The sequence below is a fragment of the Mangifera indica genome, unplaced genomic scaffold (assembly GCF_011075055.1).
Source record: "Mangifera indica cultivar Alphonso unplaced genomic scaffold, CATAS_Mindica_2.1 Un_0022, whole genome shotgun sequence".
Lineage (NCBI taxonomy): Eukaryota > Viridiplantae > Streptophyta > Magnoliopsida > Sapindales > Anacardiaceae > Mangifera > Mangifera indica.
Genome location: NW_025401114.1, coordinates 19160 through 90782, shown reverse-complemented (window position 1 = coordinate 90782; position 71623 = coordinate 19160). Strand labels below are relative to the sequence as shown.

The following is a 71623-nucleotide window of genomic DNA, read 5'->3' as shown; positions in this document are numbered from 1 at the left end:
CTGATTTGGAAAAAGATAACTTTTAATTATATATCTGCAAAAGTCGATTAACCTGTAGACAAATAATTAAAGATTATTTTGAGGCCAATGGTCTATTTCCCATCTAAGCTTTAGTACAATCTTAAATTTAAAAATCTAAACATTTATTTATAAGTTAATTTTTATTATAATTTTTAATTATAAAAAAAGATAAAATTATCATTTTATCACTAAATCTTTAGTCATGCTCAAACCATCTTGAGCTATTAAATTGATAATATCACATGCACATATAATATAAAATAATTTTTCATTAAATGGAATCAATATATGATTCAACATTAATTCAATAATTTTTTCATTATTTTTTGTTTTATCAAACATATGGCATGCATTGCATTTTCATTTCATCATATGGAAAAATAAACATTTCTCCCATGTATTGGGAACCGCTCGACCTCTTGTTGCACTAGCATCAAGACTAATGGATCACGATCTGGTGAAAACAATTCGTTGTTACCTTTTCATCTCGTGTGATTTTTTTTTACAATTATTTATAATATGCCAACAAAAATGTCTTATGCCACCCAAACTGACACATGTTAAACATGAACCGTAGTGTTTGTATATTGCTCAACAAATTGATCTTTTTTCGATCATTTCCTATATTTGATTGAAGTGATCCCACACCATGGATTTTTTCTTTCTTTTTCTTTCTATCGAGCTTGCGTTTGTCCCATTTTCCTTTATTGGTGCCCGTACTTCTATTCCACATGAATTATCAATAATATCGTCAACGTCATAATATTTAAACAGATTGAACTCATTTAAGTCTAAATCCATTTGTAAACTATTTTAATAAATAAAATTATGAAAAATAATAGTTGATTAACAAAACTGAAACAAAAACTAAATTATAAACATAAAGAAACATTGTATATAAATTCATAGAGTTTGAGAATGAGATATTGACGAAAAAAATATGAGATTGAGAAAAATGAGAGTTTGAGAGATTGAGAGTATATATATGAATTTTGGGAGGGAAAAGGGGTTTACATAGAAAAAAATTTGAAGAAAAGAATTAAAAAAATTTTGTTTTTTTTTGGCTAACCAAACAAAATATATCAAAATCTTTTTTAAGACACTACTACAGTATCATGCCGAGTCAAGTTAGCTAGCGGTATGACCTAATCAACTCACAAGTTGGGCGTAACTTGCTACAATAACAAGATTTATATTTTTAAAATAGTTTGGATTGAGTCTGAGGTCAATTGACCCCTTTGTTATGTCTGTAATGACCTACTAATAAGATTTTATTACTTTGATTATATAATTTGTTTATGCTTAATATTTTGAACCTATAATTAGTAGTATGATAATACTGCTATTACAACCATTATGTTAAAATGTTTATTCTTAATAATATTTAAACACTATTTTCAAATTAATAAAATATAGAAAACAGCTTTTCATCCTTTTCTTATGCATATTATTTTTCAAAACAATTTGACTCATTTTTATTAAATGCATTTGAATAATATTTGTAACATATTTTATTATAAAAAATGAAAATATATATTAAACGAACCCTAACCCTAAAGCTTGGTTTAATGAAAAAGAGTTGATCCAATCTCAACATTGTTTTCCCCTTCCAAATATTCTAACTTTAATAATAATAATAAGGCCGAAGGACTATTTTCTACCCAAGTTTAGTTGCGTTCTCAAAACCATATTTGTAGAGTTTGAAAAACTCAAAATCTCATCTATAACATAATTGTCGTTAGAATTTTTTTGTTAAAAGCAAGGATATATTTTCCCTTAAATTTTCAAGATTAATAATTTTACCTCTGTCTGAAGTTTTATAACTTTGAAAAGTTATATTTTTCTCTCCAAATTTTTTCTTCACCCCTTTAACCACCATCTCTAGTGTCAACGATCTTCCCTTTCTATCTTAAACCGTTGGCTGACACACAGGAAACAACCTGAAATAGATTTCTTTGTCAATGATGAAACTCTTTGTAGTGGTTGGAGGAGAGAAAAAAAAAACCCTAAAATTGGGGGGGGGGGGGGGGGGGGGGGGGGGGGGGGGGGGAATGTTACTTTTTAAAGTCAGAAAACTTTAGGTAGAGGTAAAATATTAGTTTTTAAAACTTAGGAGGGAAATTGCAATGAATTTTATATTTTTTAATATTATTAGTAAAAAAACGATTTTATCCCTATTTTTAACATAAAATTTTAATTTTAATTAGTCAACGAGTGAAATTTTGAGTTTTTAAATCTTATAGATATAACTTTGGGAATGCAATTAAACTTGGGTGGAAAATAATCCTTTGGCCTAATAATAATCTATATCAAACAGCTCTTGTTCATTTATACTGAATCATTAAAAGGGAATTTGACAAAAATGGTATTAAAATTAGCGTATGAGCAAATTTTGAAGAGGCATGGGGTTTTTAAAATAACTCAGTCAATGGATCTAGACTAAACTTTGAATAAAATTATAATGAAACGTTGATCAAATATCAGAGTGGAGCAGCGGAAGCGTGATGGGCCCATAACCCACGGGTCGCGGGATCGAAACCTGGCAATGATAAAGTGTAGTTTTTGAAATATTTTGGGTTTTCTATTTGGGACTGCCTTGTTCACACCTAAAACTAGCTCTGTTAAGAGGTAGCTTCCCACTTTTTTTTTTTTCTCTAAAAATATTTTGGGCCTTGATAAGCCTTGCACATACCCAAAACTAACCCAAACTGCTGAGCATAGCAGCCCCAGGCAGCGTGCCAACTGCTTACAAGACAAGTTACAATTACACCAATTTCTTCGACTCATTTTTTCTTGCTGCACACTTTTAAAAAAAAAAAAAAAAACAGAACAGCCATATAGATTGCACTCAGTTGTTTTTAGGCATGAACGTTTTAGACAGCGGCTGTAGCAGATAGTTGAACGTCGGTTGGCTTGATGTCGTCTTCAACTTTTGTTGGTGTTGATCTGTAGTAGAATCCATATATTATTAGATCCTCCTCCAGCTACAACTTATTTTGGTATTAATATCCTGTTAAAGGTGAAGAACTATTTCCCATATAAGTTTTGGTGCAAAGATAAATATACATTTACAAGATTTTAAAAGGTTAAACACTTACTCTTTTTTAAATTTCCATTAAATATAAAAGTAAAATTGCTATTCTAATAATATTATTAAAAATTATAATTTTATCTTATTCTTTTAAAACCGAACAACTTTATCTCTACCTAAAGTTTTCAGTTTTTAAAAAATCATATTTTTCTCCCAAACCTAGATTTTTTTTCTTCACTTCTCTAGCCATTAGTGACTACCTCTTTCTATCCTAAACCCAGCCACCATCTCTGTCACCGTCTCTCTTTTTTTTGTTGTGCCATTGAGTCTAGATGAATGGATGATGTTCATTGTCGCTAGAGAAAAAGCCATCAAGACAGAGCATCATCAGGAGAGAAACATCGAAGAGGGAGCTTACCATTCACCAGATTTGTTTTCTAAACCTTAGAGGGAAAAGTAAATTTTTCAAAACTCAATATTAGAAAAAATTGTTAGTTTTTCAAATTAAGAGAAAAATATAATATATAATTTTTTTATTTTAATATTATTAATAAACTGATGATTTTAACCTTAAGTATAACAAAAAATTCTTAGATGTGTTGAAATGAACTAAACCTTGAGTCAGTATTTAAGTTTTTGAAATATCGCGGATGTGTGTTTGTCTTTGCTCCATACTTTGGGTGGGAAATAGTCCTTTGGCCTTTGTTAAACCACTTTTACTATGATTAAATTTGCCACTGGGGATTATTGGAATGAAAATTGTCCAAGTTGATGAAAAGCACAAGCTGACTAGATGCAAAAAAGATACAGACGATTAAAAAAATATATAAAGTTTTAATATAATAAGAGATGAGGTCAAATATATTCTTTAAATTTCAGCTGTGTAAATGATTCTTTTTAATTGATACAGTAAGTTTAAATTTTGAGTTCTCTCTTAATAAATGTTTTCTAATTAACATTTTATTAGCTTTTTTCAAGATTAAATCAAATAATTTAATTTTTAAGTATTTAAAATATTAAATAAACTCTTTTAATTGATAGATAAATCTAACCAAATAAACTTTTAATAAGTGATAGATTATTATGGAAAAATAGGACTGCAGAAGAGAATAGGCTTTATTTTAATAAGTGATAGATTATTATGATGCAGGAAATGTTATCTCCTTCGGCCTCTTCCTCTCGCCATCGTAACTGATTTCTGGTTTTCTTATCAAAACTGTTAATCTTGTTAATGGATAATTAGCCTGATTTTAAAATTACATTGTTTTGACAGTCCAACTTTTTGGCGAATAATTAAGAGGAAATCAGTGGAGGAGTTTCAGCCCTACCTATGCATATATTGCAACATGTATGAATTGCATTTTTAAGGTCTTCCATTTGTTCATCCTGACAGCACTCTGGTCATCACCATCGCCATTGGCCTCTGTCAAACCACTTTTAGCCACTGGGATTTTCGCAATGAAAATTGTCCAAGTTGATGAAAAGCACGAGCCGACCAGATGCAACCATTAACAAAGCCGGCCAGTGAGAGATAGACTGACGTGTACTCCATACTCTTCGTCTTTATAGTTTTTCACTGTTAAAATCAATAAAAGGCAGCGGGAAAAATGTTATGAAAATGTATATATTTTTTTACTGGCAACGACAATTAATTATCATTTCAAAAATCTAAAAAGCATACATCATATTGATGTTTATTTTGCAGTTATGATTTGACTATATTATTTGGTATGATATTGTAATATATATATATATTAATAGGATCGAATATTATTTAGGTTCATAATTTTACTTTATTGATATCACAATTTTTTTTTTTGTTACTTAGATGATAATTCACGGTCGATTTGCTACTATTTTTCAAAAAAATAATAAAAATATAAATATTTTAATTATATATTATTAGATATTATTTTATTTTTAATTTAAAATTTTTTAATACTGTTATGATAAAAAAAAATATAAGGTTTTAATATAATAAGAGATGAGGTCAAATAAATGTTAATATAAATATATTCTTTAAATTTCAAGAGTATAAATAAATGATTCTTTTTGAATTGATACGAGAGATTGAAATTTTGAGTTCTCTATTAATAAATGTTTTTTAGTTAACATTTTATCAGTTTTTTTCAAGATTAAATCAAATAATTTAATTTTTAAGTATTTAAAATATTAAATAAACTCTTTTAATTGATAAATATATCTAACCAAATAAACTTTTATTATTGAAATTATCATTGAAACTTATACAAAATGGTAAGTGACATCCAATATTCATGTATTCAAAGTGTCATTATTGAAATTTTATATTATAAAATGTGCCAACTTGGATTCAATAGAAATAATGGACCACATCAAAACTTTGTTGAACTTACTGCTAAAAAAATCAGCATGATAGATTAATTTAAGCCGTGGGAGCTGTAGAGAGCTGAACCGCCGGCGGCTTTTCGATATCTTGGCCCTTTCTAGGCGTTGATCTATAGTACACGCCATATATAATAAGTTGCAGAAGACCGAACAGTGCTCCAAGGCCATTGCTTATCTGCAAGAGCAAAACCAAAATCATCTGTATGTTTTTTGCACTAGTGCAAAATTATTATAGAGAAATATTTGGTTTACCAGAATAAAATAATCCAGCTTGATGAGAGCATAAGCAGCCCAGATACAGCCATTAGTGAAACCGGCAAGTGAGAGATAGAATGGCATGTACTCTACGCTCTTTGTTCTTATAACTTTTTTCTGTAGAAATCCACACAAGAAATTAAGCTTTTTCAACTTTTTTTTCTTCTGAATCAAACCAGCAGACTTAGGTTGGGGAGATGGGAAAACTTACCACAATGGTGAGTGGTGAAGCATACATGATAATGTTGAAGACATCGCAGATAATTCCCACAAAAAATGACCTGCTTTCATGGGTGTGAAAAGCCACCATTGTAATTACAGCTATTATCAACACAAAAACCACTTCCCCAGAAAGTCCAATCGCCACCTTCTTCTGCAAATAGATAAAAAGATTAGAAATTTTTATCAAATGAGCGAATTGTCTCTACTTGTGACAATAAACATATATACCCTTCCTTTGTTCTGATGGTCGTAGTAACAGAATATTGATAAATATATCAACTCCATCACAAGGCCTATGACGTTGATGGTGATGACCAGAGTGCTGTCAGGATGAACAAATGGAAGACCATAAAGCATCCAAAACATGCAATTCATACATGTTGCTATATATGCATAAGGCTGAAACTCCTCCACTGATTTCCTCTTAATTATTCGCCAAAAAGTTGGACTGTCAAAACAATTTAATTTTAAAATCAGGGTAATTATCCATTACCAAAATTAACAGTTTTGATAAGAAAACCAGAAATCAGTTACGATGGCGAGAGGAAGAGGCCGAAGGAGATAACATTTCCTGCATCATAACCAAATATTTTCATTAAACAAAAAAGCAACTGAAAACACACACACACAAAAAAAAATCATTGGTTTTTTGTAGCAACAACACAAGTAAAAAACAAACCGATGATGCCGACGATATTGCGAGCAGTTTCAGCATTAACCATTATGAGTGAGCTGCTTCTGTGACAGAGATGGTGAGATTTGTTTTGAAAAATGAGAGGGCATATATGTTGATAATGTGGAGTTGTTAAAATAAAGTCTATTCTCTTCTGCAGTCCTATTTGAATGGGCGTAAAATCCGTAGCTCATTAAAAGACTAATTGCAGTTTGTTATGATGTGGAGTTTTGTACACACCTTACAAGCTTATTAATGGCCAAAAGACTATTTCCCACCCAAGGTTTAATCTAAATCTAATTTTTTATCTATTAATTTTTAAAAATTTACCTATTTAATAATTTTAATTATTATAATAAAGTTTAAAAATACTATTTAGAGATTTTTCTTTGAATAAAAAAAATTAATTTCTTTTTTATACTTTAATTTTAAAACTAATTATCTTTCATCTAACTTAATTTTAAAAAATTATTTTTTCACTTCTATTATATAGGGTATTGTGGGTTTTATATTTTAGAGTTATTAGCCACCTCTCTCAAAATTTAAAACATTATATTTATACTCCAAAAACTTCATTTCACTTTTCTAATAGTTGTTCTTCTTGACGATTCACTCTAGTGACATCTTCTCTCTATCTCTAGTGGTTTTTCAACACAAAAACCATCGAATATTCTATCAAAATGGCCAGATTTCATGGCATGGATCTAATCAAAATTGGATCTTACTAATTAGTTCAATCAAAAATTAGTTTTTAATTTCATTCCATTTCTATTTAATTGTTAGCCAATTAAAAGTTAGTCAAACCTAATAAAAACACGGTAGTACTGGAAATTGTTTAAACTCAAACAATCGGTGGTAAATAATAAATAATTTTCTTTAACATTTTTCAATAATTAAAATATGATTATAAAGTTAAAAAATTTATCCGTTAATATCTTCTTTTTATTAAAATTTTCTTTATTTTTTCAACTATCGGAGAGATAAGATTAACATTTTTCCTTTTTTACCGGATATTGTTTTTACCCTTTTTTTTTTTTGTATTATAAACAACAGTTAAAAAGTTTTCTTTTTTTTTCAATATTCTAATTACAGCAGGAAAGTTGTTTTCGTGTGTTATTCTTTCTCTGTTTTTTTTTAAGTGAAATTCTTATACAGTAATTTGAAATAAAGAAAATATTTTATACTAATCAAAATCAAAATCCAAGAAATATAATTATTAAGGCCAAAGGACTATTTCCGACCCAAGGTATACTTTTTATGCACATTCCCACCCGTTAACTTTGAAAAGCCCATTTACCTATCCATGGGCTGTTAAAAAAACGGATTCAAAGGCAAAATCGTTATTTTATCTGTAATATTAAAAATAAATTAAAATTTAATCCTCTTCCCCCCCCCCCCCCCCCAACCCCTAAAAACTAATCATTTTTCCCTAGGTCAAGTTTTGAAAAATAGCATTCCCCCCTAGGGTTTAGTTTTCAATCCCCAACGCCAAATCCGACGCCATCGCCCACGACAAAGCTTTCTAGACACACCACCATGCTCCGACCGTCTCTCTTCTCTCCTCTAGAACGTCGATCCGCCCAGATCTGACGTCATCTTCGCTTGAAAAGTTGAAGAGCTTTGTCGGGAGACGAAACTCTTCATCTTCCCAGACGAAGACGACGATCTCGTCTCAGTCAGGGAAGACTCCTCCCAGACGAAGACCAGATTGTCGTCTTCGTCTGGGAAGATGAAGAGCTTTGTTTGGGAAGACGAAGAGCTTTGTCTCCCGACGAAGCTCTTCAACTTTCTAGGCGAAGACGACATTAGATCTAGGTTGATCGACATTCCAAAGGAGAGAAGAGAGGTCGTCGGAGCATGGTGGTGTATCAGGAAGGCTTTGTCATCGACAATGGCATCGGGGGTTGAAAACTAAACCTTAGGGGGGGGAATGCTATTTTTCAAAACTTGGCCTAGGGGAAAATGGTTAGTTTTTAGGGGTTGGGGGGGAAAAGAGATAAAATTTTAAGGGATTAAGGTTCCGTTAAATTTAACTGTTCATGGGTGGATATTTGATATTTTCAAAGTTAAAGGGGGGAAACTGAGAATACAACATACATTGGGTTGGAAATAGTCCTTTGGCCAATTATTAAACCCAAGTAACATACGTGGGTTATCTCTGACAAAAACTGGATGACAAGAAAGGAGGATTATGATTTGGAAAAGGATAACTCTTAATTATATATCTTCAAAAGTCGATTAACTTGTAGACAAATAATTAAAGATTATTTTGAGGCCAATGGTCTATTTTCCATCCAAGCATTAGTATAATCTTAAAATCATAATTATAATAATTTAAAAATCTAAATATTTATTTATAAGTTAATTTCTTTATAATTTTTAATTATAGAGAAAGATAAAATTATCATTTTATTACTAAATCCTAAAACTCTAGATATTGATATCATTTCCCCCCCCCCCCCCCCCCCCCTTTCAGATTTTAAAAACTAGTACTTTACCCTCATTTTCAAAGTTTAAAAAATTAACATTTCACCCTTAGAGTTTGTTTTCCTTCTTTGGGCACCACTATTCTAGTCGACGACTGACGCTTTTCACCCATTTTCCATCCAGTCATAAAAATGACCACCCACTACCACGAAAGATGACGTTCATAATCCATATCTAGATGATGAAGCTTCATCATCTGAATGTTTCATTCAACGTCGTCGTTCTCCGTTGAAGAAGAATGACTAGCGGCCACAAGAGATAAAACCTATATTTGGTGAGGGGAAAGGGGAAGTGAATTTTTCAAAGTTTAATTATGATTGAAAATTATTAGTTTTCTAAACTAAATGGGGAATGATATGAATTTTTAGAGTTTTAGGGTTTAGTGATAAAATGATGATTTTAACCTTGTCTATAACGAAAAATTTTAACAAAAGTTGACTTATAAGTAAGTGTTTGAGTTTTTAAACTATCGCGAGTATGTTTTTGAGACTGTGCTAAAACTTGAGTAAGAAATAGTCGTTTGACCTTATTTTGGTTTATAATTTTTGTCACATTTTTAACTATAAACTTTATGTTTATACTGGCTTTAAATACTAGTTATGCATATCTTTATTTGTTCTTATGTTAATAACATTAAAACAATATTGTATTACAGTTTTTAAAATATTAACCTAAAGAGTAAATTAATTTTCTCACCCAAGGTTTGCCCTAAAAGCATCTTTCCACTTTTGATGATATAATTAACATATACCCAAATAAAACTCCAAAAAGAGGTATGAAATAGTGACAAAAAATGAAATTATTTCACCTTTTTAAATTATTATATAAACCCAAATTAACCAATTTAAAAAATCTTTTAAATATTAAATTTACTTTACAATCCTTTCTTCTCATTTCCTTTCACTTTTACTCTTGTTGTATTTTAATGTTTTGATGATGATAAAAATATAAATATAATATATTAACATATTCAAAAAATACATAAATACATCATAAAATAGGTAAAATGTGAAATTTATAAATAAATTTGAAACAAAAAAATATTAATCGTAGCTCTCCGGTGCCAAAACTGTATGTTAATCATTCAGTGTTTTGGAATGAAAAGAGAAAAAGTCCAGCCTAGCCGTGAGTTTCATGTCATATGTAAATTGTCCAAGCCTTAATTGTCCTAGTCATGGACCCTCTGAAAATCATCCTAGTCGTGACACAAAATCTAGTACAGGTGTGACACATGTAAAATTCGTCTCTCCTATGTAGTTTTTGAAAGCCTCTCTATCGTGATACATAATTCAATCAAATTGTGACACATGTAAAATCATAAACTCTTCTTAACTGTGCAATTTTTCAAAACCTTCTAGTTGTGCCCCTCTTAAAATCAAACTCTTGCTTCAACTGTGTGCAAGTCGACATAAACCTATTCAATCTTTCGGATTCTTTTTTACTAAAGAAATGAAGCATGCCACCCATGACACGGATTTACCGCCCGTGCTAAGTATATTTAAAGTTATCCATTAAAGCATTTAAAACTATATGTTGTAACTCTTATAGAAGTTTGTTTTCTTCGTCAAATTTTTTAGTTAATTCTTGAAGACAACTCAATCCTAATAGAATACAACTAGCTCTATAAATTGGTTTCAGATTGAAGGCAAAAGGTTAGATATTCTACAAAGCATAAAAGAAAAACAAAAATAGTTTGATTTCTCTCACTCACTCTTACTAAGCTTCTATTTTTATTCATTGAGATTTCTGTGCACTCAACTTGTATTTACAACCTTATGAAGATATTAATACATTCATCTCTTTTTAATTAAACATTTTGGGTGCAATTCCGTGTCAACTAGTATGGTGAACACAATCCTGAATATACTACGTGTAAAATTTTTTTTAAGAAATAGTTGAACTCCAAGACAGTTTGCTTGAAGACTCAAACATAGAAAGCTTTGAAGAGAAAGCTTCGAACCACTTTAATTAAACATTTCTACATCTCAAACTCTTTAATTTTTGTCGGGTGTTCATTAATTTATTGCTCAAATTGATGTCAGTGTTATTGTTATTTATTGCTTGCTGTAGTGCTTTTGTAAAATCAAATTGATAGCTTTCACAATAGACAGATTAGTAATGTGCGATCTCAATGATCAAAAATTACCTTCTTTTTTTTTATCTACCATCATCACTTTTTTTTTAACCACACTATATGTACTTAATATTATTTATACTGATAAATGTCAATTTGAATGTTAATAATAATATATTGTTATACGATTAAATATTATTTTATTTTTAATTAATATTAATTAATTATATAATAACACATTATTATTAAATATTCATAATATTCAATAAATAATCCTTTGCACGCAGGGTTGGATTTGAACAGAGCCAAGTTTGAGTTCGGCTCGGTTTATATATAGCCGAACTAGAGTTCGAGCTTGAATTCGTGAAAACTAAATTCGAACTCGGCTCAAATTCGGTTTGACTCATTTTTTGTTATTAAAACGACATCGTTTTAATACATATTGATCAAAACGATATTGTTTTATATCAAAATTTTTAATTAGAAAATTTGATGAGTAGCTCGAGCTCATATAGGGTTGACTTGTTTTGGGCTCATTCGAACTGAGCTCAAATTTGAGCTCAAATAGATTCAGTTTGAATCTAACCTTACTTACACGTATGAATGCGTATAGTATTATCATAAGTTTAATTGGTAGTTTACCTGTTCACCAGATGATGTGGTGTGTTGTGGTGCTGAATTAGATAAGAACAGCAAGACTGTTTAATAAAATTGCTTCTATAGAATTCGCCGTCTATGAAAAGACATGGGCATATATATTAGTGGACAACGATGAAGCATGATGGAAACGGCCTCCCTCCCTACCTGCTAAATATGAAATTTAAATATCATATTTAGTCATAGGATTCCAAATCCAATGTAATTTTCTTTGTTCAATGTATTGATCGTGCAAGCCTCTGGATAAGGGGGGTTGAATACTCGATGTAACAAAAGAAATCGGAAAAGCAGCATTATAACTTTGAGAACAGAGATAGAAGACTTCTTTGGTTTAAACACCTGTTATGCAGCTTTTGACTTAACAAAATTTGCTAAGATTATAGTGTTTTTTTTTTTTTTTTTTGAGTGCCATGATCATGAGAATGAACATCTCTTGGAAATTTTCAACCCATTTGGTGAAGAAAATCTTCACCAGAATAATTAGAAAAAATAAATAAACTAAAAGAAGACTTTGTTTGTGGTGAATTCTAGATAAGCACTTACATAATCCCCTTGTTTCTGTGATTAGTCATATAATCAGGTTGTGGTGAATTCTAGATAAGGACTTACATAATCCCCTTGTATCTGTGATTAGTCATATAATCAGGTCTGTAATTTGTTCAAACCTCGTCCAGATTTTGCATGGGTTCCAGTTTTTAAATTTGGGCCCAATGCTTGTAAAGCAAGTGCATAATCAGAATTTTTGTTTCAGGGAAGGACTATTTTTCACCCAAATTTTAGTCTAATTTAAAAAATATGTCTGTGACACTTTAAAAATTTAAAAACTTATTTATTTCTAAACTTTCGTTAAAATTATTATTATTAAATATAATGGTAAAACTGTTATTTTTATAATAATATTAAAAAAATAAATATTTTTATCTTATTTTCCCGTATGTTTTAAAAATTAATATTTCACCTAAAGCTTCAACTTTTAAAAATGACTTCCGCTCTCCTAAATCCCTAAATTTTCTTCTCTCCAATGACAATCACCATCTTCGTCCTCCCTTCTCTCTCTGCCACCGTTGATGACTCTAATGACAAGCGAAAAAGCTTCAACTAACGATGAATCAAAGAAGCTCTAGATCGATCTTGATTTCGTTGAATCAGATGCAGTCCACCATGTTTTCATCACCTTTTGTCATCGACTTGCCCATGGTTCCAAACATGGTTGTCGATGCTAGTAGATGAAGCAGAATCGATGACTTCGTCGATTCATTTGGACAAAGATGATTTATCTTCGTCCAAACAAATACTTGTCTTTTTTGACAAAGGTGAGTCTAGAAGAAGGGAGAGAGATGGTCAAACGATGTCGATTGTTGAGGAGGGAGCTATTTTGCCAAAAAATCAAAACTCTATGGAAGAAAAGTAAATTTTTTAAATTTTAATCATAGAGAAAAATTGTTAGTTTTATAAACCAATGAGAAAAATAAGATATAATTTTAATTATTTTAATATTAATGATAAAATAATGATTTTATCTTTAATCTTAACAGAAAATTCTTGGGTATATAACAATAGACTAAATTTTAAGGAGATATTTAAGTTTTTGAACAACCATGGATATATATTTTCCTTTTAACTAAAACTTTTGGTGGAAAGGCCTTTGTTTTATTTCAATGTGCTCTTGGAATTGGGAGGCAGTATTGGAGCAGCCCCACAGATACATGAACTTGTTTTTTCATAAATGCTACAGCCAGTATATATTATAAACAGTTAAGGAATTTGAATGTGATATAACATGATTTGATGAGTCTTAACTTAGGATTTAATTTAGTTTGTATTGTCAGGCATTGCTTGAATTTTTCTTCAAGAATGTTTAGGTACCCCATGGTATGTTCTTGTGTTTCGACATGTTTTCATTTCCAAAATGCCCTTATATTAATACAAAATTTTTCGAGAACATTTCAAAAATATAAAAAGTTCGAAACGTATTTTTTTTCTTATTTTTTAATTAATTAAAAATTGATTTCATGTTTCACTCTCCTTCATCATTTTGAACTTTAAATCTAATTTTGTCTCCTCTCTTTTGTCGTCTATGAAAGTTCTTTGCTCTCTGACATGTTAAAACTCATATTTTATTCATTTTTGGCTTCTCTAATTGTTAGTGAATGCTATAAAAATCGGTTTCATTATATTTAATATATATTTCTTATTTAATTATCGATTGATAGATCAAACTAATTGCACACCTTATTGTAAATACAAAAATTACGGTATTTTACTATCTTTATAAAAAGAACATAGGTTGTTATATTTTGTTATCAAATTTGGTATTTATAAAAAAAATTCTCTATTTTTCATATTTATGCACACGTTTTCTTATGTTCCCCATTTCGTTTTCTATATTTTTGAGGAAATCCGTTTTAACATTTCAATTATCACGTTTTCACGTTTCTACACTGTTGTTTCCATGGCACATAGACTATTGAGTATTCTTTACAAGGGATTAGGTTCACTTCAGTACTTGTTTTAATAAACTTAAGATTCTCAGTTTAGTTTTGAAAGTGGGAATATCGAATTATAGGCTTGAACATCCTTATAAAACCCGTGTTGGGTAAAGTTCAAATCCATCTGTCAAGCTTCGTTTCAGCTCAGCTCAATAGATTATTTTTATACATAAATCTATTTTAAATCCAAACATTATTAGCTAGCAAGAGAAACAGTGCAGTTATTTGTAGAGGATGGGCAGTAGCTTAATAATAGAGAGTAGTAGTAGTGGATGGTCCCTGTCAACAAAAAAGGACACAGATGGACAGATAGAAAGAGAGGCTGACTGGTTTTAAAGAAAATATATAAAGCTAAGTCCATCAAAATGCACTTTTATATGTGACAATAATGGCACTAGCTTATGCTCCCACTTACTCCTCAATTGCATTTTTTAACCATACACATTCAGACTTGTCATCTCTAAAGCTTTGTTCCTTCTGTCTCTATCTCTCTCTCTCAGCCTTATCTGGTGCTTCGTTTCGTTTTCTCTTGTTTTATAGTAATTTTTCTTTTTCATTCCATCCCCATTATAGTTTTCAAATTCGATAACAATTCCTTTTTATCTCCATCTCCAACACCCTTTTCTCTGACAATCTCATTTCCTGCCAAACGATATGTACCATTCATTGGTTTTTATGCAATTTTTATCACAAAAGAGAAGCTACTATTCTATCTTTCTTTATTTTCTTTTGTTTGTTTCTCAGCTTCTCTAGCTTATCATCCATATTTTTAAAGTATATATTCAAATTCTCAAAGTCAAGTTGTTTTCTTTGATACCTTTTATAATGGTGCATGTCTTTGACACGGGATGCACTCGGTTAATTAAATTTGAAAGGACCCATATAGAATAAGTAATATTCAAGAAACAAAACATCTAAATATCAACTAATTATGTAGTCTATATATGATGAAAATTCATACAGTGAAATGGAGAATATGGATTTTTATGTGTTAAGGTTTAATGGAAGGAAATATGAGGATAGGTTGTTTCCTTGATTCCATTTGTTGAGTGATTTATAAAATAACTTTGATTAATCAATTAAGGCCAAAAGACTTATTCCCATCCCAGGTATAGTCCACTCACAAAGTTCCACATATAGAGTTTTAAAAACTCAAATACCCACTTATAATCCGATTTTTGTTAAATTTTTTAGTTAGTTGTAAAGATAAAACTGTTAATTTACTATTAATATTTCATTTTAACCCTATATTGGAAAACCACCAGAGAGGGTGGTGGTGGAAAGGCCAATTGATGACCTTTCTGGAGTGATAATTAGATTTGAAAAAATCAAACCTTAAATAGAAAATATAACCTTTCAAATTTTTGGATAAAGAAAATTGTTATTTATAAAAAAAATAAAATGCATTATATTAAAATGAAAAAATTAATAAAAGTTGGATAATAAATCTGTATTTAGGTTTTTTAAATTTCATGAACGAAACTTTGAGAATAAGCTTGGGTGGGAATAAGTCTTTTGGCCATCAATTAATAATAAGGCTGATTTTGATTGATTATTCCCCACATTGGTGAACAACTGGTCTCCACATGGGAGAGAATTAGTGGGTTTATTAAATTAAATATTACTAAAACCTATTTAATCAATAAATTATACAACATGATATAATAATATTTAAATAAGTAATTATATCATTCAACCCTAATTCATCACTTTAGTTTTTTCTTATTATTTAAATGTGTTTAATATCATGTTATTCTAATTAAACTAATCACATAGTTTGATTGAATTTGTTACTTGACCTAATTCCTACATCATTATCCATTGAATATTATTAGAATTTTATTATTCAAAGAGTAGTGGTATATGTGCAAATAACTTGCATAACTTTTTATATAAAGTTTATATAAAAATCAGACCGATCAGTCGAACCGATCAGACCGTGAATTGATACTGTAGCAGAGTACTGTTAAAGATAGAATCGTTGTAAGGTTGCAATTGGATTGAACCATGGTCAAACTACCAGTTCTCACCTGAACCACAGTCCAACTCGGTCTAGGTGGCTCTCTGTTCAAGGCTGCATATAAAATAATACTTTTATTTTTTTCCTGTTCCTTACAGTGCACGCAGACGCAAAACTTTAGTTACTGCAGTCGACGAATTTCTTTGACTTCACAAGTTGAAACCATCGTTAATTCATCTCTTGCTGACGATAGTTTAAAGATGTCTGCCAACGACGACGACGCCACTGCCGAGGGGTGTTGGTTTATAGGCTCAAAAGACAACAGTTTCACAACTATATTTGCAATCTTTCATGATGACTTCTCAGGCTCAGACAGCTGTTGATGACGACAAGTTTCTGTTGCTGTTGTGATCGGCGACTTCTCAAGCAACGACAGAAAGCTGGTGTTTTGTAAGATTTTGTAAACTGTTTGGATCAAATGCTTATGTTTGTTTGAAGTTTTGAAACTGTATATTATTACTTTATTTTCGTACAACGAAGCAATAAAGATTGAAAATTTCAAACAAATTAGAAAATATATAAATAATGGGTCAATTTATATAAACAAATATAAATTCTCAATTAGAAAATATTAATTGATTTATTATTAATTTGTAATTTTATTATGTATTTGTATTGAATGTGTGGACTGAATGTATTTTATTTGTAAAGTGGTTAGTTTCTAAGAATTTGAAAGTTGAATATCAGTCTTCTGTAATACCCTATTTACATATAATAGATCAGTATATGCCAATTTATAACGAATGTTGTTGTAAATAACAAATTAGAAAATACATAAAACTATAATTCTGGTCTAATCAACCAGTCCAAACGGTTTAACTGGTCCAACCGAAATCAATACTTAAAACGGTTTTTATCCTATTTTGGTTTTGAAAATATTTATATTATAAACAACGATATGTTATTACGTAATTAAATAATTTTAAATTAAAGATAAAATAATATTTAATTATATAATAATATATCATTATATATATATATATATATATATATATATATATATATATATATATATAATTTTATTAAATAATTATGGTTTGGTTGTTGAACTAGTCAGATTAAGTTTTCTTTGGATATAAATTAATTGTGAAACTTTAGCCACTTCACTTTTGTTAATTTACTGACTTAATCCTCAACTATTTGAATATCCCTCTTGCCCAACATATTAATTTACATAAATTAATAAAATATTTATGAAATAAAAATTAATTACTCAGACAAATATTCTTATTCAGGTAATTAAGAAAATTATCATTTTTGGCTCTTTCTTGGAAAATTATATTATATTGTATTTATTAATTAATGAATATTAAACTTACTAATAAGATTGCAGGAAAATGAAAGCAGCCGCTGATGTGGGAAGCATAAACCTTTGCAAAATGATAGCTTATTTACTTAGTATTTAATCACATTGTGGTTTATTTTTTTAATGATAAAAATAGGCAGCAAAAAATAAGAAAAAAATCATTTTTATTAAACTATTTATCAATAAATTAACAAGTTAAAAGGACGCACATGATCCAAAGCATGCGTTGCTTCAGTGGCCAGCACTGCGGTTTCCCAACTTCTGCATTGCTTTATTTACTATATAGTTTGACGCAGATTAAAAAAATTTTTAAATCAAAATAAAAAAAAGAAAAAATTTTAATCACATTCTTCATATGTCTAATCACATTAATTACATAAATTTACTATCTAATTATGAAATTTATTTTTTAACTCATAATTTGTATTTGATAATGTTTTAAATGAAAGGTTTGTTTTGCGTGAAACATGTTGTAAAATCAATTAAAAAACAGAGAGAATCAGAACCGTTGATTGCAGTTCCGGAAATATGAGAGACGGAGATCTAACTGACAATCTCCCGGCCACCATGCATGGGACTTGTTTGTTTAACACCCTGCCACACCATACGTCGCCTGTTTTCTCCTATCTATTGCGACACCACTCACCCACGGTGCACGTTAGTTAATACCACAGAGAACCCAATAAAAGTCCACTTTCATATACAATACAATTCGAAATTGGCACAGCGTTATTACCAAAAACTCCCTGTTAATAAAACAAAAAATAAAGAAGCCTGTTTTCTCCTCTTAATGTTTATGTGAATCCTTAGAAGGAGTGGAGGGCCGTCACTAATTTATAATAAGGGAAAGTTTATCCAAATTTCAAAGGAAAATTTTATTCTAAGTTATTTGAGTCATGAAAAATCTTATGATAGATAAATAGTAATATAGTTTTTTATTAGAATTCATCATAAATTCTCTTAGGAACAATTTTATTGTAAATTATTTAATGAGAAATTAATTAAAATAACCAAAATTAGAGAGACATATATGAAATAAATCAACTTTTTTGGATTGTAGGGATCTAATCAATATATTACTCTTTAATGAAACTACCTATAAATAAATAAGTTTTAAATTCACTTTTCACGATTAAATTTATGTGTATTCAACCTTATTGAGTAAGAGAAAACCACACATACCAATTTTCGGCAATATTTTCAACAATTTCAATTATTTTTTTATGATTAAAATGACGAAAAACAGTTAGTATATTGTTCCATGTCAAGTTTAATAGCTCATAATCTTGAGATTTCACAACTTTTGAAGGAATTTCTTACGTTTCGCATAATGGTTTTTCGATTGAGTTTTCGTATAAAATAGCTTGAATCATTTGCAGTCACCAAATGGATCACTTGCGGTGATGAAAAAAGAAGATAGGGTTTATGCTTATTTGCCAACCCCATGCGATCCATACAGTGGGGTTTTTTAGGATAATTATTATCATGCGAGGTGGGGGGTTGATATGTGAATGGCCTCTGTTACCTGCATGTTGGGGGAATTTTGGTTATTTTTTATAATTTGATATTCACCATGGAGGTCACATATGATTAGGTTTTCTATTTTTTAAACATTTTTTGGTGCATGTGCTTTGTTTGGTTCGGCCAACCCATATGGTCTTTTCTTTTTTCACTATGTACCAATCTTGGGGATTACTAATATTTTCTATTTTGGGGTAATAGATATCAATAATGTATAAATGTGCATATATTATGAAAATTAACTAGATCATATTTTTTTGGGAAAAGGACTATTTCCCACCCATTTTTTAGGTCTATCTCAAACTTATACCCACGGGAGATGAAAAACCCCTTTTCTCACCCATAACCAAATTGTCGTCCAATTTTTCAGTTAGGGACAAGGGTAAAATCGATATTTTATTGTTTAAAACCTTAAAACTTTAAAATTTCACCATTTCCCCCTCTAGGTTTTAAAAACTAATAACTCAACCCATTCCCAAAGTTTAAAAAGTTTAGATTTCACCCCTAGGGTTTGCTTCCTTCTCCAGCCTCCACCGATGGTGGATGCATTCCACCGATCTCCCATCGCCGACTACAAAGGACGACGAAGGATGATCCTTCATCACCCAGATCTGGATGACGAAGTGTCGTCCAGATCTGGAAGAACTTTGTCGTCCAGATCTAGAAGAACTTTGTCGTCCAGATCTAGAAGAACTTTGTCGTCCTTCGTCATCGCTTCTCGACGACGCGACGATCGACGAAGGACGACGAAGCGTCGTCCTTCGTCGTCTGGGTGGAGCGACGAAGAGATCTCTGTCTCTTCGTCCTATTGTGCGATGAAGAGATCTTCGTCTCTTCATCACACTGTGCGACAAAGAAATGAAGATCTCTTCATCGCACCACCATTGTAGCACTAGGAGAAGAAGAAGGCCGGTAACGATGCCGGAGACGACGTCGGAAGATGAAGTTGAAGAATGGGGGTGAAACTGCTATTTTTGAAAGTTATTGGTGGCGGCTACGTTTTGAAAAATATGGAAACCCTAGGTTTGGGGGTGAAAATGTTAGTTTTCAAAGTTTAAAAACTTTAGGTAAATGTGAAATATTAGTTTCTAAAACCTAAGGGGGGTGAAAAGTAATAAACTTTATAACTTTTTAATGTAAATAGTAAAATATCGATTTTGCCCCTGTCTCTAACTAAAAAATTGGACGACAGTTTGGTCATGGGTGGGAAAAGAGGTTTTTCATCTCTCGTGGGTATAGGTTTGAGATAAGCCTAAAAAATGGGTGGGAAATAGTCCTTTTCCCTATTTTTTTTGGTTGTAAATTATTGCTTCTAGTCATAAACAAAAACATGAAACAACATTTGACAACTCTAGATTTCCAGTAGAGAGCTACTTTAAGGCCTACGTGACTACAAGTGGCCACAAAGATGCGAAGTTGAAGATTCGAGCATAGTTGCAAAAAAAAAAAACTTTTCTAAACAACACTTTTCAAAAAGTTTTAAATTTGGATTCATTAGAGTTTTAGAACACTCAGTTCTATCATAGGAAGTAGTTAAGGCGAACTTAGATAATGAGTTGTGATTCAAATTGAATGGGTGGACATTAGATTCAATCCATTTGGGTTTACCTTTGTGACGGGTCTACGATTTAGTCATCATATAAAAATATTGAATCATCTTCCCGCCTCATCCAAACAGAGGATTCAAGATACTTGTCTTGGTAGTGAGACTTTGGTGACATGCGGTGATGTGATAAGGGTGTTCGAGAGGACATGGCAAGATGATGACATTGACACTATTAAGATGACATTACTATATTGTTTACACATCAGAGTATTAAGTTTCAAAATAGAAATTCGATCAGTAAGGATATTCTTCAACTAATGGATCACTTGAATGGATTTAATTTTTACTCATGAGGGGTACAAGTATGAAAAATGACTTACAAATCCATATGTGATTGTATCTTTCAATTTATTAGGAGTCGAAGTTGATTAAAAAAGAGACCCTCCATGCAGTCGTACAATTTAATGGAGTTTCTACTAGCCTTCCAAGTAACTATATCGTCTATTTATCATTAATAAATATTTGTGTAATAATATACTAATAATTTGTGATTAACACTTTTAATTTTCTTAGTGCAGTATTAAATATATGAGATCTTTGACAAATTAGATAGTTGGATAGATTTTATGGATACCCTAAATGATGAGATGGTGCACTAGAGACATCTCAAATTGGAATGATGTCAAGACTATTTTTTATAGAGAGTTAGTAAGTGAATCCATATTATTAGTTTTTATTTGTTTTGACTTATTTTATATTTTAATATGAAAGTATTAACCAAATGATAACAACAAAAACAATAATGTAAATTTTTTTTTGGTCGTATCTTTGTCATTGAAGGGTGAAACTTGGTATGCATACATTATAGAGTATATGGGCATGACCGATGCCCACACGATAACTTTGTCCTCCACCTCATCTTCTGACAGGGGTGTTCTACGAAGGACAAATGATTTCCCACCCACATATGAAGTGATTTATCTAGCTATTGAGCCCCCAGCTATTCCGCCCTCAACTCCTAAGCTCCAAACACTAGAGCTCATTACTATTGATCATTGTTTAGAGGGCTATATTTACGGTTATGTTGACATCTTTATAGTTTAGTTGTAAGTTTGAATAAAGGATTTAGTTCGATGAAAGTTCAGATCATTAACAGAGTTAGTCATTAAAGGTTTTGGTGTGATTTCTTGTTAATGCCTTCAATGCACATAAGAAAAATATAATAAATATCGTACTAATCTTTATTTGAATAAATTAATAATAAACATGTGATAGGATTTAGGGTTTATATCCATATAACCTTTAAAATATTGACCAATTTTGTATAAAACCTCTTAATTTTAATCATTTTAATCAATTTTCCTTATTTAATTAACAGTTTGATAATGAGTGAACTACTCTTATACTTCAAATTTCTCAAATGAAGCAAGCATCAATCTAGAAAAAGAATAATTATATAAGGGCATTACAGTCATTTTAAAATGTAAGGATGAATATAAAATCCGACAGATGCAAAAAACACAACTCTCCTCCTCTTCCTCTCTCTCTCTCTCTCTCGCTCGCCGGCACTCAAAAACTTCCGGTCACGTCCAAACCCCAAAACTCTTTGCCAAACAAACTTCTCCTTGTTTGGTTTCGTTCACTAACCCTGAGAAAAAATAAAAATTTTTACTCTGAGCTGGGTAAGGTTGGTGGTGGTGTGATGGGATTTTGTATATGTCCCTTGGAAACTCCGGCGAGGTTGCTGTGGACTACTAGCTTCTTCCGTCACAAGCTCATGATTTTCTAATCTTTAATTATTATTGTTTAAATATACTTCTCATCATCGTCGTCGTCGTTGTCCACTCACAACCACCCCTTTTATATTGTTTTTGTGTTGAGAGCTGCGGCCAGAGAAACGAGGATATATACTTGCGTACTGATATAATACGTAGAGCGATCAAAGAGATAACTTGCAAGGTTTTGTCATGGAGTCTGGACGGATTTTCTTCAACCCTTCTGTAGCCTGCCATGGCAACATGTTTTTCCTCGGCAAAGGTGATTCCTTATTTCGAGGTAATCATTTTGATTTTTTGGGTTGTTTATTAATGATTGATGATGATGATGATCTAGTTTTGTATTTTTGTGTATCTCATTCTTTGACTCCGTTTCTTCATGTCTTCATGACAGTAGAAGAAGATAAAAAGCTTGCTTATTATTATTATTATTTTTCGTGGGGGTTCATTATCCATCGTTTAGAATCTCAGAAAACAGATTAAAAAAACAATCTTGAATTTTGGAGTTTCAACTTCTATTTGGCTACTAATATGTTTAAATTTTGTTTGGTTTAATTGTATATGATTATGATCAAAGGAGCAACATCGATGATGAGCATTGAGGACAGCTCAAAGAGGCGACCTTTCTTCACATCACCAGATGACTTGTTCGATGACTGCTATTATGACGAACAGTCACCGGAGAAAAAGCGCCGGTTATCTGCTGAGCAGGTTGCTTAATTTCTACTCGATCACAACTTTAAATTTGCTTCAATTTTATTTCTTTAAGAGAAATATCTAAGCCTAGCTTATCAGCATAAAGTTATTTTCATTTTTTTATTCTCTTTTGGAAAAAGAATCTACCTTACTACGTACGGATACAGAACCAGATTTGGTTCATTTAGTTTTTAAGAAGTAAGGTAAGGAAAGGAGAAGTCAACAAGATTGAGTGTTATTTTTTTGGGCACCTGATGAAGCCAGTTGACCTAATAAATTTGTCTCAACAACCAAATGAAAAGCATATCATATAAATCCGACTTGATGAGTGGGTAATTCTAATTATTAATTTTGATGATGTGATGTGATGTTATGTTAATCAGGTGAATCTGCTGGAGAAGAGTTTTGAGGAAGAGAACAAACTGGAGCCAGAACGGAAGATCCAGTTGGCTAAGAAGCTGGGATTGCAGCCGAGACAGGTGGCTGTTTGGTTCCAGAACCGCCGCGCTCGGTGGAAGACCAAGCAACTTGAGAGAGATTACGATCTCCTTAAAGCTTCTTACGATGCTCTCCTCTCTAACTATGACACCATTTTCAAGGAGAATGAGAATCTAAAATCTCAGGTATATTGCTAATTCTAATCAAACAAATTACTGAAAAAAGTATAAAGATTTTTGATGTCTTCCAGATTAGGGGACACCTAAGCTTGTATGATTGGGATGTCCTATATATGAGATTCGACTTCATAGGCAAAAATACATGTGTTTTCAAATCTAGCATATGTTCTAAAGAATCTAAACCCCACTTTGATATAAAAGATAGGGTTTTTAAAACCATATAAAGAAGAATATACTTTTGCCTTTCTCGGTGTAATCTTCCTTTGTTATTCCCCAAACAACAAAATGACTTCAAATATGGGCACTCATATCTCAACAAATTCTACCTGTGGGTTTGTGATTTTCTTAGTGGTTTATTAATTTAACTTTAACTTGAACTCTAGGTGGTTTCTTTAACTGAGAAACTTGGAGAAACAGAGGAGAATAATAAGGAAGGGAAAAAGAATGAGGCAGTGGCAACAGAAAAGGCACAAATTTTAGTAGCCCAACTGAGCAATAAGACTGAAGATGGGGTGAGTTCCGGCAGTGGTGGAAGTGCAGTGGTTGATGAGGATTATCCACAGATTGTGGAGAGTGGCGATTCGATTTCATATTTTCCAAATGATGAATACACTGGATGCATTGGGGCCATTGAGGGGGTTCAATCAGAGGAGGATGATGGCAGTGATGACGGCCAGAGTTACTTCCTCGATGTGTTTTTGGGTGCTCAGAATCAGCAGGCTGAGGAGCCATTGGAGTGGTGGATGTGGCCATCATAGGCTCACTAATCAAACTTTGTTACTCAACTGTTGCAAATATTTTAAAGTAATGGCTTTGTAAGTGGATTTACGGGGCTTGGTATGAAAAAAACTGTGTTAAAGTCAATAGGATCTTGTGCTGTATGACAATTTTGCTGCTATAAAAAAATATCCAATAAAGTGATGTCACGTCCTTTATTAATGGGTGGCCAAGACCAAATCCAACCTACTTCAAGTCGGAGAACTTAGGTGGGGAGTAACTGCCAACACACCACGCATCATTACACCATTTCTAACTTTTTAAAAAAAAAAATAAAAATCCCGAGTCAAACTGTTTTTACGGTCCAATCAATCATATTAAACAAACAAATTATCTTTTTTAAATTTTAAAAATCATAAAAAAATTAATCTAATATTCACTAACGCATAAAATTTCCCTTTTGTTTTAGGCCGCCACTTCCCACTTACAATAAACTTTAAGATTAATTCCTACTATTCGCTTGCTTTTTTATTTGGTTGACGTGTACTTCAATAATCCCGATTGGCACAAATGTACCCAATTCCAGGATATTCCCAATCCTTTTTTGGTGGACTTCGATTGGTAAGTAAAAAATTATAATAAAGAAAAGCCAATGTCATAGTGATGACTGATGAAGATAAGAAGAAAGAATTCTGGATAAATAAAGACATAAGAAGGGCATAAATATAAAAACTTGGGTATCTCCAAATTCTGTAATCACGAAGTCAGCCTCCCAGTCCCAGACAAGCATATAACCGTACCGGGTGGATAAATCTTTAAATAAATAAATAAATAAATTATTGAAACTCTATCCACCATACACAAATAAAGAAATAACAATGAATTATAAGTAGAATATAGAGAATAAATAGTCCTAAAAAAGATAGATTATAGTCATATGCCTATGCCCAATTTATGTGCCTATAACTTTATGATGTCTGGCTACATGCAGATCACAATGATTGAAATGTTACTTGTTTGGTATAAACATTGGGCTCTTAGTTTTTGAAGAACAATTGTATCCCTCTTAGCTAAAGTTCCTAGGGAAAATAATCTTTAGGACTTTCAAACCATACAGAGTTAGAATAGGAGACTAAAATGTCAGATTCCACCATTTAATTTCTATGCAAGCAAACACAAGTAACCTCAGGCAAAGTAAGGAATGAATTTCACTCTTCCTACTTTATGCCAAGTTTGCAAACAACAGATGAATGAAAAAAACACAAGAGGGATCAGGAAAGCAGACACAGAAATAGAGAATGAAGTTGCCACTCTGCACAGTTTTATTTTCTCTTACATCTTTTCCATTTCACACTAATTCATCTTGTATATGTATATCGATCGTGCTGGTCTAAGAGAATTTTCTTCTATTTTGCTGTCATTCTAAGAACAATTCTAAACACTGAAGCAAAAAGCAGTCCAAAATTGGAAGCATTCTGACTAATCCACTAGTCCTCAAGGATACAACATCAGAAAAAGATCTTTAGGACTCTGCTTCCAAATCCAAGTTAGTATTGTTAGCTTTATATACACGCACCAGAAGCAACAGCAGCAGTGGCAGCGTTGCCTTTTGTTCCCAAATCATCCTCATGATTAATTTGACCAATAGACACAAATGTGGTCTCGATTATAGGAACCTTCTGTATTATTACAACACAGGCTGACTGTCACCTTCCATTGGCACCAGGATCATTTTCAGGATTATCTCTCCCAATAAATTCAGAATCCATAGATCCTTAAATCAACCATCTGGTTCCTTGTGCTTCTTGTTAGATTTTCGGCTTACCCTGAACTTTTCTGCCAATTCTGAACTGGCCAGTGACTTATGCTCCAGTATGCTGCTGAGCTTCAAATTGTCAATTTCATTGGAATTGGATAAGGACTTCTCATAAACAATGGCTGCATCAAGGGAGTATATCCGTAAAGCAAGAGCAGACATAGTGGATGTTTTGGCAGCTGCTGAGAATGATGACCAATACCACCGCTCATTCCTCAGATACTCAGACTTGATCATGTCTTCTAATATAATTGTAGCCTGGACCATCTGATAGAGAAGAAATAAAAAAATATTAAAGTCTCAACAAATCCATGCATTAGAAGAACAACTAATGATTGAGGAACTTTAAGAGAGAATAAACGATCGTTACACAAGTTTCTAGTACCTCTTTATTATATCAAACAGTAAAGCAAGAAAGGTAATAAAAAGACAAAAGGATCAATAATCGGTTAAAACAACAATGTACAAGTTATAAGCATGTTTTCAGATCAGAAGTTATGGGTTGAATTTACACCATCGATCTATTGTGAAAATATTGACTAACATGGCTAAGTCAGCCCAAACAGTCTCATACTTAAATCTTGTGGACATGTGGAAAACATGAATCATATTTTTGAACCAAAAATCAAGTTTCCTATCTCATTATCTCCAGGCAAAATGGAAAATGAAATGATCGTGCACCCAACAATAGAAAAGTTTTCTATCTCATTAACTCCAGGCAAAAAAGAAAAGGACATCATTGTGTACCCTACAATAGAAAATTTCAGATGGTGGTCTGACCAGCAAGTGTATTGTGTTAAATTAGAAAATTTTAGAAGTTCCTCTTCCCATTGCAATGAAAGCATACTTCCAAGCCAAATCTAATGAAAAATGTGGCAGGCAACTCTTTCAATAACCTCAATGAGATAAACTAAGCAAGAACTTTCAAAAAGCATATAATTTCTACAGTAATCATAAATATTTTATCAGACACCATAAATATGGACTGAGACAGCAATTAACACTGTACAAAGTACCGAAATAATAACAAGGAAATGACACTAACCTCATATATTGTTTCTGCAGATTTAACAAACGCACGCCAAGCCCACCTCCTTTCAGCATGGGCCTTTGAAGGTCTCAGAGCAGCTTCAGGGAGTGCAGCTTCCATACCTAGTAAATTAATCTTGAGCTGCCTCATTATTTGTGACACTTTACCAATTAATGGCCTCAATGAAGACTGGGGAACTACACAACAGTGAGCAAACCCAACTTCAGAAAATTGTCTATTTGAAACAGATCTTTTATCTCTCCGTTTAGAACATCCCAAGGCTGGTTTATTACTTTTAAGTACTCCAGGTATACCACGTGCAGCAGATTGTCTAAAAGAATAATCTGTGATGTTGTTATTGCCAGCATTAGCCTTAGACTTGTTTCCTTTTGCAGATAACAGTCTCTTGCCAGCCTTCAACTCATCCCCTGCACCAACTACCCCTTTCTGAGGAGATATTAACATTAAAGTAGGGTCACTCAGGAAAGGAGATGCAGATGGAACAAGCGAGGGGATTCCTTCTGAACCAATGAAACCAATTTCCTGTATCAGTTCTTTATTAGAATCTTTTGTTATAAACTTGAAACTTGTTTCCTCAAAGTCAAAAGGGCACACTAACCCTTCGTTTTGGAACATTGTCAATCGAGAGGCCCTTTCATTGCACCCACTTTTAGAAGTTTCAACATCCATTTCAGAAGTGCATGCCTCTGCTGGTATGCCAGATTTCATATTCCCTTTCATATAATTATTTATCTCTTTGCCCTTCTCAAACACTGGAGAAGCTGAACAGCACCTAATATCATTATGATCCTCAAATTCAACATCAGTGAAAAAAGTTCTGTGACAAGAGAGGCAGTGGTTTCTGGAAGGCCAAATTGGTTCTAAGCATTCACAGCGATACATTCTATCTTCACTAGTGATTCTTGTCTTTTTTCCCCGCCCCTTCATGATTTCAGTGATTTCTGAAACAAAGCAAGGACCATACTTCTTCTGCAGCAACACGGCTGCCTTAGTAACAAGATAATCAATAAGTACAGTTTTTTCACTACTAGTGGGTGTTCCCAGACAACTTTGGCAGTCATCTTGCACTTGGTTTTTACATTGTTCAGGATCCAGGAATCTTAGCCTTCGCCAATGCAGAATAGACTCTTTCAGTTCCCTTTCTTTTGGGTCATTGTCCTTCAACCATTGAATCAATTCTTCAACTTCAGCATCAGTCTGATAAAAAACCCATTGTGGACTAGCCATAGTCACATTAGGATCATAGGAAAAGGGGCGGGAAGCTTTCGAGCCCTCCGAATTCAAAAGAGTACCTGTATATGATGAAGTGGAAGTCTGCAAGATTGAATTTTTGCCTGTTTGCTTTTGAAAATCCAGCCTTTTTCTTCCGTAATGCAATGCAAAACTCCCATCAACAATAACCCCAGGATACATACCAGGCATAGCTGAAACCCAATATAACCGACCAATAGAATCACTGCCCAAAAACTCCCTTCTAGATGTTAGCTTCAAAAGCTGTGATTCAGTGGTGGTAATTGAATCTTGTAGAACAAATATGTCACTCTTGATGGTGCTCAACTCAAGATTGTAGGCTTGTGACTCATTTGTGACAACAGATGGCTCTTCATGAGCTACTTGAGGGGTCATCAATTTTGAGGGTGAAGACAGTCCCTGATGATCTGAAGATGGTATTTCAGTTGAAATTTCCCCCCTCAAATTTTGTTCACTTTCCTTTAAATGGATTTCTCTACTGGCATCATCTTGCGGAGAAGTATTAGATAAAGGGAGCTCATTTTGTTTAAACAAATCATTATTTTGAGAAGGTATTCTACTGTCATCAACAACAGCATGATGATCTTTTATTTTATCTTCAGTATCTGCAGGGTTCACATATTGGTTGTCACAGTTATAACCCTTCTCTGAATACAAGAGATATGGGTGCTTATTGGAATCATTAAGCTCGGATTCCTGTTGACCACCCTCTGCTGGATGTACATCATCAGAGAAGAAAATAAAGCCATTATTTCTGCTACTTGAGCCCTGCGGCTGTCCCATAAATTTGCCATTGTTTCTAATAGTAGTAGCAGGCCCCTCAACGTTTCCAACTGCATTAAGCATATTTGTCTCCACTTTTGCAACTCTTGCAGCCACCGTTTCTTCCCTAGACTTTAAATTTTTCCATTCAGCAAAAAAAGAACGCAATTTGTGCTGTATTTCAGCAGTTGTTTCAGCACATTGCTCAAGATGTTGACGAATAAGAGCTGAATTAAGTAACTCATCACATAAAAACTTAAGAAGGAAGGTTCTCTGCATCCATAAAAAGAAAACAAGCTCCATTAACCACACTTCTAAAACAGAAAGAGGATAAATGTGCTATAAAAAGCATAGAAGAACCCAGAACTAACACAAGCAAAAAATGCAAAATAAACAATATAGTTTTCCTCAAATTCCATCACCATAACAATAGAAATGCTATCAAATTCAACTAAAAGACAGAGACCCAAAAACAGACCATTCTGCACTTATGCACATATGCATAAAACAAGGTTGACCCCAGTTCCAAGCCAGTGATAGCAAAGAATTTCCAGATCACATAAATTGATATGAACCTTAGGAAAACCACACCCCAAAAGCTAACTGTTGAGATTAGAAAGCCCAACGCCATATATACCCCACACTGGAAGCCCATTCTTTTCGATATAGGATTCAAATCTCATATCTTACACTAGAATCGTAACAAAAACAAACATCATGAATCTAGATGTAAGAAAAGTAATAAAAAGAACTCATAAAATAAAATAAGAAAAAACAGAAAACATAGAAACATAGCAAAAACAGTATGGCAATTCATACACTATATATAATAAGCATTACGAAACTACAAATCCAAACAAAATTGACCAATGACTAAAGTGAATGATCACTAGCTGTGCAAAATAAGAAAAGGCCAACTAGTCTATAAACAAGTTGGAATAAAATCAAAACAGAGGTCTAGGGTTTTCAATCAGATAACAGCTAAGACTAAAATGGATATATGAGAAGGATTCAAAAGGCAAACCTCATCTACATTGTATTCCCAATAATCTTTTTCTTCCATTACAGCAGTTAAATGCCTGAGTTTCTCCAAGTACACATGAGTCACTTCTCCCTTGTGTTTCTTTCCTCTGCTTCGAACACTGACTTCAGAACTTCTTGATAAATCCTGAAGCATATCGTTACTGACAACACAAGACGGACAATACCAGTTCCCTCCAGGAATCCGTGCAAGTGGAGGATCCAAGCAATAAGTATGATACTCAGCATCACAAGTATCACATAGAAGAACACTATCATCATCTTTATCTACCCCACATACTTTGCAGACTCCTTCATCCCAGGGAGCTTTTGGAACCTTGCTTGTGAGAGCAATAATATCGTTTATTTCTCGTTTTGCTTCAGCATCTAAGCATTCTGACTTTGCATACTCCACAAGTTTCTGAACCAGGGGGACTACCTGCAACACAAGAAACATTAAACAGCTAAAAAAATAAAAAAGAAAGATAAAAAACACTGATGTGCAAAAAGTGGGCAGCCAGGAACACAGGGAGCATAACATCCATTTAATTCATATGTAGAGGATGAATTATTTTCCTATTACTTCTGTGAAGTGAAAATATAGTCCAAAATCTTTGACATTTAAGGAGTTACTTAAAGCATTTCAGTAAATCATTTTTTGAGTATACACCATGCATTTCCTATTTGTTTATTACTATAAAAAAACAAAATTTTGAAGAATCATGTTGTGTTTAATTAAAACATTTACTTCTTTCCATGACTTCACTCTTCAAAAAAATTGTAACATATTTTCGCTTACTTCTCTACACCTCAGAAAACTTTTTCAAATAGAAGACACTTGATCTCTTTTAATGTTTTCATTGAGTTGGTTGCCAATTCATAAGGTAAAGCATTCCTAATGCAGTCTTAAAATTCATCCTTAATATCCAAGCTAAAATATACAGGCAAATGACAATGAAATATTAAAATCATAGTTTTAATCCATTGCTTGCTCTATAAGAAGCTCAGTCCCCGGAAAAGAAAACAGGTTTCTGTGGGTCATTCCAGCCTCTTTTACTGATTTTCTTTAAAAACAAGTTTATGGTTTGGGTTAAGGAGAAAAGGTCAAAATTTTATGAAGCTGCAGTTTTTTAGCTACTTTTTCGGTGATTTGGGCAGAAACAAAAGAACAGAGTTCCTTTATATTTTTGTGCACAACTTGTTCATCATGGCTAAAACCACTGTTTCTATCTCTGCTTCTTTGGTACTACAGGGAAATTCAAACATTAACAATTGGGGGCAGCATTAGTGAAACACCAATCCATATGCTCTCATACAAAAAACAATGACAAACAATTTCAAATAATTGGAATGGACAGAAAGAAATACAAACCTCCTTTTCATACAATGCTTCAAAAATTTGGGATAATTTCTCAGCCAAATCAACCAAATCAGGCTGATCCCCATACGCCAATCGCACATTATTCCATAACTGCCAGGTTAATGCAATGGTTATTTCGTTTTACAAGCCGGTCCACATATTCCATCAAAACAACATAGACCTAACCTAAAAAAGCCCCTGAAAGTCCAACATCATAAGAACACACTAATGTGATTCAAGACAAGCGTTAAACAATAACAATACAGCAGGTGTGGTTCTTAAATTTAGAAATTAAATACCTTCCCGACAAAATTGTTTATGTGATCATCAAGCTAGAATATTTAAACTCAACAGAAAACAAAATGTTGAGAAATCAATATTAGTTCATAATAATCCTCCCATATATTTATCAGCATTCAAAAAAACATCGTTCATTTCCAATCTTTCAGGCTAAAAGACGATAAATCACATTGCCAAACAAGAAGCTTCACTTATCACATTAATATACAACCAAGTTTGCAGTCTAACTCATGCCGACTTTTAATATGTGAAATGGACACAGGACATCATCAATCATGAAGACAGGAACTCAAAGGAAATCAACCAATATGCATTGGAAAAACTTTGCAAAGTCAAAAGAAAATGAAAAACTATAGTCATAGCCAGACCTCCCGTATGTCCTCAAGACAAGATTCATGTGATCCATGATAAGCCCCAACTGCCAATCTCATATCAATAGTCCTAAAATCCAGAGGACGAGATACCATGCCAGGCGACCCAAGTAGCCCCTCATCATCATTATCAATAGAACTCAACTTTCTTCCCAGTAAATTACAGAAAACTTTTCCATCATCTGCAGCAGCAGCACGGCGTAACACAATACGACATTGTTTCATTATAATGTCAAATATGGATAGGACAGTCTTTCTCTTTGTTTTCTTATCATATTTTTTTTGTGGCAATTCTTTGTTCTGAACATCTGCCAGCACTGAAAGAACGGCTTTCTGTATTCAAATCAACAGTTAAAAAGTATGAGACTCTGAATTGTCTCTGATTATTAATAGATAATGGAATAAAAATAACAGAACCAATATATAAAGAAAACTGTACAGAAGAACTGCTAAATGGATGTTTTGTAAAGAAAAAAATAAAATAATTCAAAATGATAACTCCAACTTCAGAGACATACAATTCTTTTTTATCGATTTAGAATATGATATATGATAAGATACCCGTAAAAACTAAGAGAAAAAAGTACAGGAAGCAGAAAATCAATTACGCTTAAGACAACATGAAGGGGCGGGCTTAGTGGTAAAAGTTCTTAGTTTCAACTGGAGGTCTCAAATCCAATGGGCCACCCATTATATCTTACAAGCTTCCCAACAGCTAAACTTACAGAGTACAGTAGTGGCCTAGGTTCAGAATATGATGAGTATACAAGGTAGAAGAAATTTTTGGTTTAAAAAAAGAATTAAGACCAAGAACAGCCTCTTTTAAAGAATGTATACTCTTCAACTTTTTTTTATGAGGAATGAATAAATACTCTCTCAACTTGCTGAAATGAAATATATGAGACAAAAGTGATTTGGGTGGCTTAAGCAAGAATGAATCAATTTTGGCCACCCAAGGCATTTGACCCCTCCCCAAACTACATGCATTCTATTGTGAAATGCACCATAGCACAGAACTTTAGATACAAAAACAGATAGGTGATTTTGTCAAAACATAGAAAAAGGTTTGCATTGAAAAAGGACATATTCTATCAATTAGTTCAGTATTAGTAATAATATTCTTTATTTATAAGAATTTTACAGAACTTAATCATATAATCAAATGGAAATCAACAAACAAACGGTATCTTAAATGCAAAAATGAAGAAAGATATACTTAATGACATTGATCTGCAAAAAAGAGTACCAGCATACACCACAAAATAAAACAGAAAAGCAGCAGATTATAAATACTTTTACTTAAAATTGCACAGAAGATAAAGTTACAGCAAACAGCACCTTCGTTGGTCCTGACGCATTGCCTTTATAAATTTCTTTACTGATTGAATGTTCCAATCTTTTTTTTGCCCAATCTGGTGGATCTTTCATTAGGGCTTCATGAACACACCTTCTGATTCTGGTTCCCACATTTGTCGGTAGCTTCCTAACAGGTTCCAGAACCTTTGCCCACTCAGGCACAGTGCCATCACTCACAACTTTCGTTTCACAGGAGCCAGATGATTCAGATTCTTCATCTTCAATAGTCAGTGTGTCATTTTCTCTGTTCAAACAACCAAAAATTTTTTGTGTGGCCTCTGCAAGCAACTGCAAATTGAAAGAGCCAAAGTATTAGTACACATTGTAAGTATGTTTTTATTTTTGGTTCCTAATTCTTGATCATATTAGAAAGAGCTAAACCACAGCTTAAACAGACGAAGTCACTGGACAAACATCATATATCACAAGGAAAATAAAAGCAAACATTCATATACATTTAGGGTAATCACACTGCCAAATGCTGAGTTAAAAGGTAACTTTGCCATGCACAAATTTCTCATGAGAAGTGATTATAATTCTGTAGAAATACAATCTAAATCTTAGATTGACAAAATATTTTAAAAGAGACATGAACTACGAGGAGAATTTCATACGGTAATAATTTTAATAAATTCATGTTTAAAGTCAAGAAAGTAATATATGTCATAAGAAACTTATTAAATAATACCAGCTTAAGAGAAACATAAGGTATGACAAAAAATATTAGAAATTGTATATGATTTGGAAGAACATTCATATAATCCATTACCATGTCAGAAAATAGAACAGAATCCTGCTCAGACAATCAAGAAGGTTAAACTTTTGTGATACCAAAAATCCATTGCCACAATTTTCAGTGCAAATACAGCCCAACCTAAGACTTTAGTGATAAAAAAGAAACTATGAGATACAATATCATTAATAAGTGGCCTCATTGGAATTTGGACCTCTAACCTCTTGATGGTGAACCAAGTGTACCTATCCATTAAAATTCATCAAGTAAGTGGTATTTCCCATTAAGAAACTTCTCTAATTGAAAGCAACCTAATAGAAACATCTAGAAAATCAAAAATCTTTTCTAAATAGCACAACAATTTGAAAGAAATCTTGGTTAACCACTCCATGATCAAACAAGGAAATAAATCCATCTTCAATAAATATCCATCAAGATAGTTACATTTGTCATCAAGAAACTTTTCTAAGTAGTATGGTGCCTCAAAGAAACAACTAACACATGGAGAAAAAATCATAATGACATGTGAATTTGACGGAAAATTTCATACAATCAAAAGATCAATTGTTTGCTTTACCAATGAAGATGCAAAGCTGAATTATTGAACTAGTATGAAATCTCATCAGTACATAAATGTTTCTTCTTGAAATTTATTTGGATAAATGCAGGACTTTTACAAACTTTTACTGTCTTATCAAACTACTACTACTAATAATAATAATAATAATATGGAGAAACTTTAGGTGGGAAGTTTTTTCATTAAGCTAGTGTCTAGGCCATACATTATTTCAGTAAAATCAAGTATATTTTAAAATTTAATTTCAATTTCTGCTTCTAACATATCACATTAATCATTCTTCTAAAGCCTGTGTTATGAAAAATAAATTTCAGTCTAAATCTATGTTAGCATCGGTCTAACCGTTAAGCAAAAACTTGAAAGCTAATTTCGTACCCTCTAGCAATTCCTACTTCCAATTCGTACATCTACAACCTTGGAGATGGTAGGAACCATGCAAATTAAAATAATGTTCTCTAGATCATGTGTTAAAAATTTCTGCTAAATAAGAGCATGTGTATACTTAAAAAAGAACCAAGAGACAATCTTACCAAGGCATCTGCTTCCATTCCAACCACTCCAGTAAGTGAGCCACCGAGCACCCCTCCATCACCTTGTAAGCAGTGAAACACTTTACAACTTTCACGAGCAGTAATATCCACCGAGTCAAAGACACCATCCATGGATAAGAAAGCCAAGATGTATCTATGAGCTAATTCTGGCCAAGTCATTTCATTGATAGGAAGCATATTGAGCTTACCCTTCTTAGGAGGAATCAAGCTATCTGCATCTTTCTTCCTCCCCCGTTTTGATTTTGACTCTCCAGACTCAAAGTTTTGGTCAATAATTGCAGCCAACTTGGATTGCAGTTCACTAATTAGGACTCCAAGCAAAGAGCAATGAGCCTTGGTTAAAACCACACCAGAACATCTGCTGTAATTAACAGATTCAATTCTAGCTTGGGCTGCTTCCTTCATTGATCCAGTTTCCATCTGTATAAATGCATGTGGATTTTCACTTGAGGATAGCATTTGTCCGCCCGTACGGTCACTTTCTTGCAAGCTTGAAGGTTCAGTTCCCCGGATTTTTTTCTCAGATTTATCAAGAGGACTTGAGCCATCAAACCATGGGTTGATAAGCTCCTCTTCAAGTTCCTCCAACGTAAAATGCTCCTTCAGACCTAAAATTTCATGAAAACGCCGAAAGAACTCCCATACCTGGAAAGATATGCAAAAAGCTCAAGGTTTTACATCCTACAAACTCTATTGTGTATCCAAAAATAGATATATGCTCTGCATAACTAGAACACATCAAATTATACATGCATACCTGATAAAAGTCACCAATAATGTAAGGAGGAAGCCTCAAGCACAAAGCCTTTCCAGGAGGGCAATGATCCTGGTCTTCAACCAACAGAGGTTTGCTAAGTTTTCCAAATGAATTATCTGATACTCCTTCATTCTTGCTTTCTATCCCAAATTTCCTTTTTGCAATCAATAGTCCATTTCCAACAGTTAGGGATGAGGTGTAGTTACTTCTATCCTTCAGAAATTCATAATGTGAACAGGCATTAACACCAGGAAGCTGTTCAATAATCTCTTGCACAAACTCAGTGTCTAACCCAAATCTATCCTGGTCCAGCCACTTCAGAAGTACATTGCTCATTGCATCAAACTTATCATCACCCTGAAATTCAGACAGTATGTTAATGGAAACTGGAGAGCCAAAAAACTTTTCAAGAGCAGAAAACCTCACTTTGTCCTTCTCGCCCATCATATCCCAGTTTGGTGACCCCCTTCTGTTTTCAATGTGCTTGCAGAAAAACTTTAAAGTACCTTTTTGTTTAAAGATCTCAGAGCAAACATCAACAAGCTTCTGAGAGATCACTCTCCATGCTGATGAAGATGAATGATCTTCCACAGAAATCTCACCAATTTCATCCCAAAACCCTAAACTATCAATTTGAAGCTTTCTAAATTTTTCATGAATGGAACTAGCTTCAAGAAATAAATTATCACAAGTATAAAGACCATAACCTTTGTTTTCACTGTTTCCTAGACAAGTCAAGATATCATGCCCCATGGGAGGGCAAGGATCTGAAAGAATTATCTGAATACTGATGTCATTATCATAATCATCACAATAAGGAGCAACATTGCAATTTTCTTCATCAAGTAGACCAGAGAATTGCCCAAGATTTGACCCAAACAGGATGGTTGATCCATCTGGAATGGACAGCACAGAGCATGAACACCTTCTGACCTTAAAAACAGGACCAGAATCACCGCCATCTGACACTTCACAAATAAAAAGAGACCCAGTGATCTTATCATGCCAACAAGAGGTATAGCCAACAGGACTGATCCAGTTGACATCATGATATGAAGGTCTCGCATCAACATGCCCCAAAGAAATAACAAGAAAATTTTCAAACTGCACAGGAAGTCCCTCCTGAGTTAAAAAAAGTGTGACAACAATTAGGCATTAAGAGGAAGCTGAACTAAATTATGATATTCCAAAAATTAGTGAAACCCAAATTTTATATCATCACACTAGCATGGAACAGACCAAAAAAAATAAATAAATAAATCTAGAGAACAGAAGATGACACATAAGTAACATGCTTACCTTATTGTGCTGAAATCCAGTGAAACCATTTTCCTCTCTTATAGGTTCAGTACCATCCAGAAAAGTATCAGATCTACTAGCAAAAATCTTCATAGGTTCACAATTGGATGAAAACTTGTTACAATAATTACTTATCAATTCCTTTTTTTCCTCAATACCATTAACAACCAAAGATTTTCTTAGCTTTCTTCTTTTGGGTGTATCTAACTTTTCCTGCACAGCAGATCCTTTGGTTCTTATTTCAGCATCCATAGAATTGTAGCCAGAAATCAAACCCAGATAACAAGCAACTTCAGATATTGATTCAAAAGTCTTTCCATCTGGAGCACAGTAAACAGCATATGGTTGACAACTGTTCATGGAACGTCTAAATTCAACATGCCAACCTTCATCTAAAAAACCCTGCCGTTCGGAAATAAATTCTCTAAGAGACTGCAACAATACCTCACTGGGATTTTGAGACAGAAATCTAGTACTCCTAAGGCTTCCAGTGGCAAAGCTCAAATCCACCCCATCAAAACTTCCATTCATTCTTTGTGTATGAAGCAATATATCCTCAAGACCAGTTTTTACAGCATGTGATGTAATTCCAGAAAGAATTTGAGATCCATATCCATTCCCCGCATATAAAGAGTTTGAATAGTTCACTGGGGCAACAAATCCATTGCCACCAAAAGAATTATCACCCAGGGTGTGCTTTCTAAAACCAAAATAAATATTACCAGTAACTAAATATGAGAACTTTCATTTCAAGAAATCTATTGAAAAAAAAATCACATATATCAAGACAGATGCAGAGAAAAAAGATTCAAAATAAGGATCACAGGGGAAATAGAAATGAATAGATTAAGAATGAGAAAAATAAAATAAGAATTAACCCCTCGCAGTTATAATTTGCTTAAATATATATAACAACGACTCCACCAAAATAAGGTACCAAAAAACTCCCAGTATGGTAAAATTGGAGTCTGCGGTATAGTAAAATTGCCTCAACAAACTAATAACACCATCTATGCATAATGTATCAAATTCATGACTTTGGTCTTAATTTGCAATTCAATAACTGGAGTGTGTATAAAATCATTCAAGTAGATTAGCTCTATGCTCATAAGAAAACCCCCTTCATCATGAATAAATTTACATCTCACTGACAGTAAAATCACCAAAAGTTTCATTCTTTAGCTTTTGCTACAAACTTAAACCAGTGTTGTAACCAAAATATTATGGTTTTCACCTTAAAAGACCATCATAAACTCTATCAAAGTAGAACTAAAATAAAGTTCCGTGCTTTCTCTTCTAGCTTTTCCAAAAACAAACCTACTAACACTTACTTCAAACTTAAACATTCACCACTGCTAAAACCGAACATAACATACCTGGCATCAAGCAGCTCCTCAGCAGCGTCTCCGTCAGCATCGCTAGGTGGAGAAGCGTTTATATCCAAAATCCTCTTTCTCTTGCCTAACGGCCACCGTTTACTTTTGACTCCGCTTTCAACGCAGTCGCTACACACCCACTCAACCAGATTAACAGCCTGCCTCCCGTGCATTCCAGCACACTCCAAGTGAAAACCTCGCTCGCAGCCGTCGCACACAACCACGAATCCCTCCACTTCGGGCCCTCCGCATGCGCCACATATTCCGCCCCTAGCCTCCTCGCCTGGAACCACCACCGCCGACGTAGGATCCGTCCAGCAATCGGCCGGATTCTCCGTCAAAGAAGTGGTCGGTATCTCATTGAGATCGATGCCGAGAGGCGAACGAGTCGAATCGCTCAGTTCCATTATCCGAGTTGGAGTTTCGTCTTCGTAATTAATAACGTAAACATTGCCCGCTTAGATTTCGTTCTCTCTTTTTTTTTTTTTGAATTTTTTTTTCCCTTGCGGGGTTTTGACGGATGTATGGATAAATGGAGAGAGAGAAGAACGGGACCAAGAAAGGACCGTACAGACAACCAAGCAGCAAGTAAAAGATTGTTTTGTTTGGGTGTTTGGATAGTGGAGATCGGGGATTGTTTTATTCCTGTAGTTGGTTTTTTAGCGGCTCCACAGTCTAAATTCCAAACAGACCTTCTCGTCATTATCATTATTATTATAATTATTATATATTTTTAATTATGAATTCTATCTTTTTTTTTTTCTTTTCTAATGACTAAATAACAAGTTTGGATATTCTAAGCTAAGCAACAAATTGCATTTGTGTAGGGTTAAAAAAAATTAATGTCCTTGTATAAGTGTTTCAGTTGTTAAATGGTTTATATGAATTCTGATTATTTCAAGTGAATGAATGACTTTAATGAAGATGTGTTTATTATATTGAATTCGCTGGGTTTATTGAGCATTTATTCAAACAAAGGTTTGAATAAAGTTTTGGAGGTGTAAGTTTAATGTTTCAAACTTTGAGGGTGCTACAATATAAAATCCTAGAAACTCTATACAATGGGGGGAAAACAATAATTTTTTAATTTAAGTTTGGGGAAAATAATTAGCTTTCAAAATTAGGATAGGAAAAAAAATATTTTTTTTAGGTTTAAATAAAATCTCTAAATAACGATTTTATCCCTGAATATAATGGTCAAAATTAACAAATGGGTATGTATTTAGATTTTCAAAAGTTAACGAATAAAAAATTGGATTTGCATCAAACCTTAGGTGGGAAATAGTCTTTTAGCTTTATATAAATGCAAAAAAAAACATGTTTTTACTTGGAAAATTATGTGACAAATGAGAATAGACCATTCTCCATAAAATATTTATTTCAATTCATTTGTATTAAGTTCACTAAACTCTTATTCATCGTTCACTATTCAAAAGTCAGTTTTATCAATACTTTCATAATTATTTAGAGAGAAATTTATTTTCTTGTGACACAACTTAAATGGCCAAAATAATAAAAAGTAAAGAATTAAAAGAGCAATATGCTAATAACTAATAAGTAAGGTAAAATCATATGTATACAATAAATAAATATAATAAAATAGTTTAAATAAAAATATTCGTAAATATAATAATGCATAATTGAGAAGGTTAAATGACTTTTTCCCACTCAAAGATTGATGTTTTCCCAAGTTCTCGTCTTTTTATTTTGAAAACCCTGTTTACCCATCTATGGGTTGTTGTTTTGAATGTATGTTGAAATGGTTTTCAATCCCTTTTTTTAAATTATATTCATTTATTTTACCTGAAGTTTTATAGTGAGATTGAGGTAACATTACCATAGCTTTAGAAACACTTCTTGCCCTCTCATTGTTTTTAAGTTGAGTTTTCTGTTAGTCTTTTTTATGACCAGTTAAATGTATAATGCACTCAATTAGTTATGTTTTTTTTCCTCTTTTCAGATGTGTATAGTTATGGCAACAAGTCTTGAGGGAATGAGGTGATTTTTGTGTTTTTTGTTTAGCTCTGAAGAAGGAAGGTGAGATGAGGGTTTTGCTATAAATAGAAGATGCATGTTGCCCTCTAACTATTGAGGTGTCCTTCCTCTGAAGATGCATATGCTTTGTGCACTCTTCAATTTTGTATCGGAAATATTGTTTTATTCACTGCTAAAAACTTAAGCTACTACAGACAGTCCATGTTTTGTTTGTTAAGAGGCTATTGATTAACTAGTGAATAATATTTCATTGTATGTAATGATGCAAGATATAAATAAATTGTGCAAGTTATTCTGATGAAATGCTAACTGGTTTGTAAGAGAAAAAACATGTCATCAAATGAACTGGTTTGTAGATGAGGTTGTTATTGAATACACATACACATTGAGAGCAGTACCAATTGTTTTTCTAAAATATGGATATTGTTAGGTGGATTTGACATGACCTTTGCTACTTACCATAAGGGTACATTCTTTATCTCTTCTTTGTATATGCTATTATTATTATGACAAGTTAACTTTAATTTATCAGGTTTTAACATGGATATTTATATGAAAGAAGTAAATTAATAATAATCACATAATACTAATTATTCTATTTGATATATATTGCATATTAGTTAAATATTTTGTAACCATTGAGTTGATTTCTTGTTGGTAGATCATCAAAATTTGCTTGGTGTCCTCCAATCACTCATATATCATTACCATTTTAGTTTATGAATGATTAAATGTTGTGAAACTTAAACACTGAATCGAATTTGAACTTATCTAAGTTTCAATTTGACAAACTTAAATCGAACTTAAATTGTCATAATTTTCTATTGAGCCGAACTCGAGCAAATATATGTTTGGGGTCGGTTCGGTTCGTATCCAACCCTAATTATGGGCTTATGCAAAATAAACTTAAGCAAGAAATCCAATTTTATCATTTGGGTTTCCAGGGATAATGTTCCACCAAAATTGCCATAAAAATAAGTAAAGTAAGAAATTGTATATGATCTGGAGGAACATTCAAGTAATCCATCAAGGTATTTGTCATCAAGAATATTCACATATAATACATTATACCTGTAAAATAAAGTATATTCTAATTTAATCTCTGCTATTAACATATCGTATTAATCATTCTTCGAAAACCCACGTTATGAAAAAATGAATTTCATTCTAAATCTATGTTAGCATCGGTTTAACTGTTAAGCAAAAACTTAAAAGGTAATTTCTTACCTTCTAGCAATTCCAACTTCCAATTTGTATCATAGGAGTACATCTACAACCTCGGAGATGGCAGGAATCAAGCAAATTAAAATAATGTTGTCTAGATCATGTGTTAACAATTTCCGTTAAATAAGAGTATGCGTATACCAACAAAAGAATCAAGAGCCAATCTTACCAGGGCATCTGCTTCCATCCCAACAACTCCAGTAAGTGAGCCACAGAGCACCCCTCCACCTTGTAAGCAGCTAAACACTTTACAACTTTCACGAGCAGTAATATCCACAGAGTCAAGGCCAACATCCATGGATAAGAAAGCCAAGATGTATCTCCAAGCTAATTCTGGCCAAGTAAATTCATTGATAGGGAGAAATTGAGCAATCTGCATCTTTCTTCCTCCCCTGCTTCGATTTCAACTCTCCAGAATAGAAGTTTCAGTCAACAATTGCAGCTCACAAATTAGTGCCCCAAGCAAAAAGCTATGAGCCTTGGTCAAAACCACACCAAAACATCTGCTGTAATTAACAGATGCTATTCTAGCTTGGGCTGCTTCCTTCATTGATCCAGTTTCCATCTGTATAAATGCCTGTGGGTTTTCCCTTGAGGATAGCATTTGTCCACCCATACAGTCACTTTCTTTCAAGCTTGAGGGTTCAGTGCCAGAGGACTTGAGCCATCAAACCATGGGTTGATAAGCTCCTCTTCAAGTTCCTCCAACATAAAAGGTCCCTTCGGACCCAAACTTTCATGAATACGCCCAAAGAACTCCCATACCTGGAAAGATGTGCAAAAAGTTCAAGGTCTCACATCCTATAAACTTGACTGTGTATCCAAGTATAGATATATATGTTCTGCATAACTACAGTACATCAAATTGTACATGTTACCTGATAAACATCACCAATAATGTGAGGAAGCCTCAAGCACAATGCCTTTCCAGGAGGGCAATGATCATGGTCTTCAACCAACAGAGGTTTGTTGAGCATTCCAAATGAACCATCTGATACTTCTTCTTCTATCCCAAATTTCCTATTTGCAATCAGTAGTCCATTTCCAACAGCTAAGGATGAGGTTGAGTAACTTCTATCCTTCAGAAATCTGTAAAGTGAACAGGCTTTAACTCCAGGGAGCTGTTCAATAATTTATTGCACAAACTCAGTGTCTAACACAAATCTATCCTGGTCCAGCCACTTCAGAAGTACATTGCTCGTTGTATCAAACTTATCATCACCCTGAAATTCAGACAGTGTGTTAACGGAGACTGGAGAGCCAAATAGCTTTTCAAGTGCAGAAAATCTCTAAACTATCAGTTTGAAGCTTTATAGACTTTTCGTGAATGGAATTAGCATCAAGCAGTAAATTATCACATGTATAAACACCATAACCTTTATTTACACTATTTCCTAGACAAGTCAAGATATCATGCTCCATAGGAGGGCAAGGATCTGAAGAATTATCTGAATATTGATGTCATAATCATCACCATAAGGAGCAATATCGCAATTCTCTTCACAATGTAGACCAGAGAATTGCACAAGATTTGACCCAAACAGGATAGTTGATCCATTTGGAATGGACACCTTCTGACCTTAAAATCAGGACCAGAAGCACTGCCATCTGACACTTCACAAATAAAAAGAGACCCAGTGATCTTATCATGCCAAAAGGTATAGCCAACAGGACTGATCCAGTTGACGTCATGATATGAAGGGCTCACATCAACGTGCCCCAAACTGCACAGGAAGTCACTCCACAAAAGAAAAGTGTGACAACAATTAGGCATTAGGAGGAAGCTGAAAAAAATTATGATATTCCAAAAACTACTGAAACCCCTACTTTCACATCATCACTATAACATGGAACAAAAAAATAAATTAAAGCTAAAGAACAGAAGATGAAGCACAAGCAACGTGTTTACTTACCTTATTGTGCTGAAATCCAGTGAAACTATTTTCCTCTCTCACAGCTTCAGTACCATCCTCAATAGTATTAGATCTACAAGCGAAAATCTTAATAGGTTCGCAATTGGATGAAAACTCGTTAAATACTTATCAAATCCCTTTTTTGCTCAATACCATTAACAACCAAAGCTCTTCTTAGCTTTCTTCTTTTGGATAGATCCAACCTTTCCTGCACAGCAGATCCTTCAGTTCTTATTTCAGCATCCATAGAATTGTAGTTAGAAATCAAACCCAGATAATAAGCAACTTCAGACATTGATTCAAAAGTCTTTCCATCTGGGGCACAGCAAACAGCATATAGTTGACAACTGCTCATAGAACATCTTAATTCAACACACCAACCTTCTTGTAAAAAACCCTGCCTTTCAGAAATAAATTCTCTAAGAGACTGCAACAATATCTCACAGGGATTTTGAGACAGAATTCTGCTACTCCTAAAACTTCCAGTGGTGAAGCCCAAATCCACCCCATTGAAATTTCCATTCATTCTTTGCATATGAAGCAATATATCTTCAAGAGCAGCTTTTACAGCATGTGTCAAAATTCCAGAAAATTTTTGAGATCCATATCCACTCCCCGCATATAAAAGTTTGAATAGTTCACTGGGGCAACAAATCCATTGCCACCAAAACAATTATCACCGAGGGTGTGCTTTCTAAAACCAAAATAAGTATTACCAGTAACTAAATATGGGAACTTTCATTTCAAGAAATCTATTGGAAAAAATCATATAAATCAAGACAGATGCGGAGAAAAAACATTCAAAACAAGGATCACAGTGGAAATAGAACAGAATAGATTAAGCATCAGAAAATTAAAATAAGACTTAACCCCTTTTAGTTATAATTTGCGTAAATTGATACAACAATGACTTTACTTAATAAGTAATCTCTTTCACAGTTTAATTATCTAACACAACAATTGATCATATATATTCCAATTAAAACTTTTATAAGTAATCTCTTTAAACAATACCAAGATTTTAACTCAGTTGATCACCATGAGACGTCCCAACAGCAACAAGATTTGTTTGATTCTCTCTTGATTCATTAACACCACCATGAATTTGATCATCATTTTCATGGCTTCTTGGTGAGATCATCTGGGTATTATTCTCCCCCAACTCAATTCTAATATCACTCCCTTGTAAATTTTCTGTTGGCTGCTGATGATTTCTCAACTCAATACTACTAACACCACTGAAACCGCTGCTTTCTTCACCAAACCTTCGGGAATCCGCCTCGCTTCGACAAATCGGACAAATAGGGTTCTTGAGAAGCCATGAGTCCACGCACTGAGCATGAAAGCTATGCTTGCAGAACGGCAGCAGCCTGCACTTATCACCCTTCTTGAAATTATCCAAGCAAACAGCGCAATCAACCGGACTACTTCCCTTACTCTTCGCTATATAATCAAAGCATGGAAGCTTCTCTATGTCGTGCAGAGACATGCTTTTATTACTCCCTCTTTCATCACTTCTGTCATTGCCAAATCTTCTCCTTAACGTTGTTCCCACAACACAAATATGAATGAAAATCAATACCCCGATTCCCAAAAACAACAACACTACTGATATAAGAAGAGTCATTACTATAATCTGAGTTACAAGCTGTAAAGCTCTGTTATTCATCACTCAACCAATCTGTTTAACTATGATTTTCATCAAAACAACTTATTTTTTCTACCTTTATCATCAACAATCAAGCCCTTGAAACAAACAAATTGGGATGTAAAATCAAAAAACAAAGGTAAATATATTTATACATCTTGAAAGTTTAATAATAATAATAATTAATGGGATTAGTTGATAACTCAACAATCATGGAGTGGGTGGTGATGATGAAACGAGGAGACATTTCTTCAATTAGGTGGAGAGAGAATGAACTACCTTTCTGTATTGGTTGATTTTTGTGTCTGCACGAAGCGAAAGGACTACTCCTGACATATTTTTGTGGTTTCAAAAATCAAAACATTTATCAAAGTTTGAATGTAAAGGTAAATATAAATTTTTAAAATTTAAGGAAAATAATAAAAAATTTTAAATTTTAATAATAATTAATTTATAAATAAATATTTAAAATTTTGAAATATTTATTTTTATATTAAAATTTGGATGGAAAATAGTTATTGTGAATAATGAAAATTCTCCATTTATTCAACCATGTTTAGACAAGTTTCTCTAACTAAGACCAAGTCTACCCAATTAATATTTTTCCACACTAATAATTGTGAGTTATCAACTAATCCTCATTAATTATTATTATTATTATTATCAAACTTTCAATATATAATTTATATTCTTTATTAATTTGCTGAGCGAGACTAGAATTAAAACGTAAATGAGATCAAATTAATTAATTTATTATTCTCCTGATGAGGTAATTACAATTCATTTAGTTTTATTTTTTTAAATCAAGTGCAATAATCTCAAAGCTCTGCATGGTCAATGTAGGGGGTGGGTTTGACCTCAAGTTTAAGGGTTGTTTGGTTTCAAAAATTTAGAAATTATCTTGATAATATATATTTTATTATTTACGTTACATTATTTTATGATAATTTTTTATTATCAATATTGACATAGGAGATAATATAGATGATAATCTGATACCATTTTTACATTATGTATTGAAAGATTATTAAAATAATATTGATTTTATTATAATTATATTATTATTTATTAATTTTTTGAGAAAAATAAATTTATTTTTAATTAATACAACATATTCAAACACGTTTAAATAAAATAATTTATTAGTATTTTTTTATTATATTTAACTAAATACAATAATTATTTATATTTATCAAATTTTATTAAATATATTTACTTTTAATTTAAATTATTTATCAATCTTATATAAAAACTCTAATATTAAAATTTTGTAATCAGTGAAACATTTTGTTTTATTTGGAGTAATTATTTATTATGCATAAGTACCATACAATGGACGGATGGTTTACAATATTATATAATTATTATATTAACCTATCTTTTATTATTAATATTATTTTACTTAATTTATTAATAATAAAATATTTTAATTATTTTTTATTGTTTATTATCTTAGTTATTGAAATATCATTAAAATAATTTTAATTTTATTATTATTTATTAATTTTTTTAATAAGAATACTTATATTTTTAATTAAGATAATATGTAATATAAATAATATTTTAAAATAATTATGAGATAATATGGAGATCAAACCAAAAAACCAGGAAGCATCATCCAGCAAGCAAAACCAGCAAGAACCACCATTAATGTTTAGATGCTTCATAAAGTGACCCAGCAAACCAAAGGAGAACCCAACAAGCAAACTCCAGGTACTACATCGCTGCTCCAGAGGATATCTTCGGGAAAGGCCAACACACCCGCACCATCTAGCATTTCTAACATTCCAGGACCTGATGCAAGAAACCCCAGAGGAGACGCACCTAAGCACCCAAATATCCGCATTCTTTTGCTTCCATAAAAATCCAAAGGGAGAAAGTTGCACAAGAAATATAATCTGTTTTCATCATGGGTGCTAGCTTGAGTAGAATAACCATTCAAGGGCTGTTCTTTGCCTTCAAAATTCCATGGCTCAACATTCTTCTCCGCCAAGAATAGAGAGGTAGGGCCTGGTTCAAGAAACCCCACTTGACCTTCCAATTGTCTAGAGTAGAGAACGAACTCCTGATGCCACATGCAGAGCTTCTAAGTTGATCGGAAGGGTGGAAAGAACCTTCACCTCTCGAAATAATCAAGCACAAGCTAGAAAAGAAACATGCCCTTGTTACAGGGAACCTGCAAAACAGAAAACAAGTTAGCAAAAACTCCACCCAAATCCTCCATTATAGCCAAAAGATACAATTTGGCAGATTCCATCTCTTAGCCACAACATCAGCCTCCTCCGACCAAGCCTGTTAGTGTGTGAAATTCCATATTTTTCGGCATTTAATTTCCTTGATTTGTGATATTTAATTCGTTAATTATTCGATTAATTGCTTGTTTTAGGAAATTGGGCATTAATTGCATTATTCTGAGAAAAGATGCGAAATAAAATGAATTTAGAGTTGTCACGTATCAAGACGGAAAGACAGCAAGATACATAAGAGATGGCTGATTGCAGAAAGGGGAGAATCTCGTTATTTGTTGAGAAATTCATAGTTGGAGACTTAACTGACAATTGGAGAAAGTTCAGGTCCTTTGGAGGATATTTGGCACAAAAGAATTCTCAATGACTAAAGCAGACTTGACACTATAAAAAGGAAAATTGCTCTCTGTTTTAGGGATCTGGTTTTGAGTTTTTTTTAGCATCCTTTTCTTTCAGAAAGAAACATAGCTGCAACCCTTTGCTGGTTATTTTTTAATTAGGATATGATTTTTATTTTAATTTTATGTGAAGCCATGAACATAAACATGAGTGGCTAACTCTTTTCTTTAGTTGAGTAATCAGGATCATGGTTCTACGACGGTTGTGGGATCTTCTTTACCCGTTCTTTTCTTTTAAATATTTAATTTATTTCTGATTTTATTTATTATTGTCTTGTTCAATTAAATAGGAGATGTCTTATTTATTTTGGATTAAAAACAACTTTGCTAGATTAAATTATTGAATCCGTAATTGTTTGATGGTTTAATCATAAGTGGCTGACTAGCATGTTTGGTGAAGTAGAATAATTATTGTATGTTAGTGGAATAGGTTAATCTAATTTAAACAAAAACAGCGTATGTATTTTGTTGATTAGAATCTGTGGCTTTTCTAATTTTTAATTCTGTTTTCAATTTAAATTCTAAGATTGTATCTAGAACTGATTGAAAAACAAGAGAAGTAATTAAAGAACGTTTCTTAATTACCAACACCTAAGGAAAAACAGAACAATGAGCGTTTCGATGTTTCATAACCGATTTATTTAAAAGGAAAAATTAATATTTTTATCGATGATCAATTGAATTGAACCATATCTGAATTACTTGGCTAGAACTCGTCTTATTATTGTTTCAATCTAGTTTTCTGATTACTTTAATTATTTAATTCTAAATTAATTTATTTGTGTTTATTCGTAGGATTCGAAACAACAAAATCTCTCTTACTTTATTTTGTTAGATTTCAGATAAATAACTCAATCTCTGTGGATACGACTTTATTTAACCTATCTACAAGTTTTCATTGAGAGAGTAGAAAATTTTATTTTTGGTGGATTCGACACCCATCAAAGCCACATTAATAAATTCCGAGGCCTTATCCCTCTCCAAGAGCTTGATTATATCCAAAAAGGCACTCTCATCTTTTTTCTCCCCTTTAAAAATTCTTCTATTCTTTTCCAACCAAATCACATAAACGGCAGCCCCCAAACAAAGTTTTCCCATTGTGATCTTAAGGCTTCGAGATTTCCATGAAGTAGCTAGCAGGGCTATATAGTCTTCCCAATCCATAGGAGAATAATCTAGGCCTGAAAGATTGAGCAAATGGTTCCATAATCTATTGGAAAATTGGCAATTAAAAAAGAGGTGGTTCATGGTTTCAATATGGGCTATGATTCCAAGAAGCGCCAACTTATCTCTTATTAGAAGTCTTCCTTTAATTGCAACCCACAAAAGAAATGCATGGCGAGGTATATTCTTTTTAAACCATACAATGTTTTTCCAACCCACCTTATTCTTGCTAGTTCTCACCGCTTGCCATGCCAATTTCACCCTAAAGGTTTTGCGTCGACGCTCTTCCCAAATCACAGAATCTTCCCTCATGTTCAGTTTAAAGTCCACCATATTCCTAATCTCCATAAGTTCCCAGGTATTCACCGGAGGCCAATTCCATTCGCCATAGGAAACAATTTCGTCCACTTTAGCGCCCAGATTCAATCCCGAATCAATAATAATTTTTAGGCCAAGCGACTATGTCCCACCTAAACTATATTGAATTCTCAAAGTTTCCCCTATTCACTATAAAAATATCGTTTACTCACCCATGAGCAGTTAAAATTAACTGTGGTAAGGGTAAAATCGTTATTTTCTCTATAATATTAAAAATAAACTAAAATATAATCTATTTTTGCCCCCCTAAACTTTAAAAACTAAAATTTTCCCTCAGCCTAAGTTTTAAAAAATGGCAGTTTCACTCTAAGGTTTTGTTTTGAAATCTCCGACGACATCTCCGGCTCCATTGCCGACGGTCTCTCTCTCCCAAAGCATCATCTCCTTTCGGCAATCTCTTTCTTCCCATTTGGACATCCGATCGACATCGAAGAAGCCTTGGGAGACGAAGAACTTCATCAGGGTTCGTCTTCCCAGACTAACGTCTTCATCTGGGAAGACGAAGAACTTCGTCTCCCAAGGATTCTCTGACGTCAATCAGACATCCAAATAGGAGGAGAGAGATCGCCGGAAGGAGAGGATACTTCGGGAGGGAGAGGTCATCGGCAATGGAGCCGGAGATGTCGTCGGAGATTTCAAAACGAAACCCTAGGATGAAACTGTCATTTTTTAAAACTTAGGCTGGGGGAAACTTTTAGTTTTTAAAGTTTAGAGGGGTAAAAAGAGATAAAATTTACAGCCGTTAGGGTTCTGTTAAATTTAACCGGTCATAGATATGTAAATGGTATTTTCATAATTAATAGGGGAAACTTTGAAAATTCAGCATAGTTTGGGTAGGAAATAATCCTTTGGCCTAATTTTTATTCCATACCTTTCAACGAGAGGGCCATTAAGATGTCAATTATCAAATCATGATAAAATGCTATCACCTTTCACTTCCATTTTTATATGCTTCAAAACTTGTCTCGAAGTCTTAAAATACTTCTCTAGGTCCATGACCAATCCTTAGGAATATTTATATCCCAAAAGGATCTATTCTTAAGGCAATTAAGATGAATCCATTTAATCCAAATCGAACCTGTTGACGGGTTCGATAAGTTCCAAATATGTCTAGCCATAAGAGCCATGTTCCATTTTTTGCAATTTTTTTACTCCAAGACCCCTTTCTTCCATAGGAAGACACACATCCGATCAAACCACTTTAGCTTTGATTTTTCTCCATGGTTGCCCCGGCCCAAAGGAAGTCCCTCAAATTTCCTTCTATTTCTTTAATCACTCTAGCCGGAAGCGTAAAGATTGTGGCCCAATAAACTTGAATACTCATTAAAATTGACTTGATGAGCATTCGTCTTCCCGCAAAGAAGAGGAATCAATTCTTCCAAAAATTTTATCAACAAGGGTTTTACAATCTTTATGACGAAGCTTTTTCGTTATCAAAGAGACACTAAAATAATGGATTAGGAGAGACTCTTCCTCAAACCCAGTAATTCTTTTCAAAAGATTCTTTATCTCTATGCTCAATCCCGTTACAAAGAAAATGTTACTTTTAGCCACATTAACGATAAATACAGACCACATTTGGAACTTTTTAAAAGCCTCCATAGAAAAATTAATAGACGCCTTATACGCTCCACAAAATAGCATGAAATCGTCCACGAAACCCTAGTGGTTTATCTTTATTCCCTCACAAACCTTATGGAATTTGAAGATTTTGTTTTCCATTACCTTAGAGAGGAGGGTAGAGAGCACATTCATTACTATGACAAAAAAAAACATGGAGAAATTGGATCACCTTGCCTTAAGCCTCTTAAACTCTCAAAGAAACCCGCTAATTCACCATTAACACACATTGAAAACTTAGGGGCCATTACACAAGCTTCAATCCACTCAATCTTTCTTTGAGGAAAGCCTAACACCTTGAGCCCAAGCAATAAGAAGTCTCATCTAAGTTATAGGCTTTCATTAAATCAATTTTAATAGCACATAGCACAATTCTTGAGTTTCAAAGAAGGCCTATAATAATTAGGAAAGAGGTCCTAACAAAGAAGAATTTTATCTCAATTTCTTTTACCCCTTACAAATGTCGCTTGAGCTTGATCAATAAAATAAGGAAAACCACTTTAATTCTATTAGCAGAAAAAAAAAAAAACCTTAATTACACTTAAAATTTATTTTCATATTCAATAAAAAAATTTAATTATAAAATATGTGTATTTAACTATCTGCTATCCATACTAGTCAATGAAGTGGGTGCTAAAGTTACTTTCCAATCAAGACAAAAGAGACTAAAAAGATGGGCTTAGCAAGGAGGTCGATATTGGTCCCTCTGTAAGCAATAAAAAATCTCATTAATCCAAATATAATAATCAATGTCTTACGATATATGATATATATTTTATAATATAATATGATATAAATAAAAAATAACACGTATTATAAGATATATTAAGTTAACACAATACAATAAATATATTCTACGATATAATATATATTATCTATACAAATCAATACACTTTTTTAGAAAAAATTATGATGCAATAAGAGTGTAGATGAAAAATTTTAAATTTTAGAAGTATTTATGATATTTTTCAAAATGACAATGTGTCAATTATTATTATTATTATTTTTTAAAAAAATGTATCATATCATATGATATGATACAAAAAATTAGGTTTTTAATATATGATATGATATACGGGTTGACTACCTTGCTCCAGGCATTAGAGGAGACCCGGGCATACTAACAACAGCTAAAGTTTCTATTCCTGAAACTTCGACTGACTAAATTTACAATCCGCAAGAGACAAGTTTTGAAGACTGAAATTTAGTGCCCGTTGTAAATAATTATGCAAATTCGAACAATATTTTTCCCCATTGATGATAGAATTGGTTTAGTTTCTTTCCAGGGCTATCATTTCATAACAAGAACATTAAAGAAACTTATTTCTCTCTCTTTTTGTTAAACATAACTTCATATCTACAAATCGTGTCACAAATTACATTGGATCCCTTTCTCTTCCTATGTTTCAGAAGGTTTTGAGGTTATAAGGTTAAAATGTCATCACATAAAACCTATCTATTCTTGAATTTTTCATAGATCTTGTACTAACTAAACATGGTCTACAGAGAAATCAGGCTCATCTGGCTTAAACATTTTTGGTATCTTTAAGCTACCAGAACTAGCATCGACCCCTGCAACTGACGCTTTCTGTTTAGCTGCTGCTTTACCACCAGTACTTCCATGGCCATACTCATAATTTCCATCAGCTACGTTATCCACGTAATAGTTAGCTTGGTCAGGAATTTGCTTGTAGTAGAAGCTACCCTCTCTTCGAATCAGTTCCTTTGTCGTCTTCCTCTTCTTAAACCTTCTCCAAGCAGATTGTCTGAAGCAGGCAACCCATGTTCTCCATTGGTGAGAGTAGTATCTGAAGGCATGCTGCAGCTTCTTGCTGTGGAGCTTCTTGAACAGACGTGCAACGAATTTGAGGTCTTCCGCTTGAAGGGCGAAAGCTTCAACTTCACAAAGAGCTCTCACTGTCGAGTTGAAGAAGGCAAGTTGTGTGTAGAGCAAGGCATTAAGGCCCATTTAGCAACTCTTCACCACAGAAATCGCCAGGTCTTAGAGTGATGGAGTTGAAGAAACCAGACCTTCCTCCATTAGTTATAGAGCTTTCAAGTTTTCCTCTGATTACAAGAAGCATCTCGTTCGATCGCCCTCTCGAACAGTGTATGTACCTTGAGTGCTGAAAGACGGCATGAGACGCTGGCAAAATGCATCAAGAAGCTGGTTATCCATTTGGGCGAAAAATGGAACCTTAAGAATGAAAAGAATAAGAATAAGAATTGAAAATGGTTCGTTGCATGTTTTAGTCCTAATGAAGAAGAAAAACTTACACGGCGAACAAGAGCAATACATAAATGGTGCTGAATGTCTCGACGGAGGTCCAACGGTAATGAACGCAGAACAGATTCTTCGTTGACTCCCCTTGTAGCTTGCCATTTGTACTGAACAAACTGTCCAACACGTTCTCACAAATCTTCAGGCAATTGGCGGTGCTTCATCCATCCTCCGTATCTCTTAGCTTAACTCTCCATTCTTCAAATCTCACGGTCATAGATTGCAAGTATTTCTTCAACAAGGAAAAAAAACAACAAAATTTCTCAATTTTGCTAATTCTGAATCAGTAAAAACAAAAACCATCCTGTTTAACCATTGAAAACTTTTTGATTAGCTGGATCGCATTCTGGTGATATTCTGCCAGTTATTACGTTCAGGCGAATTCACAGACCTGCAATCAAGAAAATCCAGATTACATAGAATTCTCGACTTATTCTCCCTTGAACACTCTGTTTTCCAGCATTCGAATTGCCGCCCTATGGACAATAAGTACCAAGTTGCTCCAACTACCTGCACCAGCAGTAGGAATTGAGTTTTTGAAACTAAAAGAAAGTTGAAATCATATCGATCCTCCAATGTGATGAATTCAATGGTGATTAATCGTGTTCCTGACTAGAGAGTTACAAAGGGGTGACCTGATTCTTACATGGCTGGCAAGCAAGAAGAGAAGGAGATTGTAGGCAGCTCCAGACCAAGCAGTCTTAGCAACAGCCCCTGTAGTTTCGATGATTCTTTGGTTCAAAGGGAAGATGAAAAATAGTCTGGGAATTTATTGCGCAAGAACAATGAGAGCCAGAGTGGAGTTGTCATTAGATTTGGTTATTTGGTTTTTATTGCAGGAATTACATACCAGATCACAAGTGCAAACAAAAAATTTGCAAAACCCTCAGCTTCAGCAAAGAAATCCAGAAAATGGTGGACATAAGAAAGAAAGTTCGAACCTGAGGCAAAGGAAGCGCAGCAGCAAGATCAATGATAAAATCTTTCCTGAAACACCCCATAGAAGTCCCATAAGGATCCATAACCAACTCTCCCCTCCCAAAAACTCTAGAACTGGGTGACACAAAAGCGGTCATGAACTTCATAGAAGAAATATGAAGCGTATAAAATAGATCAGCAACAGAGCGAAAGAAGGTCATATAAAAACCCGAATTAGTGTCTCTCTCTAAACAGCCCTCACGCCTTGCCATTGGAATATAAAAAGTAGAGCAGGCCAATGAAGAGAGCGATGATACATGAGGCAAGGAAGACGTAGTTCGAGTATTTTGTAGCGCCAATAGAGGAATTGAGCAGTGCGGACGGCACCAGGATTGGTGGTGGAGGGAGTTGATATATTATTAGAAGAAGGGAGGTTTTTGGGGTGGAAGAGGGGAATAATGGAAGACTGTTTGGATTCTGCTGCAAGGGTGAAACAAAGTTATGTAGACGAGATTTTCACCACTGGAAATGAAGGAGAGTAGAAAACAGCAGCGTTGTGAATTCTAGGATGGAAGGAAAGAGAGAGAGAAAGACAGTGGGGAGGGAATTGTAGTTAGTCATAAAAGAAAAGAAAAGAAAATTCAGCAGGAAACCGAAGACAAACCTCATAAATCAGAAACAGGAAGGACAAAATGAGAATGTAAACTATATGGTCTGCCACCTTAATATATAGAATATAATTAGAAAAGCAAAGTGTTTACTTTAAGAGGCGTTTGGTTTGGGTAATATTTTATTATCAAAATAGAAAGATTACCTGAAGATAGATTATTTAGAAGATTAATAGGTATAAATGATTACTATATTTGATAAAATTTGATAGGTATAAATAATTATTGTATTTAGTTAAAGGTAATAAAAGATTACTAGTAAATTATTTTACTTAAATATCTTTAAATATAATTATTTTTAAATATTTTTTATATTATTTGTCATATTAATTAAAAATAAATTTATTTTTATCTCAAAAAATTAATAAATAATAATATAATTATAATAAACTCAAGATTACTTCAGTAATCTTTAAATACCTAAGGTGAAGGTAGAAATCTGATTATCACCTATATTACCTGTCACGTCAACATTGATAATAAAAAATTATTATAATCTTTTATCACTAATAAATCAAATAAAAGAATAAAAAATAGGTTAACAAAGTAACCTTAAAAAACATCGACCAAACACCCCCTAAACATGTCCCTTCACTCTTTCTTTGTATTTTCCCTCGAACCTTTGTGACTTCATAAAATATTAAATTTAATTGATGTGACTTCACTCCGTACATAATTTTATTTTAGCAAAGAGGCCCAGAAATAAATAAAACAACATCATCTGAATGCATAAATTAATTATTATTACTAATCGGTTACACAAATACTTAATAAAACACTTTTCATCTAATTTCCCAATTTCAGCTTCAGGCTTTTCCCTCAGCCCCATCAAATTTTTTCTCAAGAAATCTCTTTTTACAGTCGTAGAAATAGATCACAAAAGCCACCCACTTCATCACATTCCACAGACAATTCACACAGACTTGTGCAGCAATGACTTCAATCACATTTTTGCTTCCTCCATTTCGCCACCCAAACAAGATACACAATATTCTTAACCCAAAACTCCAACCCGAGAACATAAACTGTAGCACAAGTCCTCGCTTTCTGCTGCCTCTACTCAGATATGCAGAGACTCCAAGCGCCACATCGCCGTGTTTATTCTCCTCCAGGATCGAAATTACCAGCCCCATATTCCATATCGCAGTCCACTCCATGGATTTTGCCAGAAAAACAATGATCAGTAACCCGTATATGATGTTGAAGAACACAACTGTTGAAGCGTAGAAGTTTATTGACAAGGTCAACAAGCCGATCAATGTAAGTGAAGTTAATAGAAGAGCGCAGATGGATGTGATCAATGTGCCTTTGAAACTCACCTTGTTTATCGTTTTCCTGATTATGCCCTTCAAACTCGTTGATTCATTCTCATCTTTTAAGTAAATCTCTGAAGCTGTAGAAACTGTGATGATGGTGTTAAGTAGGTCGACAAGATGAACGAGACCCAAGAACCAGAGAAATGAAATGAGATTTTTTGCTGAAATTTTTCCAATCAATTCTCGGATGGCATGAAAGGTTAACCTGGAATAGCACGACGTTAAATCAAATTCGTAGCAAGGAGAATCGTTGGACATGAATTTGAGAGCTTGAATCAAGTTGTGCTGGAAAATTATCTCATGCAAAAGGAAGAAGCAGAAAAAAGGGAAGAAAGCAGTGAGAAAAAAGATGATGAAGGTGGGAATTCTGAAAGGTAATTTGATGGTTTCTTTGATTATTCCAAAGAAGTCTAGCTTTTCTCTCATTAGAATTTTGTTATTGTTGATCTCCATTTTCACTCTGCTTTACTTACTCCTCTAGTTCAGCATCTAAATCTATGGCTGTGTTAGGGAAAGCGTAGTCTTTGGTGTATGGAGTCAAAAGTCAACTTAATGGGCAAGAAGGATCTTGGAACTCGGAAGCAAAAGCTCTTCCTTAAGTTGACTTGACAAATTATTTGATATTTTTTATTCATTATTATTCATCGGATCCTTCTTATGGATCCCAAGCATCAATTGGGCCGCATAAGTACAGGCTCAATTAAGCCCAATTTTGAATTAGTCCGCAAGTAACCTTGTAGATCCTTTTCGGCCAAAAGATTTTTCCACCCAAAGTATAAAAAATGACAATTTTCCCCTAGAATTTTTTTTCACTTTTATTTGATGATGATCCAGCGTTCTTTTGTCATCGCCGTCCGCCCTCCTATCTTATCTCTCCTTTTCCTCTTCAACCACAAATTGATGAAAATTGTCTAGAAATCTAGATAATTTTCATCTAGACTCATTATTATCCAAATGATTCATTTGGATATCATTATCTTGATAAAAATCTTCTAAATTTTTAGATGATTTTTGTCAATCCATGGCCAAAGATGAAAAGGAGAGAGACCCAGAGAGAGATAAAGTGGGAGGGAGGACGATTAATGGTCAGAGACAACTAATTGTCTACAAAAAAAGAGAAAAATACTCTAAGAGAAATTCTTATTTTTCAAATTTTGAAGGAAAATTTGGGGGTGGGTGGGGGCGGGGGGATTATGAAATTTTCAAATTGAGAAAGAAAATATGATAAAAGTTTAATTTTTTAATTTTTTTTATTAAATAACAATTTTATCTTTAATTATAACTGAAATTTTTAATTGAAATTATTTCATTAATGAATATTTAAATTTTTAAAAATTAAAAAATAAGACTTTAAATTTTTACTATAGCGTGTCGAAACAAGTCCTTTGACCTTTTCATTTTTTTTATTTATCTAAATCCCATTAAATTGTGAAGAAAATTATGCCTGAATTTGTTTTTCCAAAAAAATTAGGTGGGTGAATCTGACAGTGGGAGACAAATTCAAAAGTTAATTAAATATGTGGTTAATCATAAAGCGAAATGCACGTGAGAGGATTGGTAAGATTCTAATGTTGGTGATATAACCTAAATGGGATCCCGTGGGTCCTTGGCCAATAATATGTTGGGCAAAGTAGTTTTATCTCAATCTAAATAATATATTCATAGCAGAGTAAAAATTTAAAAATTTATTTATTTTTAAATAATATTAAATATATCATTAAAATTATTATTTAATAATAATATTAAAAAAATTATTTTATTTTCTCTTTTAAATTTTAAAAAATGACTTCCCTTTCCGTCCTCTCAAATCTTCGAGTTTTTTTTTATCCCTCCCTCTGACCACCAACGATCGACATAATATATTATTAGACGACAAGTATCATCTAAAAATCTAAATAACAAAGTGTTGTCTAAATCTAAATGACATTTATCATCCAGATCTAGACGACATTTGTCATCTAGATTTGGATGACTGTCGTCATCGTTAGATGACGATCGTTATCCAGAAATCATCTTTTAAATGATCTTGTCTTGTTCCTCTGTCATTAGTCTATTATTCATCAAAGAAAGTGACAGGTTTCAGGGCTGGTATCTTAAAAGAGAAAAACAAATTTTTTAAAATTTAATCAAAGAAAAAAAAATTTACTTTTCTAAACTAAAGAAGAAAAATGAAATATAATTTTAATTATTTTAATATTATTGATAAAATAATAATTTTACCCCTTAATTTTAATAAAAAATTTATGAATATATTTTAATAGTTTAAAACTTAAATAGGTGTTTAAATTTTTTATTTATTATAAATATATATTCGTCATCTTACCAAAACATGCGTGGGAAATGATGATTTTCCCTAATATGTTTACAAACCAACAAAGTTGCGGGTCCATTCGTTATGTTTCTGAAATTTTCTAGGCCACTCTTTGAAAGATGATGATGATGACGTATAGATCTATCATGTTGATGGAGATTCTTTACTTGCTGTGGAGGATTGGATAAGAGAGGGTGCTGATCCAATAATAAATGGGATACGTTTGCATAAAATAAATACTAAACTAATTTATTATATATTAGAATATTATTTTATTTTTAATTAAAAATTATTTAATATAATATATTATTATTTAAATTCAAATTAATTCCAAATATATATAATTTATGGTTTGTTTTAAGTTTTTATTATAGACCAAATAATTATTTATTACCTTTAGGGGGCGTTTGATTTGGGTAATATTTGATTACTAAAATAGAAAGATTACCTTGAAGATAGATTACTTAGAAGATTACTGGGTATAAATGATTACTATGTTTGATAAAATTTGATAGGTATAAATAATTATTGTGTTTGGTTAAAGGTAATAAAAGATTACTAGTAAATTATTTTATTTAAATGCCCTTGAATATAATTATTTTTAAATATTTTTTATATTATTTGTCATATTAATTAAAAATAAATTTATTTTTATCTCAAAAAATTAATAAATAATAATTTTTCTATAATAAACTCAAGATTACCCCAGTAATCTTTAAATACCTAAGGTGAAGGTGGTAATCAGATTATCACCTATATTACCTGTCACGTCAGCATTGGTAATAGAAGATTACTGTAATATTTTATTACTGACAAACCAAACAAGAGAATAAAAGATAGGTTACCAAGGTAATATATCTTACCGCCAACCAAACACACCCTTAAGAAGTTATTTACATACTATAATCTTTTCCGCTTTCCCAATATTGAAGAGATTCCGAACACGAGGTTTGACCTCCTCCACTAGTATCATTGATGACAAAAGAATCACTCCACCGCCAGATGCAGGAAGGCAACTCTCAAGATATCATAAGATTGACGAACCTATGAAATAATCACAGTTGAGCTTTTCCTTTTAGGTGGAGTCGGACGGAGGGAAGGGATCTCTTGGTTTTTGTGGCAATACCGCCCTGGGCTTCAGTGGGTTGTTGCTAGTGGTGGTGTTTGTCCAATAACAATAATAAAAAAAAAATCAATAATAATATAGTAAATAATATAAATAATAATTTTATTATTATTTTTATCTTAAATAATATAAATAATAATTATTCTATTATAGTTATATTTTTATTTATTAATTTTTTAGAATAAAAATATTTTATTTAATAATTTTTTAAATAATTTATTTTAAGGTAATATTTTAATTTTAATAATAAAATATCATCTTTATGAATAGAGCTGAGGGTTGGGTTGATAGAATCTTTGCCGCGGGAAAGTACGAGAGTTCCCTCTTGCAGGAAAGTAAACGATTGTCAATACAGTGGCAGATTTGTTAAGGAATAGTCATCGGCCACCAAAACAAGAATCCAGCCTCGTCGACATAAAAATGTTATAAATTTGTTGGGTAATCATTATTTAGTTCAGTAAAAATGAAATTTATTTATATTTTTTTTGCTCACTTTATCAAAAATTTACTAAATTTAATTAACAAAATTTAACAAAATGGATTGATGGATGATATTTTTAAATTTAAAATGAGAAGAATTTTTTTCTTCAAGCGGAAATTTGTCATTCGACCTTTCATTATAATTCAAATTAAATAGTAAAATTGAATTGAATTATTCAAAAATTATAATTTAGTTTAGTTTATAAAATGACTTGATTTGAATTGATAAATTAAAAAAAGTTTACAAATTAAATTATGATTTGAACGATTTTTAAGTCAAACCGTAAACCATATTTTTATAAATTAAATAAAGGCAAAATGACTATTTTCCACCGTAAGTTTGATGAAATAATATATTCTTACTTTTTATATTTAAAAAAAATCATTTTTTTCACTCATATATTAAATTTATTAAAAAAATTGTTAAATTTTTATTAAATTATTGAGAAGATAGAAAAACTCTTCTTTAGGGTAAATAACACTTTGTTCTAAAAATGTTATTAAATATTTTTTGTAATCCAAATTTATATTAATTTTAATTAAAAATAAAAAAAATCAATTCAAATGTAAATACGAGTGTCAATAATTTATAATCGTATGTTTAAGGGTATTTGTGTAATTTTTTAAAATTTAGAGGTATTAATGATTTTTTTTAAAAGACTTGAAAATTTGAAAAAAGTTTTAGGGTATTTTTAAAATTTTAATATAGTTTTCAATAGTTTTAAAAATAATAGTTATATTTCTAAAGAATTGAATAAAATACAATAAATTAGAGATTTATTTTTCATTTTCATTTGTATTTAATTCTTATTTGAAACGTTTATTTTATATGTTGAAAACTATAATTTAACATTATTTATTAGGTAGAAAATATTTGAAAATAAATTATTTTTAATAGATTTAACCTATAATTCATATCAAACTAAATTATATTATATTTTTTCAATTTAATTTGATTTAATTTAAAATATAAAATAGTTTAAAATTTTTCTAAATTATTATTTTAAGTGCCAAAAACGATATATTCTATTTATTATACATCTAAGTATTCTAATTAATTTTATTGTTTTGTAAATTTTTAAATAAAATTTATTGATTAATATAATATTATTTAAAAAATTTATTATAATTTAATAATAAATTAAATTAATCAATTTTAAATTAAATTGATTAAATTATAAATTAATAAAATTATTTATTTAATGATTGATTTAATTTAAAAAATATTGATTAAAATTATTTAATTAATGAGCTCTCAATAATAATGTTGAAGTGTAAATCGGTGGTTACATTTTTGGGTCAAATCATCTTGAAACCACCGCTTATTAATATCATTTAATTCTTCGCTTTTTCTCTCATCATCTGGACCACCCAAATGTCTTGTGTGGTCGTGTCAACATAAAACTTTGTCATACAAGTAGGGGTCCCAACTTGGAGGGTCGGTCCGTCTATATCCGGTAGGGGTTATAGATCACTGTTTCTTATCTATCTTTATTACAGAGACAAAGGTGATTGTTTAAATAATAAAATTAATTAAAATTAAAATCAAACCATAATTTTAAATATCATAAATATTATATATTAATTATTTTAATATATATAATAAAAATATAAAAAATATAAAATTATAAATATATAATTTAGTATAAAAGAATAAGAACAAGAATAGAGATAGAAACAAGATCGGGGTGAAGCCTCTTGTCTTCAATTACGAAAATATTTTTTACCGTTGTCTCTATCTTTTCGGTTGTTTCTGTCAAAGAATTCCTTTTTTGAATCGAAGATGGTCAAAAATTTTAAATCCGGACTGAAATTGATATCCCCATATACCAACAATACACTGAATTATACCTGCAGATATTTATATGTATCCATGTTACTAACAATTTCATTTTAAATGAGAAAAACACACATAAAATGTTTCCTTAAAATATGTTTCACTGGCGTCTGGAGGTCCTCTCTTCAACAGAAAACTGAAACATTTTAACGGCGTTTGGTGTTTTTCATAATGATGAAAAGAAAAAAGAGAAACTCAGGGTCAAACTCATGCTGAGCTACGGAGACAGCTGTTTGAAACCAACGAGGATTTGTGAGATTGATGAAGCAGAAACACAAAGAGAAGTTTTTTTAGAGTTTTGAGTGGTGTGTGTTAGGTCTGTCTGATGATAAAAGATTTTTTCAGCTAGTGCATGCCTCGATCACAAAGCACTTTTCCACTCGAAAACAAAAAAACTTTGTTATTTATTCACTTTCAAAGTGAATAAGCCAAAATCATACCCAAGTGGAGAAGATAACCTCAAAACGATTGTGTAATAAAGAAAGAATAATTATAAAAAAGAGAACACAAAACTCATATTTCACATACAACGCAAAGTTGCCCTCTTTCTCTCTCTTTCATATTTGGTAGTAGGATTATATATTTCTATATTCTATATAGCTGCAAGTCCAAAACTATTCTCTATTTTCATTTATTGTGTTTCGTGTTTGTTATTTATTTGTCTACATTGGTGGGTCTTGACTCTTTAACTACTTTGTGTATTCTCTTTTATTAAAATGAAACTAGCCTTTCTCATTCCAGAATTTTTTTTCCACTTGCTTGAATTGAAGTGGGGAGGGTGATAAGCTGTTTGGGTTGTCCGTCTTAAGCTTCAAGTGGGGAGGGTGATAAGCTATTTGGGCTGTCTGTTTTAAGCTTCAAGTTGCTTCAGAAATGGATTGTCAGTGATTCAGTGGTAGTCAGTGATGGATCTTGAAGGTGTCATCAGTAATAATCCAGTCAAGGTATGACATGTGGCAACAATCTTTTTTATTTGTTGGTTTAATCATCTTCTAACTCACAGTTTTTTCTTTTTTTGGTAAATTCATGTTCTTGCAGAAAGATTCATGGAAGACAGTGTTAACTTTGGCGTTTCAGAGTTTAGGTGTTGTGTATGGGGATTTAAGTACTTCTCCTTTATATGTTTACAAAAGCGCTTTTGCTGAGGATATACAACATTCAGAGACTAATGAGGAGATTTATGGGGTGTTATCTTTTGTGTTTTGGACTTTAACATTGATACCACTGGTGAAATACGTGTTTATTGTGCTTAGAGCTGATGATAACGGTGAAGGTGGCACATTTGCTCTTTATTCATTGCTGTGTAGGCATGCCAGAGTTGGTTCCTTGCCCAATTGTCAGTTGGCAGATGAAGAGTTATCAGAGTACAATAAAGACGTGATCTTTTCAAATAATAAGAGCCTTGCTGGGTCTCGCTTGAAATCCACTTTGGAGAAGCATAAGTTATTGCAAAAAGTGTTGCTTATTTTGGCTTTGATTGGAACTTGTATGGTCATTGGAGATGGGGTTCTTACACCTGCAATTTCTGGTATTGATCTTTTATTATTATTTGTTTTTGGACTTCAGACGAATATTTGGTCTTTTAGTTGCTGGGAATTGTTTTTGTTCTGGTTCTATGTGCAGTTTTCTCTGCTGTATCCGGCTTGGAACTTTCCATGTCAAAGGAACAACACCAATGTAAGTTTCTCATCTTGAGCCAATGTGTTTCTATCAATTGTTTGTTCTTTCATTCCAAGAGTAAATTTTCATTTTTGAGGGGTATAAACACCTTCTCAATATTTCAGAAAATCACCCATCTTTAAATGAAAGTAAGGTTGAAAAACAAATTTCTTAGGTTGATTTGGCAACTGGGAAATATAGCATGAAAAAATGATTTAAGTGAAACCAACTTTGTGGGGCTGATTCAGCAGATTGCTTGGATAATCTTGAAGTTAATTTCTTTAGCATCTCTATCCTTTATACGCTGCAAAGGGAACAGATTTGGGATGTATCTAGATATCATATTTGCTGATATACATTCGGATATTGATGTTTGCAATTTGCAAATCTTGTGCTTCATCTTTTTGTAACATCTAGACGTAATTAGTGGACAATCAGATAATACCAAATAGTGGAGGCAGGCATTTTTTTGGGGTCCCTACTCATATAATTAATAATAAACTTTACTTTAATCAAGACTCAAATCACCCTCAAGTTTATAATACTATTAATTATGATGTGGAAGGTCAAGTTATAGTTGCCAGGTTATAATAAAGTAAGATTCCAGTCATCACCATGTGGCTTTGAAAAGAAGTTTTATTGAATAAATTAGAAAGTTGAGTCCAAAAAGTTTTATCTTTGTTAAAGTTAAGTTTTCTTTATGAGGTGGAGAAAAAAATGGTTTTTAATTTGGGTAAGGTTCTGAAATCTGAATAAAATATATAATCTTTTAGCATTATATGCTTCAGTTAGTTCATTTATTTAATTGGAATCATTAGGTACTGGACTTTTTGACTTATTTTAGAGGGATGACTTGAAGTCACCCATGACATACATAAATTTAAATAACCGAGCTCTGGCCGATTTGTAAATGTCCAGGGGATGGTAGTGATTGAAATATTAAAGGGAATTCATTATCGTTCTTTGTTTGCTGTTGTCACTCAGATACCAATTCTAGATGATCAACAGAATTTTTAATTGTCACACGATTCCTGTGTATAATCAACTTGTTTTGGAGCACCTAATTATCCTTTTATTAGTGGGATTTGATCTTTTGTGTCTTTGACTTATTGGAATTTGATCCTACATGCATATTTGCCAATTCCGTTGTGTTTGTAAGGAACAAGTTTTCCACTGACTATCATGTCATGGTGTAACAAACATTGCATAATCACTTAAGATTTTAGATATAATCAAATTATCTCTGATTAAAACCAACAAACAACCCTATTATGTTAAGATATTTCAATTGCATGTTCCCTCTAGCTTGTGTGTTTTAATTCACTTTTGAGGAAATTTATGTTTACCTTCTAATATGCCTGTTAACGTATCTGCTCTTCAGTAGGCCATTCCTTGGTCCTGATACACTTGAAAGAGTTTGCAAAGCAGAATTCATTGTGCTCGAAGAGGTTCTTCTTCATTACAAAATATTACCTTTAACACTATAATGTCTTTGTATGAGGAAACGAGCTTAAAATACACTTGATCGAATAGTTATTACATTAATACTAGTAAAATTGTTCAACAAGATATTGCCAAATTCATTTTATATCTTAAAATTTGGCAGTTCGTGGAAAGTCCACCTGCAATATATGGCTCAAGATTAATGGGAGCACAGTTTCCTGGTATTGTCACAGATTTTACTTTTGTTTCTGTCTAGAAAGTAGATGTTAGCCGGATCAGAATGTTTTTTGTAAAATAAACCCCCAGGATCGAACCAAACACTATAAACTGATAAATGGTAACATATGTTTTTTGTTAAAACAAGCATCACATAAACGTAAGCCATTTATGTTTTCACGTAACAGGTTTATGTCCATAGCAGTGTATATATGTATGTGTTTGTGCATATGTGTGTGAAGATCTGCTATGTGTAGAAGAAGTTCTACGCTCATCTGTTTCTATTCCTTGATGAAAATCTTAAATGTTTATTAGTTTTAGAGAAGCAGAAAGCTTGTGTTATTAATTTTGTGCTTGGTATTCTATTTCCATACGAGTTTGTTGATACTGCAGATGTTGAAGTCCCTGTTGCTTGTGCAATACTGGTGTTTCTGTTTGCCCTTCAACATTATGGGACTCATCGAGTGGGATTTTTATTTGCCCCTGTTGTGATTACATGGCTTCTATGCATCAGTGCAATCGGTGTCTACAACATTTTCTACTGGAATCCCCATGTATACGAGGCACTCTCCCCACATTATATGTACAAATTTTTGAAGAAGACTCAGAAGGGAGGTTGGATGTCCTTGGGTGGGATTCTGTTGTGTATAACAGGTACAAAGGGCATTTCAAGTGAACTATCTGCTCAACATTGATGTAATACACCTTTTATATCTACTCTTAAACAAATCATTTTTCTAAATTTCAGGTTCAGAAGCTATGTTTGCTGATCTTGGGCACTTCTCACAGTTGTCAATTAAGGTGATCGATTTGTTTATTCATGTAGATCCTTTGTTCATCCTAAATCTGCTCTAAAAAATTAAAAGCATAATCATCTTTGTAAATTCCAGTATAAATTTACATTTGTCTAATATATAACGAAAAATACTGAACTTAGTTGCATAAGCATATTGTTAGCTTGAGTAAAACCAGGTTGAGGAACAGAATTAAAAACACGGTCAGCTGCCTAAATAGTCAGTTTTGATGATTTGCATAGCCTAATCATAATTGCAGAAGTGGAGTTATTGATACTGCTATATAACAACTGTTACCAATGAAGATAGTAGATTAGGTTTATTAGAATAACTAATCCTTCAAATGTATCGAGAGATACCAGAAGTTGACTTCCATGCATCATGCTTAAGTAAAACTGGGGTGTGTTTATATTCCTCACTGATAATGATAAATCAAATAAAGAATTATTTCACAGAAGATGCCTTGATGATATATAGCAATTCCACTAACTATAAAATCCTCATGCAGATTGCTTTCACGTTTGTGGTTTACCCATCTTTAATCTTAGCATATATGGGCCAAGCAGCTTATCTTTCCAAGCATCATTCTATTAAGAGTTATTACTGGATCGGATTCTATGTATCTGTACCTGGTAGGTTTTAACTGCTTTCTTAGATGATAAATAATCAATTTAAATTTCACGGTTTGTGCTAAACCAAAGCAAAATTATTCTTCTTCTTCAGAGAAAATAAGATGGCCTGTTCTGGCTATAGCCATTCTTGCAGCAGTTGTGGGAAGTCAAGCCATCATCACTGGAACTTTCTCAATAATCAAGCAATGCTCCGCTTTGGGTTGTTTCCCCAAGGTCAGAATTATCCACACATCTTCCAAAATACATGGCCAGATTTACATTCCGGAGATCAACTGGACTTTAATGTTTTTATGCTTGGCTGTTACTGTTGGTTTTAGAGACACAAAACACATGGGGAATGCATCAGGTACTGTCATCATCAAACCCCGTCTGCTTGCACCTACACATACAAACAAATTTTCTAGTAACACATTTTATGTCTCTGGAACATATAAAGACTGCATAATATACAAGATGTTTATTTTCAGCTCTTTAATCATTGTTAATGATGGATTTTAACCAGTTGTTTAAACAAATACATAATGCATGAAGAGATTTATTAATGATCTTAATGTTTAATCTCACTGCATCTATAAACAGGTTTGGCTGTTATAACTGTAATGCTGGTGACCACCTGCCTGATGTCTCTAGTTATTGTTCTATGCTGGCACAAAAGTATCTTCCTGGCTGTCTGCTTTATATTCTTCTTTGGCTCCATCGAAGCACTCTACTTCTCAGCATCTCTCATTAAGTTCCTCGAAGGGGCTTGGGTTCCCGTTGCCCTCTCATTGATCTTCTTAATTGTTATGTACATTTGGCACTATGGAACACTCAAGAAATATGAATTCGATGTTCAAAATAAGGTCTCCATCAACTGGCTTCTGAGTTTAGGTCCTAGTCTTGGAATTGTTAGGGTTCGAGGGATTGGCCTTATACACACTGAGTTAGTTTCTGGAATCCCAGCTATTTTCTCTCACTTTGTCACTAACCTTCCAGCTTTCCACCAGGTTGTAGTCTTTCTCTGCATCAAATCAGTTCCGGTGCCGCATGTCAGACCTGATGAAAGGTTCTTAGTGGGAAGAGTTGGTCCAAAGGAGTACCGGCTGTATAGATGCATAGCACGATATGGGTACCGTGATGTCCAGAAGGATGACTTGGAGTTTGAGAAGGACCTTATTTGTAGCATTGCAGAATTTATTCGGTCAGAGAGGCGAGAAAGCAATCTAGGAATAGAATATCTGGAAACTGAAGAAAAAATGACTGTTGTTGGGACTACTTCCTCAAATTTAGACAGTGTAAAAATGTGTGAAGATGATGACGATGTTTCTGAAATTGTAGGCTGTTCCGAGATGAGGGAGCTAAAACACACTGAGAAAGCAACAAAAAGAGTAACGTTTCTCGTGCCAGAGTGTCCACAAATTGATCTGGGCGCACAAGAGGAGCTGCAGGAACTGATGGACGCGAGGGAGGCAGGAATGGCATTCATACTAGGACATTGCTATGTTAAAGCAAAGTCAGGATCAAGTCTGATGAAGAAACTTGTGATAAATTTGGGGTATGATTTCCTGAGAAGAAACTCCCGGGGACCGACTTATGCTCTAGGAATTCCCCGGGCATCGACTCTCGAGGTTGGGATGATTTACCTTGTTTAAGTTCGAGCATAGTTGTGGATTCAATTGTTTCTTTTTAACTATCATATTGTATATGGAAGATCATAAGTTTCTCATAATGGCTATTAGGTAAAGCAGTGTTTGCTAATTCCCAGCTTATCCAATAGTTTGTAATTTTAGAACTGTTATATAAAGTTTGTAATTATTTTTTAATAAGAGGAGAGAAAGTTTTAGCAATACTGAATTATTGAGTTTATTTGTAATATCCTCAGGTACGTTTCAGGGGTATTTATATCTTTTAACCATGTTTTGAGATATTTTCAATTTTATATATATATATAATATGGACAAAACAAAAAAAATAAAGTTGTATATACATATATATGGATATATATCCATATCTCAAGAGAGAAAAGACAAAAAGAAACATTTTTAAGCCTCTTTTTCGATCTTTTTCCGTCTTTTCCATAAGAAGGCAGGCTTCTTTTTGTTTTTGTTGTGTTTTTGAAGAAAAGTGGGTGATTTAGAAGAGTTTTGGAAGATAAATAAGGAAGGAAAATAAGAGGAAGCACTTTGAAAGCCTTGGTAACCAAAAGATCTATTTCTTTTCCCTTTACCTATGCATATATATATTGGATGCATGTTATATAAATATATTAGTATGGTTGGTGTTGATTTAAGGTGATTTTGGTAATAAAGGAAGCAAAACAAGGAGGAGGGAGTCAACTTGTAAAGATTGGCTTGAAATAAGGTAAGGGGTATTATCTTTGATATATTTCATATTTTATGTTTTTGGTTCTTTTGATCTATGTTATAAATGATGATTTTGAAGTTGAAAAATGTTGTTTTGCCATTTGAGATACTTATGTGTGTGATTTTATTCATGACAGAGAGTTGGATAATATTTACAATTTTACCATTGATTTCGTCTCATGTTTTGATTGTCTTATCTAATGAATTATGAGTGTTATTATATCTTGTTAGAAAGCTCTTTGAATTATCTTTTCAGTGATACATAACTTGTACGAATTAGAGATATTTGGACTATTAAATGGCATGAACAAAAAAACTGTCTTACCAAATAAACAATGAAGACAGTTTTTTGCCATTGACTTCATCCCACGTTTTGGCTGTGTTATCTGATGAATCATAAGTTCTATTATAGCTTGTTGGAAAGCTCTTTGAATCCTCTTTTCAGTGATATATAACTTGTATGAATTAGAGATCATTTGGACTGTTAAATATTGTATGAACCAAAAAGACTATTTTACCAAATAAACAGAGAAGACAGTTTTTTGCCACTGATTTCATCTCACGTTGTGGCTATCTTATTTAATGAATTATGAGTGCTATTATAGCTTGTTGGAAAGCTCTTTGAATTCTCTTTTTAACGATATATAGCTTGTATGAATTAGAAACCGTTTAGACTGTTAAATTGTATGAAAAAGAAGGTTGCCTTGTCTAATAAACAGTATTCACAGTTTTGGAAAGAAAGAAAAGAAGGAAAAAAAGGAAAGGAAGAAAGAAAGAAAAGAAAGGAAAGGAAAGGAAAGGAAAGGAAAGAAAAGAGAGAAAAAGAAAAGAAAAAGAAAAGAAGAAGAAAAGAAAGAAAAACAAGAAAAGGAATTTGGGGCTCAAGATTCAGGGGTTGTTCTAAGAGCATGACTGGTGAGTTATGAATAGATTTAGATGGAAGCAAGACTAGTAAGATATAAGACATACATGCATGTTATGAACTATGAGGGGGCACTTTACACTATACCGCCCGCAGTAAGACACGTCTATAGTAAAACATAGACTCCTAGTAAGGTCCACTCGCAGTAGAGCATGCTCATAGTATAGCTAAATTTAGATCCAAAAATAGTGTAGTGAGAGAAAGAAAAAGAGCTCAAACTTAGAAAAGTGTAAAGTCTCTATAGTCAACTTCCAAAATATATCAAATAGATATCAGATGGGATAAAATATGACTCAAATAATAAAGAATAAACTAGATTATCCCCTCGATTTCTTATGGAGGTTATGAATAAGGTTGAGTCTCAAAAGTGAGTTAGAACAGAAAATGAGATAGTTTACTTAATTCTTTTCCCTTATTTAGTGTTTTTATCTCTCACTTCCTTTTCTTTCATGATTGCAGATACAGGTGATCGAGGTAGCTGCAAGGCAGGGTCAGGTCAGCAAAGATATATCCGATTGGAGCAGGTTATCTCTGATTTATATTACATGCATACAGTCGCATGTTCTTGTTGACTTTTGACGTTATTGAGATGATTGTACAGTTGTATATGATTACTCCATGTTTTCAGATGAGTTTCATATGAGTATATATATCTTTTATTCACTTCCAGATTTTCAGTTTTCTTAGAAAAATTTCTAAATACTTTTAGTGATGCGTTCATTTTAAAATATTTTAAAAGAAAAAAATATAGACGCTTTGGTTATTAATTCATAATATTTCTCTTTCGGTGGATAATATTTCTAGGGAGGGATGTTACATTATCTTCATTTGAATTGTTTGTAAAAATTGAGGAAATACTATGTGATTGAATAATATAATTGTTTATCGTTTTTTTTAATGGCCAAAGGATTTATTCTTACCCAAATATTAGTGTTTTCTTAATTTTAATCCATTAATTTAAAAAAACTTAAATACTCATTCATCTGTTAATTTTTTCAATTATTATTAGAGTTAAAATTATCATCTAGTAAAAAGATT

The 71623-nt window shown here is 32.7% G+C and overlaps 6 protein-coding genes, 1 long non-coding RNA gene and 1 pseudogene across 9 annotated transcripts; 2 read left to right on the top strand and 6 right to left on the bottom strand.

Annotated features, from left to right (window-relative positions):
* Positions 1-5433: 5433 nt before the first annotated feature.
* Positions 5434-6618, bottom strand: LOC123206010 (bidirectional sugar transporter SWEET6a-like). Its single transcript, XM_044623101.1, has 6 exons — positions 6576-6618; positions 6431-6467; positions 6125-6344; positions 5886-6047; positions 5672-5791; positions 5434-5594 (listed from the first exon to the last, which is right to left on the bottom strand). Exons 1-6 carry the CDS (start codon positions 6616-6618, stop codon positions 5457-5459), a joined length of 720 nt encoding a protein of 239 aa, XP_044479036.1. The 3' UTR covers positions 5434-5456.
* Positions 6619-22212: 15594 nt separating this feature from the next.
* On the top strand, positions 22213-24619 carry LOC123206039 (homeobox-leucine zipper protein HAT5-like). The gene is made up of 4 exons (XM_044623131.1): positions 22213-22724; positions 23022-23155; positions 23524-23763; positions 24141-24619. Exons 1-4 carry the CDS (start codon positions 22637-22639, stop codon positions 24513-24515), a joined length of 837 nt encoding a protein of 278 aa, XP_044479066.1. The 5' UTR covers positions 22213-22636; the 3' UTR covers positions 24516-24619.
* A 980-nt stretch (positions 24620-25599) lies between these two features.
* On the bottom strand, positions 25600-39625 carry LOC123206043 (methyl-CpG-binding domain-containing protein 9-like). Its single transcript, XM_044623139.1, has 10 exons — positions 39055-39625; positions 37679-38378; positions 36380-37501; positions 35602-36267; positions 33744-34049; positions 32403-32738; positions 31747-31845; positions 30379-30813; positions 27336-29627; positions 25600-26557 (listed from the first exon to the last, which is right to left on the bottom strand). The coding sequence occupies exons 1-10, from the start codon at positions 39459-39461 to the stop codon at positions 26255-26257; spliced, it is 6666 nt and encodes a 2221-aa protein (XP_044479074.1). The 5' UTR covers positions 39462-39625; the 3' UTR covers positions 25600-26254.
* Positions 39626-42194: 2569 nt separating this feature from the next.
* LOC123206017 lies at positions 42195-44827 on the bottom strand. The gene is made up of 3 exons (XR_006499937.1): positions 44187-44827; positions 43152-43496; positions 42195-43038 (listed from the first exon to the last, which is right to left on the bottom strand). It is a non-coding gene; the product is annotated as an uncharacterized LOC123206017 (long non-coding RNA).
* Positions 44828-45039: 212 nt separating this feature from the next.
* On the bottom strand, positions 45040-46174 carry LOC123206016 (E3 ubiquitin-protein ligase ATL23-like). The gene has a single exon (XM_044623107.1). The coding sequence runs from the start codon at positions 45853-45855 to the stop codon at positions 45208-45210; it is 648 nt and encodes a 215-aa protein (XP_044479042.1). The 5' UTR covers positions 45856-46174; the 3' UTR covers positions 45040-45207.
* A 6789-nt stretch (positions 46175-52963) lies between these two features.
* On the bottom strand, positions 52964-55401 carry LOC123206019 (annotated as a pseudogene).
* Positions 55402-56229: 828 nt separating this feature from the next.
* On the bottom strand, positions 56230-57374 carry LOC123206038. The gene is made up of 2 exons (XM_044623130.1): positions 56827-57374; positions 56230-56658 (listed from the first exon to the last, which is right to left on the bottom strand). Exons 1-2 carry the CDS (start codon positions 57274-57276, stop codon positions 56314-56316), a joined length of 795 nt encoding a protein of 264 aa, XP_044479065.1. The 5' UTR covers positions 57277-57374; the 3' UTR covers positions 56230-56313.
* A 5505-nt stretch (positions 57375-62879) lies between these two features.
* Positions 62880-69147, top strand: LOC123206042 (potassium transporter 8-like). Of its 3 annotated transcripts, none has more exons than XM_044623136.1 (8): positions 62880-63521; positions 63616-64105; positions 64201-64254; positions 66289-66549; positions 66644-66696; positions 67198-67321; positions 67413-67667; positions 67901-69147. In XM_044623136.1, the coding sequence occupies exons 1-8, from the start codon at positions 63483-63485 to the stop codon at positions 68950-68952; spliced, it is 2328 nt and encodes a 775-aa protein (XP_044479071.1). In that variant the 5' UTR covers positions 62880-63482; the 3' UTR covers positions 68953-69147. The 3 variants fall into 3 exon arrangements, with proteins under 3 accessions (XP_044479071.1, XP_044479072.1, XP_044479073.1); XM_044623137.1 differs by lacking the exon at positions 62880-63521 and adding an exon at positions 65843-65900 and having other exon boundaries at positions 63795-64105; XM_044623138.1 differs by lacking the exon at positions 62880-63521 and having other exon boundaries at positions 63936-64105; positions 64164-64254.
* Positions 69148-71623: the final 2476 nt, after the last annotated feature.

Coding starts and splice junctions, on each gene's coding strand:
- LOC123206010 (XM_044623101.1), bottom strand. CDS start 6,618: ATGGTTAATGCTGAAACTGCTCGCAATATCGTCGGCATCATCG. Junction 6,345..6,430: donor GGCCTCTTCCTCTCGCCATC/GTAACTGATTTC, acceptor TTGTTTTGACAG/TCCAACTTTTTGGCGAATAA. Junction 5,595..5,671: donor AGCTGGATTATTTTATTCTG/GTAAACCAAATA, acceptor TTGCTCTTGCAG/ATAAGCAATGGCCTTGGAGC.
- LOC123206039 (XM_044623131.1), top strand. CDS start 22,637: ATGGAGTCTGGACGGATTTTCTTCAACCCTTCTGTAGCCTGCCATGGC. Junction 23,156..23,523: donor GCCGGTTATCTGCTGAGCAG/GTTGCTTAATTT, acceptor TATGTTAATCAG/GTGAATCTGCTGGAGAAGAG. Junction 23,764..24,140: donor ATGAGAATCTAAAATCTCAG/GTATATTGCTAA, acceptor CTTGAACTCTAG/GTGGTTTCTTTAACTGAGAA.
- LOC123206043 (XM_044623139.1), bottom strand. CDS start 39,461: ATGGAACTGAGCGATTCGACTCGTTCGCCTCTCGGCATCGATCTCAAT. Junction 34,050..35,601: donor GAATGGAAGCAGATGCCTTG/GTAAGATTGTCT, acceptor TTCAATTTGCAG/TTGCTTGCAGAGGCCACACA. Junction 31,846..32,402: donor GTCTTGAGGACATACGGGAG/GTCTGGCTATGA, acceptor TTAACCTGGCAG/TTATGGAATAATGTGCGATT.
- LOC123206016 (XM_044623107.1), bottom strand. CDS start 45,855: ATGAATAACAGAGCTTTACAGCTTGTAACTCAGATTATAGTAATGACT.
- LOC123206038 (XM_044623130.1), bottom strand. CDS start 57,276: ATGGAGATCAACAATAACAAAATTCTAATGAGAGAAAAGCTAGACTTC. Junction 56,659..56,826: donor TCAGGAAAACGATAAACAAG/GTGAGTTTCAAA, acceptor AAATCCATGGAG/TGGACTGCGATATGGAATAT.
- LOC123206042 (XM_044623136.1), top strand. CDS start 63,483: ATGGATCTTGAAGGTGTCATCAGTAATAATCCAGTCAAG. Junction 64,255..66,288: donor GTCAAAGGAACAACACCAAT/GTAAGTTTCTCA, acceptor TTGATACTGCAG/ATGTTGAAGTCCCTGTTGCT. Junction 67,668..67,900: donor ACACATGGGGAATGCATCAG/GTACTGTCATCA, acceptor ATCTATAAACAG/GTTTGGCTGTTATAACTGTA.